General features: G+C 44.2%; 1 protein-coding gene across 1 annotated transcript; it reads right to left on the bottom strand.

Annotated features, from left to right (window-relative positions):
* Positions 1–3,847: 3,847 nt before the first annotated feature.
* Positions 3,848–30,123, bottom strand: LOC146196409 (uncharacterized). The gene is made up of 4 exons (XM_084598187.1): positions 30,091–30,123; positions 27,550–28,612; positions 4,050–5,213; positions 3,848–3,969 (listed from the first exon to the last, which is right to left on the bottom strand). Coding segments are annotated over exons 1-4 (2,232 nt in total). The 5' UTR covers positions 30,094–30,123; the 3' UTR covers positions 3,848–3,967.
* Between the last annotated feature and the right edge of the window lie 31,589 nt (positions 30,124–61,712).

The following is a 61,712-nucleotide window of genomic DNA, read 5'->3' as shown; positions in this document are numbered from 1 at the left end:
TTGACGTATGAGTAGAAAGCAGAATGATACAACGTGTTCAACACCACAGATTTTCGTGCTTTCTTTCCAACGAACGTTATCGTGGTTTCAGCTTTTTCGTCTCAAAATAACGGCAGCGGGATCTCAAATCACAATTTTTATATGCATGTTTTGGATTATCATGTGGGCATTCCCACACATTTCCGCAATAAGGAGACTACATTGCAAAAACTGCGATGAATGGAGCATCAGCTACAGCGATAGCTTCATGATTAGCGCGAACTCTTTGTTATGTGGAACCGTGATGGTGTGCCGTCCGCAAAACCATTTTCTTTCTGCTCCATTCTCCATCAGCATTTGCTCTTTTCAGTGCATTGCGTGAAATGATTTGTTGTTCACTTCCTTTCAGATGCCCTAGTCAACGGCCTTTTGTGAACTAGTATCGATATGGGTAATGTGACGAGGAGAAACTGTTTATCCATTGTATTTGGCACATAATGCCTATTTTGATGGTTCACCCGTATTTATTTTCGCAATCTATATATTTGCCGAAGAAACAAAAGGGTTGGAAACATAGTTTAATTGGAAATATCGAGTTTTTTTCCTGCTCAGCAATGCCCTTGACAGGTAAAGAAACCTTAAACGTCAAACATTACTACTATACAATGAAAAAAAAAAACGCTAGCCTTATTCCTTCGCTTTCATGGTCATTCCAGGCCCACTCGATTCCGCCTCTGCGAACAAGATGGTTTGCTTGTCACGAAATTCCAGGTGCACGTCCATCCGAACAGTCTGCTGATTTTTAGACCCTTTGGAGCGATACGTTTTAAGTACCTATGATATCAGGGCTAGCTTAGCCGTTTTCAAATCAGCTGGTAGGGTAAGTTGGGTAGCCATCTGAAAACAATAAGAGCAGAACATAGGTACAGGAACAAAACCAAGCACTGTTGATCCTTTTATCTACAGTTCTAAGCTATGTAGCCAGGTTATAGCCTGTGGGGACTAAGATTGCTTGGTTAGGCTAATGGGTCGATATTAAATATGTGCCAGCTAACCACTTCGTATCGTTGGCACTATGTGTATCTGAGAGCCCACATATGCGTCATAGTTCACATCATTTAGAAAAAACCAGGTGAAAGAAACTGCAATAGCATTTTTTTTATAGCGTTTGCATTTATTTTTATACTAAGGCAAGAAATTACTGTGTCTCACACTACTAGTTTAATGTTGTCCTTCCCCATTGATATAATAATGTGAAAGAATTTCTTTGCTTATGAGTGGCGTAGACAGCTTGTCATAAGAACGTGTCATCGAACCATGTCGGCAAAAGTGAGCGCACGAACTGTCAGTCATCAGTTGCACGGGTAATTAATATACCAGTTGATCATAATCAATGTGGAGTGTGCAAATGAATTAAATAAATTGAACGTTGATCTGATTTGTTATTTAATTGAACGGCTTGAGCTTTGGCCAGAGCGTATGCGCGGAACTGCTACCAGAGCTTGTCTGCACGAATAACCAGGTAATTTGCCCACATTCGGCGTTCGATGTAATTTGATTATGACCAACTCTATGGCGACCTCCAACTTTATATGGACCACAGCCAAAATAGTTTCCCTAGAACCCTAAATTCGGCCTCTGAATTAGACAAAAATCGAGACCTAACCTGATTCGACTGTGGCCAATTCAGTGGCGACCTAATATTGTGGATGGACCAAGCCTAAACTTTGACACTGTTCATCCTCGAATCCAACTTTGTCCGAATGTTGCCAGTGAAAGCGCAAAGTAAGCAACAGTACTGGGTAAGGAAGCGCAGAATTTATAGCGCAACTCGCAATGCTTTCACAATTCTGCACGTAAGCTTGCTCCTGGCGCACCTTGCATACCTGTGTGTTCCTCAATTTTGTTCATATCTGTGGTTGTAACGAGTTATTCTTTAATGTCAGGTGAAATAAAACCTGTTTCGTAATACAATAAACTTTATAAAATAAACGTAATGACATAATTTCGCTTTATTATTGTTCACCACATGCATTGGCAGAGAATTCAATTGATTAATCGTTCGCGTAAAGTCACAATTACGAAAAAAAGTTTACTGGGCACATCTACAGTTCCGCCTTTCAATAATGAACTACTTGGATGGTGCCTAATACAGCCCGCTCGGACAAAGAGACAAACTCGGTTATAGGTGAAAGTAGTTTCGTAAAACAATGCAAAACAAATATTATATAGGGGTACCACCAAGGGGTAAAAAAACCAGCTCCTTTCTTAGGTTTCTTGTGGTAAGAGAGCAACCGCAGAAGCTGTGTAGAAACTTGATAACACCCGATTGAATATATTCAAATGCATCTACACGAACACAGTAAACCACACTCTACACTAGATAGATATCGATGCTCTGAAATGGACCCGAGAAGAAATTAAGTTGCCGTCTCTCAAACTTCCTTGCCAACATGCCCTAATTCGCGTTGAAGGAACATATAGCGTTCGCCATTTCCCATCCAGGCATTTAATGTGTGTCGATCATGAGCAGTAGTAAAAAAAGGCACCTAGTTCTTAAACCACGGCTTCCGCACTAATAATTGCTTTGTTTTGGCAATACTAATATATCGTTGTTTTTTTTTTGTGTGTGTGTGAACAACTGGACGCGTTTTTGAAGGTTTCTTCCGCTGGTAACTATGAAACGCAAAGCATCCGAAACTCCGGACCATGGTAGTGATGTTTCTGTCCTAATTCCGGAGCAATGTATATGACAGAATAGAGGTATTAGGCAGAAAGAAGGCAGGTCATATTTAGTCAAACGTGAGACTAAATCCCGTCATTAGCCTGACTCCTCATAGGCGATATGCTACGTGGTAAGTAGGATTAGAGTTCGGGACCGACACATGCGCTATGAAATATTCCATAAAATAAAAAATAGGGCTAGGAATAATAAGGCCACATGTGGTCAAAAGACAAGTATTGGCATCGCTGGTATCGCAGGGCTGGTTTTAAATTGCGTTCCATTCAAAAGTGGCAGCTGCAGTGGGCGCCCAATCCCTTAGGCATGCAACTAGTGGATGAGGTCATTCACTCAGCGACCTCCAGCTTTCCCTATCGGTGGGATTTCAATGCCTTAGCGTGAAACAACGTATTGTTCCGTTGAGATTTGAACTGAAATGTTTCCAAGTTATGAGCATTACTTTTTTGGAACAATATACTGATGCGCAGTACAAAGTACAATTATTTACTTTCTGTATTTCTTTGTTTTGTACTATACCCCACTAATGCAATAGCCTCACTATAAATGAATTAGGCAAATAAAATAAATTACTACTGTAATTCATAAATATAGACTCGTAGAGAGCCATAGGTGTTTACATAAATGGCTACAGAGACATTTCTCATCATCTTGACACAAACCTGTGTATATTTACAGGGTTTCAGCATGCCTTTGACCTTAAAACTAAACTAACCAATACAGCGCGGGTTGTACATACTCCAAAATTACGATAGTGTGTTTGAGAAAACACTCGACGCATCACAAACTGCTGAAATTAGCGCAAATCGTAACGACGTTGCAATATTGCGCTTCAAGCAAGGCAACCTTTGGTAATTATCCTTTAATGAATTTATTCCTTCCAGTAATTATAGACGTTCGACCCGCCATCGTTTAGCCATCCATTGACTGCTAGCCGCATTGTATAACGTGGTCGCGGCTCACTCGCATTAATATATTGTATGACACTAATGAGCATTTCCCATCATGGTATATAGAAGCACTAGCTATAACTTTGTCAAGAATATTTGAAGTGTGCGCTTCAAAAGCTCCCTGGCATTTAAAGGTATAAGAGCTCTAACAAGACAAAAATCACGTACTCAAATGTAGTTCTGTGTACATAAATATTGTTTATTCCAAAATGTCGGGCGACATTAGATAGAAGGCGAAAGGCAGAGGTTTCCTTCCTTTGTTCTTCAAGGCTCCATACGTTCACAAATAGAGAATAATTTCTGCAAGAGAAAAACAGCAATAGTCAGCTCTGGCCACGACTTACCAATGTTTTTAGAAGAATGACAAAGTGTATACTTACACTTCTTCCTGCGGAGAAGGATGGTGTAGTCGAAGGGAGTACCAAGACCGTAACCGTAGTTCAGGCCGTAGACGCCGATGCCATGACCGAGACCATAGTGACCAGCACCGTATCCGAGGGAGCCAATGCCGTATCCGTAGACTGGGGCAGCATGGTAGGCAGCGATGGCTGGAGCAGCGTGAGCAACGGTGGCGACAGCTGGGACAGCGTGGGCAACAGTTGCAACAGCTGGAACAGCGTGGGCAACAGTGGCGACGGCTGGGGCAGCGGCAACGACTGGGGCCGACTGGTAGGTGGTCACACGGGACACGGCTGGTGCGGCAGCGTAGGTAGCAACAGCTGGAGCAGCGGCGACTGTGGCCACAGCTGGGGCAGCAGAAACGATTGGAGCAGACTGGAAGACCTTAGTCACAGCTGGAGCAGCGACAGCGGCGACAGATGGGGCAGCCTGGTAGGTGGTGATGCGGGAAACAGCTGGGGCAGCAGCAACAACTGGAGCAGACTGGAAGACCTTAGTTACAGCTGGAGCAGAGACGGTGGCGACAGATGGAGCAGCCTGGTAAGTGGTGAGTCGGGAAACAGCAGGGGCAGCGGCAACAGTAGCGACAGCTGGGGCTGACTGGTAGACACCGGTCACAGCTGGAGCAGACTGGTAGGTGGTGATGCGGGAAACAGCTGGGGCGGCGGCCACGCTAGCGACAGCTGGAGCAGCGGCTACAACAGGAGCAGACTGGTAGACCTTAGTCACGGCTGGAGCAGCCTGGTAGGTGGCGACGCGGGAAACAGCTGGGGCAGCAGCAACAACAGGGGCAGACTGGTAGACCCTAGTCAGGGCTGGAGCAGCCTGGTAGGTGGCGATGCGGGAAACAGCTGGGGCAGCGGCCACACTGGCGAATGACGGGGCAGCAGCCACGACTGGGGCAGACTGGTAGGTGGTGATGCGGGACACAGCTGGAGCGGCGTGGGCAACTGTGGCGACAGCTGGAGCAGCGGCAACAACTGGCGCGGACTGGTAGGTGGTCACACGGGACACAGCTGGAGCAGCAGCGACAGTGGCAACTGGAGCAGCGGCGTAGGTGGCAACAGCCGGGGCAGCGTGGACAGCGGTCACGGCTGGAGCAGCCTGGTAGGTTGAAATGGTACGAGAAACGGCCGGGGCGGCAACAGCATAGCTGGCAGCAGGTCCGTAGGCAAGACCGTGACCAATTCCATAGCCGGTGAGACCGGAGTAGCCGATTCCATGGCTGAGACCATAGCTTGTGAGGCCAGCGCCTTGAGCGGTGGCGTAAGTACCATGAACGTTGCCATGCAGGAAGCCAGCGAATGCGCTGGTGACCAGGGCGAAGATGACGCAGACGCGGAACTGAAAATTGTAAAACGAAAAACATAACAATAGCTCTCGTTAATGTTCAAGGATTTGCGCCGTTCGATGTTCAACTGAGTTCGATGCAAAACTATGCATAGCGCAGCTTCTTAGAAGATCGCCTTGTCAAGTGTGTGCTTTAGTGGATACGTAGATAAACGCTTATACTACGCCCTTGCAGCAGCTTATGTTTGTGGAAGCTGATGTATTTCTAGCTAGATTATTAAAATTAATTTTTAATTAAAAATGGGAAAAAGAAAATAAATTGATATTTTGTGTATGACGTATTGTGAGCTCTTTGCAAAATTCTTTCGGCGGTTGGGAGGGGTATAAATAAAACTAATTGTTACAAACTAGGAAGGAGGACGCAGATGTCAATGGAGCGTTGTATAGCTTTAATCTGAAAAACACGCCTGATTGCGTCTCATAAGAAACTTTCTTGAAGCGAGAGAATTCAGATGCTGGGAAGACAATCGGTACTGAAGCAGATATCAGTGTTATTTGAAAGTGGCATACTAGCTGAAGTGTGTGTGCAACTCGCGACCAAAATTCGATACACATTTCTCTAAACTCGCTAAGGAAAGCTATTTTAATGTTCAGTTGCAAAGAATGGGACCACTAGGGCTTACCATGGCTCTTGCAGTTGTGCAGTGGACAAACCAGAGGCTGCTGATTTTAGTGAGCTTCGGGCACGCTTATATACCCGTCTGAAATTGGGTGAAGGTGAAAGGAGAAAAGAAATTTAGAGGGCGAGGGCGAGTATGTAAAAAAGGTGGCAACAACTCTAACCAAACTCTTCTCGTAATACGGTAGGCGCTGCTATACGTACATCCGGTTCTGGACGCGCTTAACGCCTGTTCGGAAGAATCCGGATCGACCCTTCTTTAGCCGTCGCCCTATTCGAAACCCATGTACTACCCTCTCCTTCATGGGGAGTTCCTGCAGCTCTTTCGTAGAAGCTCTGTGATTCTTTTTATTTTGTAGCCTCCTTATAGGCACAAAAGATAATGCAAAACGAAATTACAAGGGTAGATAAACGTTGCCGCCAGCTGCGCATAATAGGAGAAAGAGTTTGCGAAAGGTGAAGGGCTATAGTACGCGCAGCGTGAGCGGGCTCCACGGAGCGACCGTACGTCCTCCAGGCGTCATGGATCTTGTGGAAAGCGAGAGAGGCGGAAAGTTGGCACGCATATGGGTGACTGGCTTTTCTTGCTCCTATTTTTCTTTTTTCAGAGTTTAAATTTACTCATGGCGAGTTGGGGGCATTTGAATAACTGCATGAGGGAAACTACTCCACCTTTTTCTTATAGGGGTCACCCGACCTTGTCAGAACTGGGCCTTTGCGAAGTTAAACGTTACTGCTCTAGCTACCGATGCTGTAGATTAGGTTTCCAAGCTGTCACATGATTTCGGGAAGCAGAAGGCGACCAACTACAAATGGCAAGCAATAACCTTTGTCTGAAAGTGGTCAAGATGAAAGCCACAAAACTTGCGTTCGAACAATATGTGTCCATAGCTTTTGCAACGAGTAATACATGAATATTTAGGGATATTTTGCATGTAATTCGTCTACTTGATCGACCTAAGTCAACGCGTTCGCCTGTACTGTGTCTTTCTCTTAATTTTTGTGTCTGTCTTTTTCGCGCTATTATCCTTCCCAAGAAGAAACAACAGTTGAATGGAGAATTTTAGTGGGAGTAGAAATGATGTGGATATGCTTCTGCATATCTTAAGATGTTTTGGTGTGTATGCTAGAAATTGGACAGTATTTCAAAAACGACTATTCTAGTATTTTTTATCTGAAGAAAAAAAAAGGATCATAAAAAGATTTAGGAGTCGCTGAGAAGAATCTCTCTATGTAATTGCTGTGCGCTTAATAAACGTTCGTTACGTGAGAATTGTGCTTTCAGCCGCACAGCAAGAATAGTTCATTAACGCTGCTTTATATTGGATGATTATTTTAAAGTATATCGGAAAATGAGAAACGTGTCACGTGCTTCTTCTAAAATAACCACCCGGTGGAAAACGGTAGGAGCGCGCAAGTATTAGGCATTGCTTGCAAACACTCTGTAGCGTAGCAAAGATCAAAATCGGGAGTATCATAATTTTACATGCTAGCGCCGGGGTGCACAAGTAAAACGACCTTCATGTGAATTATGTGATTTAAGTTCGCAAACAAACAGTAAAATCTCTACCAGCAAAATAACTTTGCCCTAAATTTACACTTGGTGCTTCTAGGAGCTTTCTTAAAAAAAAAAAAATCAAGTAGAAAGCGCAATATCTCTCGAAATAAAGTTGGACATATACGGGCATGAGGATAATTTCAAAATAAGATGTTTGTAAATGCATCAAAGTTTAGAGGGAATAGAGTGCGCCTAGTTCATACATGGCACTCTTACTTTTGAAAATAAACTCAATTACATTGGTAATTGCTTCGTTGAACATCTCAAAAACATATTTCAATTACATGAAAAAACTGTTCCGAAAATGTAATAGCATTACATTGCAATTACTTCAGCTCAGTACTGCAATCGTTCCTAAATTACTTTTTGGCGTTCATTCAAACAAAAACTAAGCATCTATAGTAGACAAAACAACCAATTTCCAAACTTGACGCCAGCATTCTTTCGTCTTCCCGTCATATTCCACCCTAGGCTATAACTCCTTTCCTTCCAACTGCTTGTAGAAACTCAATGTAGAAATGTATCTGAACTTGCTCATAACACTTTAGGGCGTGTAGAAAGCATTGTTTTGCGGCTGGAATGGGTTTAACTGCTTAGATTAGAAATTTAAAAGCAACGAGAAATAAAAGGCGGATTCAATAAGAGGAGCTATGCATCTGGACGAAAATTCTGGTAAACATTTATTCAAGCAGAGTCAGTTTTGGATTTTTTTTTTTGCTATAAGTGAAGTTAAAGGCAGTGTTCAGCGCAAACCTAAAGCAGCACAGCGTACTATCTAATGAAAGCAGGCGTCGTTACCTTTTCAGACTCTCCGAAAGCAGTAAAAAAGAAAAAAAAAAGCTGTTAACCTTGGCATTGGTGGAGATTAACAGTGCGAGCTGTTAGGAGGAAAATGAAAAAAGGACTCTAGAAAGGCTTGAGCCAATGGGAACAACCTCATTGTTAGGTTTCCGTCTACATATAATTTCTGCAACTGGTAAAAAAATATAATAAAACGCTGGCTTTATATTGATGTTTTCATGGCAATAGATTCACGGCTGCTGCAAAAGAACGATTCAATAGCTTGTGTTGTTTTTCAACGCTCATGTGTTCTCCGGTGACAGCCACATACATATTGGCGTTTGTAGAAAGACATCAACTTTTGTTATCACACTTACTGGTTACTTTGTTACCTTTTGTTATCTTTATTACTTTTCTTATCGCATGTGGATAATTACCGTCCCTTTTTTGCGCTGTTTTTTCTCACGTTAGGTTTTGATATTGTGGAACTGTATGATCGTTATTCAGCTGTTATTTCATTTTACTATTTCTGCGTTTCGTTGGTCGCGCATTTTATATTTAATTCTAGTCTGTATAAGTTTACAGTTTCGCCCCCTTACTCTATGCTTCGAACTGGGGCCTGTAAGGTACCTTGAGTAAATGAATCAAATATATTTGTCGACTTCAGAGCGCGCGTGGGAAACGACTGCTAACAGAACAAGAGAGCTGCCGCAAAGTTCTACGCCTAAGATGTTTATTTATTCTTTTATTCTCGGCTGGATGTGACGTTACCTGACGAATGAGTAGCATATAGCTACTTAGTAATTCTTTGCAACATCGAGAACCTGTTGCAGAGCGAGCAACGAAAGGTGAAGGAGTGGTTTTTTTGGAGAGCAACTTTGTTGTTTTTTTGTCCCTTCTCTATATCGGCTTGGGTGGCACGGTGGCGCACTTCCTGATCGGGCGCGTTGCCTCATTTTCTCGGTGTCGCAAGATCGAACTTCAAGATCTTCGTGCCGTTGACGCTTTCGCGCCGTTTCGCGATTGTGCATGTCGGCCTTGTTCGCCATCGTTTAAGCGGTGACGCCCGCGAGCCTCTGTATTTCTTTAGGCGACCTGTGTTCCCTGCCACGATAGCGAAAGACAGATCGAGACCGCTCTCTCGGTCCAGCCACACCACAGCCCGTCATTTGTCATTTTTGTATGACTTGTTTTGCTGGTATTCCCTTCTTTTGTGTTTCTGGTTCCTGTTTTATTTGCAGGTCTGGATGCTACTTTCTGGGGCTTCTTTTCTTTTTATTCTTAGTTAAGCCAGCGTGGACCACCTTGCAACATTGACCTCGTGTATGTTTTTTATTGTTTTGTTATACCTTCTTTCGCTTTTTAAAAAAGTGCTTTTTTTTATATCTCGAGCTTTTGCTCCGTTTTATTTATTTTTTTTATTGGTTTTAAGCCTGGCAAAGCTTTTGCTGGTCCGGGCTCCCTCTCTTTTTTATGTTTTTTTTTCTTCGTTCGAGGGGACGAATAAAACGGCAAAAATGGTCCTGTAACGGTAAAGCTATCCGACTCCAAACTTCGCGAACATCGCGAATCTTACGCCATCGGGCAAGGAAACGATTACCGACTTTCTGTACGTTTGCCGCCTCCTGTACATGCAATGAATTGAAATAAGTATTTTAATGAATAACAGCAGTGTACACATTACAAGTTGCAATATTCATTGTCTTTCGATCAAGTTATATCGAAAGTACTCCGGCAAACTTGAAACGCGGCTTCACAGGCGAAAGCATGGCAAACTACCAAGGCTAACACGTCCATCTACTTTGTAACCCGATATCTAATGCGTAATATTTGAACACGACTTTGAGTTCCTTCAGTTGTAGTGTGATGCTTGTGACGCTTTCATAGCTGCATTAGGCGAAATGTCGGTTCTATCCCAAACGTTTACAACAAAGGCATGTTCGCAATTATGGCGCGTGGTTTCTCGATTTGTCGGCGTGATCGAACGTTTAGTGTGGGCGACGGCGCCATGATCGCAAATTCAATACCCATAACTTCATTCCACCTGTAACTTGTACTTAATTCACATAAAAAGGCCGATATTCAGTTATAACTTTTTTGCCCAAATTATGTAGGAGACCTTAGGTCCACCTTTAAGGGTATCACGGAACAGCGATAATTCCTTCAACCTATGACTCTCCTTGTGGGTCCTTCTACGCATACATATGTTTGATACTTACTTAATCGTTTTCTCTTGATTTGTTCATCTGCTACTTCGAACATACTAATTCGCATGCACTCTAGCGCTGCCCAATAATGTGCAAGATCACGCGATATAAAGTCTAACCAAGCCATGCGAGCGTGCCTAGCATTGCCTAGAGTTAGCATATCTGACTCGGGATCCGAGGACCCTAGTTTCGATGTCCAACTCTCATTTACTCGGCCATGTGATGTGGTCTCTTTGCTACTGAAAGTCTGCCGACCAATAAATTCCTGTTTGGAAAAAGTTTTATTAGACATTAACCATTCACATTAGACATTCGCATGAGCGGCGATCCCTAGTCACGGTTTCAGCCAACTATCGCATTTTACAGGTACATCCGTCATTTATTACTCTCGCCGGATTTCCTGCGGACACTTTAATCCCGCGAGTTAATACAGGACCGCAATTTTGTCGCCCACAATCAACTGCCAACTACTTGAGGTAGCTATTAAAAGAAGGGCGTGCTGTTCTGTTGCCTGATTGGTCTTTTTAATTGAAATAACTGACTTGACATTTTCGTATTTCCAGTCCTGAAGCGATGACGTTATCATTTTTTACATATAATACCTCGGCTATGAGGCGTTTTACAGCCGTGGCTGTTTAAATGTTATTCCTGCCACAACCAATTATAAGCTGACAGAGTCAGTTTACGAGAAACATTTTACCTGACGGTAATCACATCACCGAGTAGCAGCGACCCCTTGTTTTGAAAATTTATATAACCGCTGCAATCCAGAAGCACGATCGGTAGGCTAGCTTTGCTATCTCTATACGAGTATACGTAGAAACGAAAATTAAGAAATTGTGTTTTTCTTGGTGCTTCCGTGTCTTGTTTTTATAACACAAACGCAAACTGCTATTTGACAATTCTATCAACAGGAGGTGGTGGGGAAAATCATGCTTTACTCGAACATTTGTACTGTGATGTGTAGTGTGCAGTGCAGCCATGTGCAAGAAGTCACATAAACTGCGTGCATAAACAATATTTATGCACGCAGTTTATGTGTCTTCTTGCACATGGCTGCACTCCACACATTTCTTTGACTCTACCACCACCTTTTATGACGCGTGGCAAACTCAGCGCAATAAATAAATAAATAAATAAATAAATAAATAAATAAATAAATAAATAAATAAATAAATAAATAAATAAATAAATAAATAAATAAATAAATAAATAAATAAATAAATAAATACTGTGATTGATCTGAAGCCTTAACTCGCAGAAGTCTTCGTTAATTGTGTACCGATCAACCAAGACTCTAAGATGCATCAAGGCTTTGTTTTTAGCATCTTATCTTCTCTAATTAACTTTAACGGCCTTTACCAGTAAATCTGCCATTTAAACGTTTTTTTTTTTCTTAAATGACGATGTGCGTTTCCGAGCAGTCACTGATTACAAGGAAATTGCACACTGTCAGAAAACACAAAAATCATGCTTGCTTCGCATAAGCACGGTGTGTAAACTTTAAAGCTACTATTTGGAAGCCTCTACTTTAGTATTTTGTTGAATAAAAAACTGCCCTGAATGCGGTCCAGGTTGCTTTTTACTGTTCGTCCACATAATCCCAAAAAGTATGTAGCTCTAGCTAATTACCTGTGCGATCAAAATACTCAGCCACCTGCATGGTATTTCTTTTAATCCAGGTTCACTAGAAATATTCCTTTGCAAAATACTACTTAAGATAAAACAGCAGTACGCCTGCCGTTAATGTGATTTGGTTAAAATTCGCACAAATCATTGAAAAGAATTCCACATACTTTCTATATCACAACTGCGCGTAAGGTCTGCTTTTCAGGACAGCAGAAATTATCGCTCAGATATAAACGGATATCGAGCATCAATAGAATCACGCTGCAGAAAAAATGTCCACTCATCCACCTTCAGACCCATAAAGTCGATAAGTACTAACTTCTATATAGATATTGATTTCGCAATTCACTATGAACCCACTCAATGCTGACTTCTAAATGTAGGTTAGCCACACCCAAAACTTGGCCCAACAGACATCCAAATGTTTACTTCTTCTGAATTTGACTAAAAATAGAGCCGGACCTCATTTGGCTATGCCCCCAAAGAGAGAGAAAGAGAAAGAAGGCAGAGAGGTTAACCAGGAAAGCTTCCGGTTTGCTACCCTGCACTGGGGGAGGGGAATGAGGAGTTTAAAGGAGAAAGATAGAAGAGAATGATAGGAAAGGTAAGGCGGCGAGGAGCACAGTCACAGTTTCTCAATAAAGTTTGTGTCTCTCATAAAACACATAAGTGCTTTGAAGGCTTTGCCGTTAGACGCCTTCTGTGGCCATGGGCCGAGGATTTTCTCCTCTGTGAAAGGACGGCTGTCAAGATGGTCCAGAGCCGAACGCAGCGCATATCTTTCGCTTGAAAAAGCAGGGCACTCGCAAAGGAGATGCTGTGTCCCCCACATTCTTAACTTCCAAATTTAGGTAGATCACTCGAGATATTTTGCATGTTTACGGGCTGTTTGCTCTTGGGAGGCTACATCCATCCTTGCAATTTGTAGTAATATTCTTATTTGTACCTATCGCTGTTCTGAAGCTGAGATTTTTTAAAGAGGCGTTCTTGGATGAGAAAAGGCTTTTCTGCCCCTCCTGAAAATCGGTACACGCACACCGTTAAGCAACCTGAAGAGAAGCGAATGACAGTGTAGCGTAGGCATAGGATTACGCCGATAAGCTGTGCCGACTCATAGTTATAGCTAGAGAAATGAGCTTGTGATGGGCACACTTGCATTTCGTTTTACACTTTGATTAGTACCTGCATTGTTATGTTTCCACTTATATCGTGTACGAGTTAGAAACGTACTCCTCGGTACAATTCTTCTTGCTCTCTAAGTTTCACTAAATAAACATCGCGAGACTGATAGCGTTTCATGACCGTATAGCAGCTTCAAATAATCAATAATGCTTCGAGGATACGTTACCTGACCGTGTATATAAGGAGTCTAACATCTTCGACTGGTATCTTTGTCGATATTTTGATTTGGCCGTAATGCATATATTTCTTTTTTTCATTTCCATCGATGACGCTGTTTGCCTTCCAGTCCTCAAGAATTCAAATAAAATATAGATTAAATTTTTTTCTCACAATGCGGTCTCTGCGTAAAGGGTGAATCGAATGTGTAGAGGTGCGCTAAGCTTCTGCATCGGCAATATAACCGGATCGTTATTAGAACTTCATTGAACGTACAAGAGCTTTAGGACCTATAGAAAATACATGCGCTATGATTCATTCTGCTTTTTGTCTTGACGGTTTAAATTTTAAATGGCGGGAAACTGCTGTGGGCGATCGCATACCTATTACAGCTTAATCGTCGTCATCACCATCATACCCATCATCATAATCAGCCGGACTATACCCGCTGCAGGGCGACGTCTTCTCCCTTATTCCTCCCATTAACTCAGTCCTTTGCTATCCGGATCCATTTGACTGCTGCGAATTCAACCTCATCCACCCACCTAACGTTTTGCCAGCCGCTGTTACGCTTTGGTTTCCTTGGTATCCAATTCGTCCCCCTTTTCAACCATCGATTGTCCTCTCGCCGCACTGCATGCCTTCTCCATGCCCATTTTTTTCTTGATTTCCACTAGAATGTCATTAGCTCGGCTTATTTATCTCACTAACTCTGCACGCTTCCTATCTCTTAATGTTATACCTGGTATTTTTCGTTCGCTACTTCCCTACGTTGTCCTCAGCATAAGTAGAACCCCCTCCACGTTTCATCCCCATCGGTGAGTACATGTAAGGAGCAACTGTTATCCCTCTGCACATGCGTCCCCTGCTGGACGCTGGTATTCTTTGTTATAGTGCTTCTTTCCTGTCGATCCGCGGGTCTGTAGCCATTTGTTAAGACGATTAATGGTTTCGAGGAAAGCGCGCGGTGTTGGATGGTAAAATAACTCTGTTGACGCTGGAGCGCTACTGGCTAGATTAATTTGCGCTAGATTGCCCTCATTGGCCATAAGAAACTTGACTCTGAGTAGCGTGGGAAGTGTGTGCCAGTGTCCTGGGGAAACTACTTAAGGGGATGTTTTAAAATATTCAGGAGATGTGAGGGGAGAAACAGAGAGCCCAGTTTTCAATAACGCTGATGTTATTATTGCTTTGCCTGAAAGGTAATAATTACCATGAGTACTCGAGCAAACACCCTTTCCATGAGCTTCTATATTACGGCAATAACAGCTTCGAATAAGCTTCGAAATAGGGAGCACCTGCTTTTGAAGCTGTAACTTGGATGTTGCGGTTGCAGCGGGGCGCCTGTTCCTATGTTTCTTTTCTTTCGGAGGGAGGGGGAATGAATATTTGGGGTCGATAGAGGCAAGAGATTGCTGCGGCAATCTCTTGTTCGCATAAGATTGCTGTGATTTGACCATTTTATTCAATTTTGTTTGGCATCTCTTTCAAGTTTTTTTTTTTTTTTTTTTCTGCAAGCGGCTATGATAACGGCTTCTTTAGGTACCCATTTATTTGCGGGCTGCACGGACGGACTCATGCAGAGAGAAAGGAAGACAAAAATGTGCCTGTTGGATTCACCTTTGCAGTAATAGATACGTGGTAGCGGCCCAAAGTAAAAAATGACCGATGTTTTCTTGGCCGCTGCTAGATCTATCCTTTCATTGACCTTCTCTTTAGGGATAGGGAACTTATTTCCGCATATCTGTTAGTGTAGCGATTAATTTGAAGGACGAGATTGCTGCTGTGCGTATTGTATTCACTTTTTGCTTTACATGCATGTACTTCAAACCCATTCTGTTTGCTAATGGCAGTGATATCAACCAAGTTAAGATAATCATTTCTTCGCGGTGTATAGGCTCAAGAACGGACGGACGAAAGAAGTTGAAAACAGCCATTTAAAACAAATTCTTATTTAATAACTGAAGCAATCAGAGTAGCTCATTATGCGATGCTTGCAAAAGTGCCTAGTGTTGTTGTCAAGCTTGTCCAGCGCATCACAACGCCGTCTTTGCGTTGTGCTGGTGCACTGGCTTCACAGATGCCGCAATTTTAATACAGCTTCTAGGGCGTTCACATCCGATAACGTTTATTTCGACAAACGTGACAAAGAAAAAAGAACAAATAGTATGAAGAAAACATGAGGGAACGAACTAAGAAAGCAGCGTTTCAGAGAAAGGGAGTCCAATATCTGCAAGGAATTAAAATTGCGTCTACGGCTCTTTTCCGTGCAGAAGTTTCCATATCGCGTCAACTGCAATCAGGAATACAATAGCTTCAATATTATCTAGCTAACGAAGGCCTTACGTGCATAGGTGAAGGCCGAACTAACGTGCGAGCATGTAGCGGCTGTTCCTTTTCTGCTAGGTTTCCAAACGACCCGGAGGCGCGAACACTTTGATAACGGGCTTTTCGCCGCGAGGGCTACCAAGCAGAGGGAAGCGGCCGCTTGGGTTTGGTTCATTTCATTCCAGAACGACTGGACTCGATAAAGAGGACGGTTGTTTTTTCCGGAGCAGTACAGGCGCTGGTAATCAGAATATAAGCTGATCACAATTTTTTCTGTGTATTAAAGTATAAATGCCATAAAGACCTGCTTGCGATTAGATTATTGAGGGAAGTGCATGCAGATCGCTTGGTCAAAAAACCGTCGTCTTACACGAAAATTAAAGAAAATGTACTGGAAAAATTATGAAGGCCTTCAGTGATGCTCATGAGATAGTGGCGTCATACGTCGCGCAAATGAAGAACTTGTTAAGTCGGATAAAATGCGGATTTAGTTAGATTATGGGTCGATTAAGGAGGATTAGGTGGAGAAAGTTGGATGAAGTTTTGTTAAGTTATTTAATGGTAAGTTAATCAGTAAGAAGTGATTAGGGCGTATTACGTTCAATTAAGCGTGTTAATGTTAGAATGGGAACGATTAAGTTAGATTAGGGTAGTTTGAGCTGAAATATGGCAGCTTACGCCGTATTAGGAATGAGTTCTATGTATTAGCTGATATTATAGACGGATACGTTTGATTAAGGGTGTTTCAATTGGATTACGAATAATTACGTTGCATTAAGGGTGATCACAATAAATAAATTTGGATTACATTGAATTACCGGTGGCAAATATGGGTTACGCTGAAATAAATTAGATTAATGAAGAATTGATTTCACATTCCATAGCACTTTAAAAATAAATAAGCTAGCAGAGGAGCTGCATCGGTTGCAAACATAATTTTAAATCATTCAGACAATCTATTTGAAAACAACACAGCTAGTGGAAGAAGTGCTGAGCCTGTCGCCAAAGAACAATGTTTTCTTAGTTGAATCAGCATCTCATACACTACGATCCTTTGGCAAGCGTGTCTACAAGCTTTGAAAAGGTGTAGTAGAGCTCTACGTAAAATCAGGATTCATTACATAACAAAAGACTGGAATATTTTTACTACAAATGCCAAACTGAAGTCCGTCCTTTCAAGGCTTACATTATTTAAGAACTGATGAAATTTCAGTACGCAGCATCAGATTTATGACATTAACCATGGCTAATGTCATCGTTTATAGCTTTAAAAAAGAATGCGCGTAACGAGGATATCAAGCTGGGGTTGGCGGCTTCATGCCAACCATGAAAATATTGGTAAATAATGTATTCCAAAGACATCATACCTTGTTTGCACTTTAGGAGAGCAGCACTTCTTAAATTTAATAATTTATTTATCTGCTATTCGCGAGTTTTATATCAAATTTCCTATTTCAATTATAAGTATCTTTCAGCCAGTAAATTTTTTATTTACAAAAATACAAACGATTTCACGCTCGTATTCATGTTGTTGGCAATGTTATGTAACTGTGTGACCCACCAGGGTTAATATTCCTCCTGGGTCCTTTGTTTTTTGTTTCTTTGTTAGCAAGTCGCAAATAATTGGTCATCGAACCTAATAGCACCTGCTGCTTTCAGGCTTAATAATGTTGCCTGCAATACTAACATCGCATGCTAGTACGTTGCTAAGTTTGAATATTTACAGCACTATATTTGAATATTTACCGCAATATGGTTTTCTTTTTTTTTTTTTTTGGGGGGGGGGGGGGAGCAGAGGAAGCTATGGCTTTTTTTAAGATTTTTGTTTTTCAAATTACTGAATTCAACTGTTATTCACGTTTTTTGCATTCATTGTTGTTTGTCATGCTTTGAATTACTTTCAATATGACAACATACGTGACTGTTCGCTTCTACATCTCAATTGAGTGCATTAAGGAATATGAAGAAATGCGAACGGCTGTGTATATTATTTTCTACTTTAGACCGGAAGTAGCTATATTTTAGGTTTTAGAGGGAGCTTTAAGTCTAGCTGCAGTGGGCCTTGGCGAAGGCGTTCACCTGCTAATACACAGTTCATGGGCCCGATCTGACCGAGGAAGCTGCGCATTGGTGCTATGCAAAGAGATTGGCCGTCTAACTCGGTTAAACGGAGTTAGAAAAGCATTAGCTATGTTTTGCTTGGATTTTACGGTGTTTAACATTTCATTTTGGATTCCATTAATTGATACCAGTTCAGCGATGCATGACGAGACGTTTTTGTACAATTTTTAATTTTAATCATAATTACTAATGAACAGAAGTCAGGACCTTAGTGCAGTGAAATAACATTAGTTTAGTACAACTGTACACGATATAAGCTACGCTGTGACATATATGACTTGAAAGTATTGTATACACTTAAATTTTGATCATAACTAAATAATTAGCGGTAATTAATTATTGACTGCAATTATAGACGGTATAAGGTTTCTAAAATTATACGACTTGCAGCTATAGGGTGAATTTAAATTTTTATTCCCAATTAGCTATTTAGTAGCAACTAATTAGGACATAGAATATGCCCAGTGAAATAATGCCCGACATCAGCTTTCTGTTGTGATATGACTCGATGATGTCGCATAAAGTCAAGAGCTTTTTTAGCACTTAATTAATTCACTGTGTTTAATTAAGACTTGCAACTATTATACTCGAAAAAGCTACGCAACTATGTAATATTAGCGTTGTTACGGCTTGACTCAGGGGTTATACACTGAGGTAGAAATGGGACTTTTATGCGAAGTAGAGCTGAAAACGCCCTAGTACTGGGATATCATCGGGATCTTTAAAAATTCAGAGGGTTCAAATCGATTCGGAGACATCCAGTTTGGCTTATCGATAGCCCACAGCGTTGATCAGAACTTAAAACCCTTTTAAATACTTCAAACACAGTGTGACCACTGCCAACACCTACAAACAGCGCTCCCCAGCACTTGTTAAGCCGCTTGTTGCCCCCCTCAAGATGGCCGCCCCAGCCCATTGGCCGGTATAGGCGACTTCCACTCCAGCAGTTTTAATTATCTTGGTTAAGCGTAACCGAGGTTTAGCCGGCCGTGTGACTAGCGTATAAGCCCTGTGACCAAAGCTCTCCTTGGAGTTGCTAATGATCATCATCGGCTTGACTATATTCTCTGCAAGGCGAAAGCATCTCCCATAGACAACCTGCAGTGGCCATGCCGCGCTAGTGGATAGATGGATGGATGGACAGACGGACGGACGGACGGAGGGATGGATGGAGGGATGGATGGATGGATGGATGGATGGATGGATGGATGGATGGATGGATGGATGGATGGATGGATGGATGGATGGATGGATGGATGGATGGATGGATGGATGGATGGATGGATGGATGGATGGAATATAGGAGCGGCCCCTTTGAAACGGTGTGGTAGCAGTTGCCATCATGCTCTTTTTTCCCCCTATATCTTGATTGTTTTAGATCGGTTAACTATACCATAATTCCACTTACTGAAGTTTTATTTCTACTTCATTAACATTATGTCATTGTTTTGCTTTTAAGCCACCAATCTTCCAATCTTCTTTTGCTAGCTTCCACCGCAGATTCATTTACCCGATCACTGGTATTTGTAAACCCCAGGATCTCAGGAAGAGTGACTGCGCCTACATCGACATCCGGATGGGCACCATAACATTCGAGTATAAGATGTTGAATTATTTCTATGGATTTCCCCTGCCGGAATAGTGAATTTTGATCGTTCGCCCGAAATTGCATGTGCAGCAATGGCATGAACGCTCTGCGCACCTCACTGCCGCTAATTTCACACGCATTTTTTAAAAATCTTGAAGCGCATTACAATGTGATTGTGCATTGCCGCGGAAATTTCGTGCTTAGTACGAATAATTGTGAATGGTCTGCGATTCAACGAAATTCTACTCGCACACAAAACGCAAAAGGTAACGTGATTTCTTGTAGAGCGCGAGTCAACACATGTTGAACGCTTCATAGTCGACAAGGTCTTTTGTAAATGCATCTTTTCTTGTATAGTGTCGCAAAACACTTCAATTCTTGCAATTGTTACGACTGTTGTTGCATTTGCAAAGAGTTTTGCAGTATACTATAGAAACCACACAGAGCGTCGCCACCATTTCCCTTTGCCGTCAGTTGGCGCTGTCGTGAGCATGTATGTTACCCAGTAAGCTACGCAGCGAACGATGATCGCCTTCGCCGCGCCGCTTCGTCGCGTCGATCTCTTTTTCGCTTACATAGAACTGAGTCTTTTCATTTACCTATTACGTTCACACCTCATACCCAAACATTGAAAGTGCAGTAAGAAGCTTTTGTTTTGTTCCTGTTGTTTGATTACAGCAGCACGAAATTTCTTCGCAGTTTCGCTTTACTGTATAATACCATGACGAACACGTGTGTTCGCAATGACGAACACGTTTGTTTCGACAGGACCGCAGAGGTTGCAGGAAGGCAGGTGCAGTTCCCGCTATGGAGGTCATAGCAATTGCAAGCACTGTGCAGTTGAAGCGTGTTTCATCAACAAAAACGGGTATGAATTTTGCACCTGTGTACCTCCAGTATGCGGAAAGATGGCGGTCAAACTGGAACTCAGTGACAAAGCTTCCATAAGTAGGTTCGTTAGAATTATGATTTTAGACTGTTGCTATTAATGATGGAATGCTATATTGTCTGGGACAAGAAAGTATTGAGCACCTTGAGCAGTGGGTGCAAGAAATGTTTGGAGCGGAGTTGTAGAACAAAGTACGCAGCTGCAGAATGGCGCGGAGCTGTATAATGAACTGCATAGAATGATTGATTTCCTAGACAGAAATAGTATAAAGTTAGGCCTGAAAATCAATATGCAGAAGACTAAGGTGATCTTCAATGTTCAACAGTGGTAGGTCACCTGGCAATATGTTTACGTATGTCTACTGTTCAACAGTGGTAGGCGAATATGTCGACTTAGGACAGGTAGTAACCGCCGATCCGAACCATGAAAGGAAGATAACGAGAATAAGATTGGGATGAAGCGCATTTGGCAAGCACTCGCAGATTATGACTAGCAGCTTACCGGTATCGCTCAAGAGGAAAGCATACAACAGTTGCATCTCACCTGTACTCACCTATGGGAATGAAGTGTGGAGGCTAGTGAAAGTTGTTTTGCTTAACTTGACGACAACACAGAGAGCTATTGAGTGAAAAATGCTAGGTGTAACGTTAAGATATAGGGAGCGTACAGCGTGGGTCACATAAATAATTCTAGCTAATGAGATTTTAATGGTAATCAACAAGAAGAAATGGGCATAGGCAGGGCGTGCAGTGCGAAGAGAGGATAACAGATGGTAGCGAAGGGTATCAAATTTTGTTTGCAGGGAAGGAACGTGTAGCAAGGAGAGGCAGAAAGTCATCTAAGCGGATGAGGTTAGGAAGTTTGCAAGGGTCAGGTGGATGCAGCTATCATAGAGCCGGTTTAGTTTGAGCAATATGGGAGATGCCTTCGCATTGTAGTGGGTATAATCTGGCGGATGATGATGGGGATTCTATCAACCCGTATTCGCAACGAGTCCTATTCTAAGTCTCTGAATACTTCCTCTAAGCAAGCGGTGAATGGCACTGGTGAGATCAGTTCTCGTCCAACTTTCTTTATGAGAATTGTATCGGGTTTTTTATGGGTGACTATCATTGCTGTACAGCCATTATACAGGGTGTCCAAGCTAGGTAAATTTGACCAAGGCTTAAAAAATAAAACATTTGCGTTAGGCTAGAGGCATCGCTTGTATACAGCTGCCAGCTATCGTTCGCACCAGGGGCATTTTTTTTTGCTTTGGTGTAAACTAATTTGTAATTAATATAATTTTTCTAATTTTCTAACTATTGCATTTAAACAAACATGTATTTTACAAAGTTGGAGAGCACCTTCTGAAACTACCATTCCGTTTATTTCTGATAAAGAAAGCCTCGCGTCTATAAAAAGGCACGCGAAATACAAAAAAATACTCCGTGACTGGCGCACTCGTGATCCGCGATTGTGATGCTCTCAACCGTGGTTACAGGGAACAAAATCAGCTTCAGCAGGCCTATGTCTGTAGTGGTTTCTTCGTCCGCTACAGGCAGTCCGCGTACGAGACAGAGCAAGTTGCAGCGAGCTCACCGCGCTCGCTGCAAATATCGTCAACATAACCTATTGCTAGAACTGGGCTATGAGTCACGGCCACAGCTCATTCCGTTCATTCAAATCACGGTTGAGAGCACCACAGTCGTGGGACGCGATTGCGCCAGTTACGTGATATTAAGGCGAGAGCCTTTAATGGCTCATGCTTTCGTGCACAAAGCGTGTCCCGCTTTTGCGACGTTCTGATTGGCCGAGGCAGGATGCGTCCCTTCCATCTGCACTGCCACGCTTGAACGCGCGGCAAGGAACGCCATGCGACAGGAGCGATGGTATACCGACCAAGCTCGCACTTGCCAGAGAGATTGTGATAGATACCGCGCCTTTCCTTTCCTGTAAACCAATTATAATTACATGCAGCCCTGCAACGAATGCCGACCAGAGGCTAACAATAGGAGGAAAATTATAGGATAGGAAAGGTAGGCTTTCGCCATTCTCCTTTGGGATATCTGGGCTTCCTTTAGAGCTTGGAAAAAAGATGCACGTGGCGTTTCTTTATCAGATAAAAAATGAAATTGGGATTTCAGAGGGGGCTGTCCAACTTTGGAAATCATATTTATAGTCTAAAGTGAATGACTACTAAGCGTAAAAAAATTATCTCAATTACTAATTTGTTAATTGCAGAACAGAAATTGCCTGTGGTGAGCCAGGTGATTGGCAGCTGTACACAAGTGGTTTCTCTGGCCTACCTCAAATTTGTTATTTTTTAATCCTTGTCTACAGTTAGCTTAGACACCTGGTAGATATTGTCCAGTACTTCCACATATGGCTCATCTACTGCGGAGGTTTCGACTGAGTCAAATGCGTTATCGTAATGAATACATGCTTTCTATAGGGGCTGGTTAAATTCTGAGCATTTTTCTATCTTCTGGTTGATAGTATGGATATAAACGATGGTAGAGTATCCTTTCCGAAAGCTTCCTCTCTCTCCTTCTCTGGTTGACAGAGGTCTGTTTTGTTAACGCTTACCTTACTAAATATCCCGGCCTCGGCGGCAGCTTTTCCATGAAGGCGAAAAGCAAGGCGCCCGTGTGCTGTGTGGTGTCAGTGCACATTAATGAACCCCAGGTGGTCGAAATTCCCGGAGTCCTCCACTACGGCGTCTCTCATAGCCCGAGTCGCTTTGGGACGTTAAACCCCGCAGACCACAAACCACATTATTAAATATCTTGTACTTAAGCATAGTATCACGATTGATTTGGAATTTTTCACAGTGCTTAGTGTCCCCTTTCTTATACATTGGTGTAAGATTAACGTTATTCTAAGATTCCGGCCCCAAGAATTCGTTGTCATCAGACATTGTTATAAAGATACTGATTCTTTCCTCTCCTATGAACAAATCGACAATTTTGGGGAAAATGAATGCTGTTTAGCTCAGATAATCACGGAATATTGTGTACAGCAGGACGTTTTGATAAGATTGTGTTTGCTTTGTTTCAATTATTGAACTTGAAAAGACGGGAACATGGGAAAGCAAACGCTGAACGCGCATTAAAGATAAAATCGGATAAAGGTTATATTCAAAACGTTAACTGGGTTACAAATTCACTCTTCGCCCCGTACTTATGCACATTTTTTTTTTTACCGTCCGCTCTAGTTGACGCCGTACTGCGCACTCTTTTGCACATTTCTTCGAGCGTCCGCTCCCATTGTCGGCACACCACGCACTGCTGTTCGGAATCTCGTGCTCGAACTCTCTCGCACGAAAACATGAACACTGTAGGGCCATTTTTTTAACCTACAACACCTACACCAGTGCAGCAAAAATACAATGTAGGTATATGAGATTTGCTACACTGGTGTAGCTGGTGTAGTTTAAACAAATGACCCTTGTACCTACAGCGCTGTAGGCTCATTCAAAACGAAAAACACCCACAGCTAAAATAAGGTAAACACGAACGGCACGGCGCCAGCCACCGCGGTGACGACTCGTCGGAGGCACGCTGCAGGGGGGGTTTTCGGTTTACATGCTCCAAAATGCACTCACGGGACGCTCACGTGCGGTTCAAGGTTTATACAACTGCCGCCCAGGCGGTAATTCCTGGCGCAATAAATAAGTCAGCCGCTAACATGTGTTAATCAGGCGGCCACGCTTCACGAATACACATTGTAAGTGGTTCAGAGAGACAGTCTTCTTAAAGTAATGCTTTTATTGGTGATGGCGTTGGATACGAATCACACGTTGCAACATAGTTTGGCAGACACAATTTCGTGGTCAGTGAAGGAGGCCAACCGGAGATGGATGTGTTTCTGACCTAATAATTAGTTGTGAAGAAAGGAAAGGCGCTATACATTTCACACTTACTGTGAACACCTAAAATCGTCTTCGGGCTTAGGAATTTTAGGAGATTGAGGGTAGTAGTCTGCAGCACTGAAAATGGCGACGACCCGCTAAATTTGTCGACCGCTGTCTGCTGAGTGTGTCTGGCGAACCAAATTTGGCGCCTGCTCGCGCCACTCCTATATCAGTTGGCACCATTCGAAGTAATGCGTTCATATGGAGGCTCCTTTAACTATCTTCTCGAGCCTGGCGCGCTAGCTGAGCAAGTGACTGAAATACCTGTGGATCTTTATATGTGTAATTATCGAGCCAACGGTCATACTCCGAAATTCGCTGGAGTCATGATAGAAGTTAAGCTATCACACTAGAACAACCAGAGGAAGTTGGGAAATACATCTCACACCTTAAGACTATCTATTAACACAGAAAGCGTTCTATAAGCACGATTCACAGCAAGCACCCTCACATATGGAAAACGATCGTAGACATAATCAGGCCAGAAGCTGACTTTCAGCCCAAAGACCAGGAATGTCATTTTGCTTAAAAAAGAGTTGGAGACAAATGTAGAAGTAGAGAAAAGAAAATGATAGTATTTCTCGCGCTGAAGATTATCATTAAGTAGTTTAAAGCTCCAGTCGGATTTTACGGGCGCAGAATCAGTCTCGGCTTGGATGATTTCAAGGCATTGTTTTGGGCACGCAAAACCGAATTTCTACAAAAACAATAATACTTCTGATAGCAGTGGCTGGCATGTAAAAACCTGCGGTTAATTATAACGGCCCACTACAGTGGCGAATAGTTATTTACAGCTATTTAACACGCTGATATTCCATAGTTACAAAAAAGTTAACGAAGGAAAGTTACCAATAAGGCTTGATTTCAGAGTTGAGAATTGTATAAAAACCCGCTTGGCGCCATGCAGCTTCAGCCTTTGGCTGCTGATCCGCATGCCATGGATTCGCGCGGCCTTTGAAGTGTACGCTGATGGACGTAAAAAAAAAAAAAAAAAAACTTGCCAAGTGCTGTGCGAGTTCAACGCACTTTACAGGTCTCTAGTTGATCTGAGTTCTTTCTAAGCCCTCAACGTCAGGCCTCAAAGCCCATATATCACTATGGGGCGTTAAACCTCGATATATCAAATTTACGTTAAAATAAACATTACTATTAGAACACCACAAGATATCAGTTCAGCGCGAAGGACTCGCATACCAGTATGATGTATCATCTATCGACATATTTCACAGAAAATTGAATTCCTTATATCACGATGAAATTCCAGAGTGATCCAGGCGCAATTCCAAAGACTCGCGAGGCGGCAGTGGACGGAATTGGAAACAATAAATAGAAACACAATACGCACAATCCCGGCCTTACCACAACTTACCCCTATCCCTATTCTGCAAGAATTTGCCCAGCTGAATACGTTGACAGAATTGTTTGAGTAACGAGAGGCAACAAGGAACATGAAGCGAAAGTACGTTATGCCCATAGCATCCTTGTATGACGAAGTGACAGTGCAAAGACCAACAATGGCTGACCCCCCTCCGTGGGAATTCACGACTATTACGACAAACAAGGCTACTCGGCTTCGTCGTAAAGAAAAGCTGGCATCTCAACCTCTGGTTGATGTACTTCAAGATACCTATAACATATATACGGACCCATCCATTATAGAAAATGACCGTAGAACAGCACCTACTAGCCCAACATACAGTGAACTAAAAGTACATAATGAATATACATCAGAATACCCGGGCTCGCATGTGATGGAACTTCATGCAGTCCGCGATGATATGGTAGCCATAAATAAAATAGATTCCATAACAGAAGTCTACACCTATACAGACTCGTTAGGAGACATAAAACAACTAAAGTATGTGACAAAGACACTACGTGTAGCCCAGGAAATCCAAGCACTCAACAAAAAACAAAGATGCGCATTGAGATACATTGGACACAAGACGATGCTGCCAACGCTGAAAAGAGGAAAGTTGACCACCTCCACACGAAGTTCCTAACACTAACGCACCTCTCCCCCCCTCCCCAGGGCTCCCTTTTGATGCCTCTCCGCTGTTCCCATCTTAGCATCTTCTTTAGGGAAAGGTACACGTGCCCTCATTCAACTGTGTACTTTCCCCCTCCCTCATAACTTAACGAGATTGAAGGAGGGTTTTATTACAAGGATAAGAGCTTGAGCGGCCCTTACTCCGTCGGTAACATGCCGACGGGAATCTCAAGAAGACATCGGACCCACCATATTCCAGAAATGTTTCACACCAACTGCAGAAGTGGATGTTCGCCACTTGCGATGGACTTGTACAGGGACAAGGGCATCAAGGACACAGATTATGCAGAACGTTGGACTAACCGCATCAAGGGAAGAGGACTCCTCCAAATGGCTCACTGACAACGATAAGAGCAGGAGCTCTCTCCTGGGCATTACGGAAAATAATTTACATGGGTTTTTATAATATGCCTCACGGGAAGCTTGCGTAACAACAAAAAAAAAATGATCTGGCCATGTGGCTTATAGATTCAACGCACTAAGCGTGAGTATTAGGTGGTGAAATGCGAAATGCAGGAAAAGCCTTCAGCAGCCAAAATTACTGAAGTTAAAGTGACATCGCTGGATCACCATGATTGCACCAAGATAAATGTCAATTAGTATGACTTCTAAGGAGACGTCAAACTTAGACTATGCGCGATGCGGCAGCTCACCGACACAACCAATCTCCGGTATCTGCCCACAAGAAAATAAACATTTGTGACCATTTCGTTCTGTAGGTATGAACAATTTATTTCACAGCTTTCAACGACATTAGGTAGACAGCCAAACGCCGATGTCAACTCGTTTCCTTTGAAAGCCCATGGTCACGTGAGGCAAGAATAATTTCTGCAAAAGCAAGAGCAAATATCGTTGAAAAAATCGCCACAGGAATTGCGCTTTGTAAGTGAAGAGTTCTCAAAAATGTACTTACACTTCTTCTTGCGGAGGAGGGTGGTGTAGTCGAAGGGAGTGCCCAGACCATAGCCATAGTTCAGGCCATAGACGCCAAAGCCATGACCGAGGCCGTAGTGACCGGTACCATACCCGAGGGAGCCAACGCCATAGCCGTAGACAGGGGCAGCATGGTAAGCAGCTAGCGCTGGGGCAGCGTGGGCAACAGTGGCAAGAGCTGGAGCAGAGTGGGCAAATGTGGTGACAGCTGGAGCAGCGTGAGCAACTGTAGCGACTGCTGGGGCAGCGTGGGCAACTGTGGCGACAGCTGGGGCAGCGGCAACGACTGGCGCAGATTGGTAGGCGGTGAAGTGGGAAACAGCTGGAGCAGCAGCGACAACTGGAGCTGACTGGAACACCCTAGTTACAGCTGGAGCAGCGACGGCGCTTACAGCTGGAGCAGCCTGATAGGTAGTGACATGGGAAACAGCCGGGGAAGCAGCAACGACTGGGGCAGACTGGTAAACCCTGGTCACGGCTGGGGCAGCTACAGTAGCGACAGCTGGGGCAGCCTGGTAGGTGGTGACGCGGGAAACAGTTGGAGCTGCCTGGTAGGCGGCAACAGCTGGGGCAGAGGCAACAACAGGGGCGGACTGGTAGACCCTAGTCACGGATGGGGCGGCGTGAGCAACGGTGGCGACAGCTGGCGCAGTCTGGTAAGTGGTGACATGGGAAACAGCCGGGGAAGCAGCAACGACTGGGGCAGACTGGTAAACCCTAGTCACGGCTGGGGCAGCAACGGCAGCGACGGCTGGAGCGGACTGGTAGGTGGTGACGCGGGAAACAGCTGGAGCAGACTGGTAGGTAGCAACAGCTGGAGCAGAAGCCACAAGAGGGGCGGACTGGTAGACGTTAGTCACAGCCGGGGCGGCGTGAGCAACGGTGGCGACAGCTGGCGCAGTCTGGTAGGTGGTGACACGGGACACAGCTGGAGCAGCAGCCACAGTGGCGACTGGAGCAGCAGCGTAGGTGGCGACAGCCGGGGCAGCGTGAACAGCGGTCACGGCTGGAGCAGCCTGGTAGGTGGTGGACACGGTACGAGCAACGGCTGGAGCGGCGACGCCATAGCTGACGCCTTGGCCATAGGCAAGACCGCTGCCCAAACCGAAGCCGGTGAGGCCTGAGTAGCCGATTCCGTGACTAAGACCGTAGTTGGTCAGGCCGACACCGCTTCCAAGTGTGTAGGCACCATGGAGGTTACCATGCAGGTAGCCAGCGAAGGCGCTGGTGGCCAGGGCCAGGACGACGCAGACACGGAACTGAAATAACAGGAAAACTTGAGACTATGCTAAATTATGTTTAATGCATCGCGAAAGTTATACTTCAAGAAGTATATAGAAAATATGGCATAGCTGAATGTTTTATACGGCTGGTTTGTTTCAAGGTATTCGGTATCTAGGAATGCAGTAGATAGGCTTTGTTCTCAGAGTAAGTCTGATTGATTGATTGATTTATAGGAAGAGAAAAGCGCGGTAACTGTGTCACTTGTTTTCTGTGGACGCCTCAACCGCAAGGGAAGGGAGGAAGGTGGGAGTGAAAGTGGAAAAAGAGAATGATTAGCCGTAGTGGAGGGCTGCGGTGTAATTTCGGCCACCTGGGGATATTTAACGTGCGCTGACATCACACAGCACACGGACGCCTCTTCGTTTCGCCTCCATCGAAACCCAGCCGCCGAGGTCGGGTTGGAACACGACTACTCCGGCACAGTAGTCTTGCCTCAGCCCTTTCGCAAGATAAGTAAAACTTCACTTCAACGAACTAAGAGTTGCCTTAGGGAAACGTTTCCTAAGTGAAAGTTGCATGGTGTGAAATAGGTGCGCTGAAGCTTGTTTCCATTAGTTCCAAGAAACATCGGGTCTTCAAATGTTACGCCGACCAGGTTATTTGGCATTGCGCTCATTTGCAAGGAGAGAATGCAGTAACCTTTTGCAGCACTTTTGAACTTAGTACTGAAGTGGCCTTGGACTGAGACACTGTAAGCAAGCTCCAACGTATCTTGTCTGGCACACTTTTACGCTATGCAAGAAACGCCTTCAATTTCTCCAAGATCAATGTTTTAGTAGATCATGGTTAATTAGCCTACATACGCACGCCTTGCTTAGAGGTAAAAGCTAGTAAGCCTGAGGTTCTGGCTATGGCTCGTTACGATTGTGAAGACAATTAAGCGTGCATAGACAGCTATGGATTCGCCTGGCTACAAGCGCGTTTAGATAGCCAATACAGTGTAAAGCTAAATCACGCACTTTTCGTCACGCTATAATGAAACGTGGTTCTCAATGTAAAAATATAGAACGCAAAGCGCGGGTTTTGCACGCTTCAAGTGCTAAGTATTACTGGGGAAATACAGGATGACGCCGCGGAAAAGGATTTAGAACAGAAACGAGCACGAACTGAATTGCGTTAAAATGAAGACCGTTTGCATATCAGTCAGTGGGGCTTCAGTGGGGATGTAATAAAGTTCGTACAACTGAATACTTCGTTTTATGGATCTTTGTTCAAGTGGTATTTGACTGCAGTTGGAAGGAAGCGGGCAGAACATATCTATGCATGGCCGTTCGTAACAGTAAATATTTTTATCGCTGCTTTTCAATGGACCGGACATAAGGCTGTCTGAGCTCTGGGTGTCAGTGAAAGCATTTACTTTTCTAGCGTGCTAAGTCGCTCCAGGTGCAAGATATATTGTCTATAAGATATATTAGACGTGCTAGTTTCATCGAAATAAGGGGCTTTCACTTACCATTGTAGCAGTAGCACAGCTTGAAAACCGGAGGCTCCTGATCTGTCTGTAACTTCGTCATGCTTATATACCCGCTGGAATTAGAGAGAAACAGAAAAGATAAAAAGCTATTGAGAGAGTGCGGGTGAGTCTTCAAACGAGGGCATGTCAATTCTATTACAATTTCCTCTAATACGCCAGACGCGTGGCCAGTAGACGGAATGCGGATTGGCGCTTCTTTTGCCTGCGTTGTTTTCTAAGCTCACGGAGCTGATGCAGTTCTCTTTCCCGGAGAGCGTTTCACTGCTAGCCTCTTGTCGAAGCTCAGTAGCGCACCTTCTTTTTTTTTGCTATGAGGTACAGGGACGTATCTATAAAAAACGAGAAAACAGAACTGTTGGTGAGCAGCACGCGCCATTCTGCGTGTATCAGAGGCAGAAGTTGTGAAATGGGAGGAACGTGCTGGCTGGTACAGCTTGAGCCGGCTTTGTGTGGCAACTGCATATCCTTGGATTACCAATGATCTTGAGTAAAGTGCGAAAGGTGGAGAGTCTGCTCGGTTTACTTCGATTGGAGTTTTATTCGAGTGTTTCTTTTTAAAGTCAAGGTTAGCCTGCCCGACTAGAGAGATTTAAATGCCTTCTCGAAGGTTTTCGTTACATGAATATTTCTTTAGTCTCGATATACCTAAAAAACGAAAAAAAAAATAGTACGTGTAATAGAAGGCTTTTTTTCACGTAGATGCCTCGCTTTGATAGAGATGGCACCAGAAAGTGGAGGGTTATAACACTGGGAGAAATATCTTGGTCGCTTGTTTCCTCAGTTTGCCGTACTTACAGATTTTTGGCGAAAAATAAAGGCTTTTTGTTTCTAGAACACAGTGCTGATTTAAGAATTTAGGCACGAAGAAAGTTGGAAAGAATTTGACAACTATCTTGTATACGGTAGTAGTACAATCGCTGGTAATGTTTTCACTTCAACGAAATTCTCCCCTGTGCTTAGGCCTGCATTTGTTCAAACTGTTCAATCCCCTGTAAACAGCTGCAAAATATATTAGAAATCTCGCTCTCAGTAGCCGCTTGAAAAAGTGTTTCGATCGCATTTATAAACATAGCTTCTAACGCTGCTTACTTCCTGTGATGGAAACTCTTAAAAATCTCGTCGTTAATTTTGGTTATTTTCAATGCTCTTATTTCAATTTTTTTTTTCTTTTTGGAGTTTTGAGTTTTTTCTTTTTGTTAGGTATCCTAGTTCCCTTTTCCCTTTTCACTGTCACTAGCTTTCACAACTGCTTACACCTTGGAGACTTTGGTAGACCATATTTAATCAGCTTGGAGCAGAAATATTTCGGGGTTTATATGTATCATCGCCGTCTAGAATGCGAAGGCCATGTTTTCAATTTTATTTACACCCTCTTTTCAGACGCTGTCGAATTCAAATTTTCTTTTCAGCTCACGTGCGTACATTCCTTTGGTTACGAAAAGCTTCGGGAGAAACAGGGCTATAGTTCGAATATTTTTGCTCTTGATGTCAGTAGGGCCATGAGGTCTTTTTCTAGTTTCAGCGCCATTTGGTGACTTTTCCCCAACGAGATGCCTTCACAGTCTTTCGTGATTACTCTCTAAATCTCACGCTATGAGCGGTGGCCGCCGATGCCGGTGACAGCTGTTGTTTAATGGGACAAATACGGCTTCTTTACTAAGGCATTTAGTACAGTGCAATAAATATAGTTTCAGCATGCGCTGTCATAGTTCTCAGAATGACATTCGACAAATGTCTTTTCACGCCACTAATGAGGCAAAAATTCATCCGTCACGTGGTGGCTCTGTTGAAAGCTTTACTATGGAGTCGGGAGGCTCTGATGCGCCCCAGCTGCAGCGGTATTGTTTTTTTGGAAGTGCATATGAGGCGCCTGCTAACTGCGTTATGGAACTGAATGATAAAGAACCTCGAAGGGTAGAAATTTTCTTGAGGTTTCAACTACGGCGCTCCTGAAGTTGTGAGTCAAGCTGAGACGTCAAATCACATAAGAACTAAACCTAATACGGCACTATATATGAAATGCAAATAAATGCTCCTTTTCCGTCATCGAAACAAAAGAAGTGCTAATCCATTCTTATAATAAGTTTATTTTCCTGACGGGATCTTACGAAGTATAATGACAGTGAAGCTAGTAGACCGAGGATTACGAAACGACAAACGAATTCCTTTCTAATCTGCTATCTCTTGAGAAATCATACTTGGCAGCATGATTTTGGTGAAAGAATGTGGTAGAATATTCCTAAGCGTTTTTCTGCAGTAGTTTGTAGGACACGTATGATAGAGCGTAATAAAGTGCATGGTTGTACAAACTTCTGTTGGACATATAATCAGTATAGTGGTGGCGGTCTGTACAATCAGAATCAAAGTGCGAACAACGGAGAGTAAGTACAGCTCCAAGCTATTATTGGCTGACTGCTTTTACTACAAGGAGTTCAGCGCCGAAATTTGCAACCTCCGCTGATTTGTGTTGTTTTCGTCGGTAAAACCGAATATAATTCTTACGCCATCTAGCACTGAGAAGTGAAGAGCACGACGGTTGTGGAATACCATTTTTTTCCAGAAGCCTATAACAACAGCTTAGAGCCCGTCTATTGCGATGAATGAAAACAGCGTTTAAACTGCAGACTCTTTAGATGTGCTGTTGTCACGTTCAAGACCTTGAATGCGGTGCAATGGTGTATTCATATTTAGGTTGTAGCGCTAAAGGCGTTATAGCCTTAAACATATTCCGAAGGTCTCGACATCCTCACACGACGACGGCACAAGTCCACATGACACCAAGTTCGCTGGAGCTACCAGTTAGGGTAGATATTTCGAGATCGGGATTGAACCGCGATCCTTCTAACCCAAATCAGACAAGCAAAAGTACCCTTTACAATGTCTTGATTAGAGGGGGCTCTATATTTCTGTCGAGTGGCGTTTTACTTAATTTGATTATTGCGAAACTCTGAGATCACTGGGGCACCCGCATTATGGGAGCGCGTAAGCTTTCTTTGGGAAGAAAGAAGAGACGCGGAAGAAGACACTTCCGATTTTTGACGTCACACTACGACATAACACGCCATGAATGTTGGGTACCACGTGACTCTCCTTGGACATCGACATTCTGCCCTTGGCAACTTTGACGTCTCATTGACCTAACTGGCTGTAATGTTTAACTAATTTCTGCTCATGTACCAAATTTATCCCCGCTAGATTTTTTCATCCTCTATCAAGTACAGCCACTCGTTTTTTTTATAATCGTTTCTTTCGAACGCAATCCGGCCGAAAACTTCTGGTGACGACGTTGCAAACATACTCACCTTATGCTTACACATTAAGGAGTCCTTGTGAGAAGAAAAGCGCACAACTTAAGCGGACCCTGGTTAACCGAGTAGCAGGGTTCACGTACGAATAAGACGATCAGCAAGGAGAGACGCAGACGGAATTGTTAATGCTGCTGGCCCATGTAATTAAAAGCACTTAACATGTAAAAATGTAAATTGTTTTACGGGAAAAGAAAAGTCGCTGTATCTGGCACAATACTGGACGGACTCTTCACCGGCACCATTATAAAGCGAGGAAGGTGGAAGTGAAAGAGATGCCGTAGTTGAAGGCTCTGGAATAAATTTCACCAAGTAGGGATCTTTAACGTACATTAACATCGCAAAGCTCACAGACGCCTTTGCGTTTCGCTACATTGAAAAGCGGCCACCGCTATCCAGTAGTTAGAACCGGGAACTCCGGTTTAGAAGTCGAATGTCCTAACCACTCAGCCAACGCAGCGGGTGCGCCTAACTCAGACAACGTGGTATAGTTCGGTCTTTGTCGAACGGCAATTTGTAGCTGAGGGCGCGCATTTTCGCACGTCACAGCACTCATGCGGGTAATAATGACGTAACGCCTATTATAAGTAGGTCAATAGCTTCTGGTGAAGGCCACGCCGTCGTAGCTGTTGCCAAAGCCAGACCAGAGCTCGTGAATCGAAGGTGATGTGCCAATAGTGCTCATCTCAGCGTGCCTTGACGGGTTGCTGAGAAGCAATAGTCTACTGGTGGTCCATGCGCCGAGCATCACCGGCGAGGCAGAGGGGGGGGGGGGGCGGAGGTGGTGACGGGTGGCTTTTCCCGCCCCTACGGAGCTAACACGGTAGGTCAACGCTGCTTGCGGCGGGGGCTAGCCAGCCACCGAATTTTTATCTGTTGTAGGCCGTCATTGCACCCGCCACCACTTAGGTTGTGGACGATGGCTGTTGCGGTGCGAGTCTTTCTCTCCCTCTTTTTCTTTATTCTATGCTTTCTCTCTTGTCTGCACGAGGCAGCGGAGATAGCTCAGCTACAGAGCCAGTAGCAGGCCCGTGCATTTCGTGTTCCTTCTTCCTACAGCCACAACAACAACAACGGCGAGGCACAAGATGTCTGCAATGCAGTAATTGTCACTTACCAAAAACGTACAGACGGTATTCAGGGTGCAACACACACACACACACACACACACACACACACACACACACACACACACACACACACACACACACACACACACACACACACACACACACACACACACACACACACACACACACACACACACACACACACACACACACACACACACACACACACACACACACACACACACACACACACACACACACACACACACACACACACACACACACACACACACACACACACACACACACACACACACACACACACACACACACACACACACACACACACACACACACACACACACACACACACACACACACACACACACACACACACACACACATATATATATATATATATATATATATATATATATATATATATATATATATCAGCTAAGAAGAAAGAACTATGAACCAGAATTTTATGCTTATGAAGCAGACTGACACACGCTTAAAAACATACCAAGGTTTTACTGTCATTTCGACTGGGGACTAGCCTTAATCAGAGTGGCATATTACAGATCTTCATCAGTATTTATAGGGGCTGGATGGAGGCAGCTTCGTTGCGCCTGGGTTAGATACCTAATTAAGCAAACAGTTATAATAAAATAAGAAGAAAGATAAAAATATACATGGCACGCGATGAGTCACTGTTCACAAATGTGTTCAGTAGTAACAGTAAGCGGCATATGGTCTTCTCTGTCCATATATTTGGTCCATATGGAGTTAACGCAGTACACATAACTGAATCGGGAGAGGTGAAATTCAAATGCAGCCTATGCAAATCTGATAATCACGATATCACTTTTTCTCAGTGTCCGACAAAAAAAGCCAAAATGCGAGTTAGCAAGGGCTGGACGGCGGAAACAATGTGCACCGGGAATGATTAAAAACAGATTTGCAGCTCTGGCCGAAGAGCTGTTTGATGATCCTCCTGAAGAAGAAAAGCCTGTTGCGGTGGTTGCACAGAACAGTGTATCTTTTACTTCTACGCTGAAGAATGAACAATGCACAAAAGGGAGCGCAGTGGTATTCGCTGCTGATGAATTTTCGGAACTTGAAGACGGCACAAACCAGCAGGATGCAATAGAAAAAGAAATTGCGATGCTTTCAGCACAAATTGCACCGCTGCAACAAAAGAAAGCGCGTATAGCCCAACGCCGAATAGAGAGTTCCGAAAAAAAGAAAGGTACGCTTGCAGGCAGTACGACAGTAAGGTTAGTGGATGCTGCCAATTGTAAACCTGCCGCTAATACACCAAAATGGGAGGCGGTACTAGACACACTTACGCAACTGACACACCTCATTCAGAGCAGCATACATCATGGATAGAACTAGCCGAAACAAGTGGCAACAGATTACACAATGAAACTGCAGAGGGCTCTCTAATAAAGTTAGGGAAATCAAGAGAAAATTATTGTACGACAAGCTGCTTTCATGGGTGTTCTTGATACAGGAACACAATAGGTTATATTCAATAACAGGATATATAGGGTACCATGTGTCCTATCCCTGATAAATGAGCAAGAGCAGAGGGCGAGACGCCAGGAAAAACTGTCGTCTATTTTAGGGCCAACATTCCCCAAACGACACTTGTGGTGCACCACTCAGCGGGAAGTAGTTGCTGTACTCACGCGTCCAAACAAAACGTCCTTTATATTGGTGTCCATGTACGCTCGGCCAAGAAACACAGTACTTAATCTTGGATGGGTTAAGCATATTCGCCATTCATACCCTGGAATTGCGATACTAATCGGTGGAGATGTTAACGCCCCACAAACTGTATGGGGATATGATTATGATTCTAAAAGGAGTGATCAAGCTCATACTGCCTTCACAGAAATGGAATTTAGACTGATAAATCATCCAGGAGTCGCAACAATACCTGCAACACAAACACACTCACCAGACTAGCTGGACGTGGTAAAAGGGGCCTGGTGCACCGCAATGGCAGACGGAATTAGATGCGTGGGGTAGTGACCATGTGCCCATTAGTATTGTTCTTAATTTGGAAGATATGAAGAAAATTCGAAAGAAAGATTCTGTAACACATTGGGATGGTGTACGGCAGGATACTCGAACTCATTCAGTTAGCCCGAATACTCTTGTTAACACCCTTCAAACGTTACTCGAGGATCACACAATTACAACTACAGAGAACGAAGAAGCTAACTCCCGACCTGCACCTACTAAAACTTTGGGCACGCCGAAAACAGACCGAGATACAGGCTGGTCGGCCTTCTGAAGACGTGCAAAGAAAAACTTAGTTAAGCAGAGTGACGGCATAGGCACACCGATATGAAAAACAGATGGCTCATTGGAGATGGGATGAATGGTGCAGTCGTTTGGGCTCAGAAACGACCAACAAGGCCCTCTGGAGGACTTTCCATGGCATGAAAAAGAGGCGGCAGGTTAAGGATCACGCGGAAAGTATGAAACTCGCATTACAGCTTACACTAGAGGAGTTTACAGATCAGGCTGCTGCCCTTTTCTTCCCGAACCATGCACAATATCCGGCGTCTTCACCGACAGTGGATGCGGTTGATAAAATAGTAATAATATCACGATTTACCAAATTGGAGTTATTAGCTGCTATAAAAGAAGCGAATGGTAACATTGTGCCTGGACATGACGATATTCCTTATGAAGTCTTCAAGACTTTAGAAGGAGCCACAGTTGACAGCTTGTTGGATGTGGTAAATGAGGTATGGCAAGGAGGAGACATTCACCCGGCTGGAAACGCTCGGTGGTGGTCCCAATACTAAAGGCTGGGAAACCTCCCACAAGCCTAGAATCTTTGCGGCCATCTCGCTAACACCCACAATTTGCAAGATCTATGAAAAGAGAATAGCCCCCCCGCCTGTCATGATGGCTGGAAAGTAATAAAAAATACCATGCTCGACAAATTTGGTCCCGAGCAAACCTTGGCACAGAAAATGGGCTGGCTATACTCGCCGAAGAGGTCATACACGTGTCGCCTTATAGCCGCCTAGTGCGCACTATAGTGGCTACCGACGTGGCGAAGGCATACGGCAACGTGTTACATGGCAAGATTCTTAGCAACATGAAATATATGAGAATTCCCTTGCAGGTCATAAAATCAGTACATAATCTGCTTAATGACAGGACATTTTCTATCCGGATAAATGGAAAACAAATTGGCAATTACACCTCAAACAGAGGCGTGCCATAAGGGTCAGTGTTAGCACCTTTGCTATTTAATATCGCACTGATCTCATTGGCGTGGAAATTAGCTCAAATACCAGAAGTGCGGTTCATGATATACGCAGATGATGTCATGATTTGGGTCTGCCCGTAAACAACTTGAGATACAGAATCTGTATCTGCAAAAAGCTTTAAATACCATAGATGAGTACTTCCAAGATGCAGGTCTGGAATTGTCACCTCAAATGTCCAGTTACATTCATGTTGCGAACAAGAATACAAGAAAACAATTGGCAACGCAGAGTCACCCTAAAGATTGGAAATCAGGCATTGGAAGAGGTGGACGAGTTGAGAGTTCTTAGCCTAGAAATTCGTAAATCCGGCAAAGGAACACAATGGCTTCATAAGGTGAAAAAAGTAGCTGCGACTTCCTTTAACTTGATAAAACGCATTTCGTCTAGGGGAGGAGGAGCTCGAGCGGACATGGCAAGACGTCTCGTACATTCGGTGTTACAGCCGAGGATACTATACCAGACCCAATTCCAAAGACTCACGAGGCATCAGTAGGCGAAATTGAAAACAATACATAGAAACGCAATGCGCACTATCACGGTCTTACCAAAACTTACCCCTATCCCTATTCTCCACGAATTTGCACAGATAAATAAGTTGACAGAATTAATTGATCAACGAGAGGCAACAAGGAATATGAAGCGAAAGTGCGTTATGCCCATAGCATCCTTGCACAAAGAAGTGAAGTTCAAACACCACCAATGGCTGACCCCCCTCCGTGGGAATTCACAACTGTTACGACAAACAAGACCACTGAGCTTCACCGCAAAGAAAAGCTAACATCTCGACCTCTGGTTGATGTACTTCCAGGTACCTGCATTGCAAATACGGACGTATCAATTATAGAAAATGGCGGTAGAACAGCATGTATACTATCCCAACACACAATGATAATGAACATGTACCAGAATAACCGGACCTCCTTGTGATGGAACTTTATGCAATCCGAAATGCTATGGTGGCCATAAATAAAATATATTCCTTAAAAGAAGTCCACATCTATACAGACTCATTAGCTGCCATAAACCAACTGAAGAAAGTGACAAAGACGCTATGTGTAACCTAGGAAATCCACGCACTCAAAAAACAGACAAACAAAGATACGCCTCCAGATACATTGGACACATGACGATGCTGAAAACGCTGAGCAGAGAAAAGTTGACGACCTCACACATGACGTTCCAAACACTAATGCCCGCTCCGCTGTTCCATCTTAGCATCCTCTTTAAGGAAAAGTACACGTGCCCTCATTCTCCCGTGTACATTCCCCTTCCCTCATAACTTAACGAGATTGGAGGAGGTTTCTCTTAGAAGGATAAGAGCTGAGGCGGCCCTTACCCAGTCGGTAACATACCGATGGGAATTTCAAGCAGGCATCGGACCAACCACATGCCCGAAGTGTTCCGCACCAGCTGCAGAAGTGGATGTTCGCCACCTTCTGTGGACTTGTGCAGGGACAAGGGCATCAATGACACAGATTCTGCGGGAACTGGGACTAACCACAACAAGGGAAGAGAACTTCTCCAAATGGCTCACCGAGAACGATAAAAGCAGGAGCTTCCTTCGGTGCCTTACGGAAAATAATAAATAACGGTTTTTTACAGAAGCTTTATCGCAAGCTTGCTTAACAACAACTAAAAAATAAGCTGTGCACTCATACACACATACAAATACAGATACCAGCCAGTCAAGCATGAGTTGCACAGGCGTCCGAAATTCTTAAGAAAAGATGAGGAGCCAAAGAAAAAGCAATATGGTAAAGTCTGCGCGGAACGCGGTGCCTGGGTCAATTAGTAGCTTCGCCTCTCAAAAAAGTACCCCAGCAGGACAAAGCTGTCAGGCAGACACCAGGACTATGATTGAGGAGGTGTGCCCCAGTGCCCTTTATCTCTCAACTTGCGCTGCACATAATAGACGCGCGTCCATGTGCACCACCCCGTCAGTGTCCAGTCACTACCACACGTGCGCAAGACCGACAGGATTGGACAAAAAAGAAATTCAACTCTCTTGGAGGGAGGGAGATGCCGAATTTTATAGAGAAAGAGGAATAATAATTTCTGACAAGGGAGATCGAAAAACAAAAAATGTTGATAGAAGAAAGTAAATGAAATGTATAAAGAAGACTAAGGAAAAGAAAGAAAAAAAAGGGAAAAGTGAAATACTTTGGAGAGAGAGAGTAATTTATAGAAAAAATGAAAAGAAAGGTGGAGAGGTGGGCCAGCGTTAAAGAGACCCTGGTCTGCTACTAAACACTGGGGAAGGGGGAGAGGATGTTAAAGGAGAGTTAGGGTGTGAATTAAGGGTGATGATGTCAAAGTACAGTGAGGTTTCACTTTGGTCTGAATTATTGAGCAGTACATGCATACACTTAACGAAGTCGTATAACCCAACATGCCGCATTTGTCTTGGACAAAACCACTTGTCATTGAACAAACACCGCCACAGTTGCAAAAAAAACAATGCAGTTTCACATGCCAGCACAAAAGCATTAACACGCATCAGAAAACCTCAAAGTAAAGTACGCACTTAAGAAGACAATGCACACTTGTAAATGCAACGTGCACATGCCTTGGACACGCACTACTTGTCAATGAGCACACATGCCGACACAAACGTGGAAGCGCGCACACGAAACAATTCACCAGAAAAAGCTCTAAATGCTCTGACGAACGTTTCGGTGCAAGCGCGTATGCACGTGTGATAACCACTCACTTGACAGCACACGCAAATGTCACAGGCGAGAATCTAGGCCCGTCTCATTTAAAAAATCGAAAAAGGCCTTCATCATGCACCAGTTATCAGTTTGGTTTGCCTGGCACATAGAGAAATTACCTCAGAGAGAGGGCTGCTGTCCAACTGTTGAGAGTAGTTTTCAAGGCCCTTCTCGCATCACTATAGTTAGAGCACTCATAAATAATATGAAAACTTGTTTCAGGAATTATGCAGTTCACGCAATTTGGGTTTGCTTCAACTCCGATCTTATGGAGGTAGCCTTTGGGCTACGTGACTCCAAGCCGTAACCGATGGAGCAGAGTTGCTTTACGTCTCATAACGTGAAGTCGCGAGCCTGCATCTAGCCGAGAGATGCGATCCTGCTGATGGCTTGCATCGAACCAGTGTAGACGCATATCATACTGCATTGAATGAGCCAGTAAGGCTGCGGCGTCACTCCTTGAGAATGAGAGCTGTATGGAAGGCGGGCCTTGTCTGCGATACCGCAATGACTGGGGATCCATTAAAACTTGATGACGTGGCCACGCTCGAAGGCCTCAGCAAGCAGAATAACAATTTGCCCGACTGGCTGTTCATTTGTACTTGGTTTTGTGTACCTTTTTATAGTCTTTAGGTCAGGTCTCGAGTCGCAGAATATTGCCCACTGGTTTGCGTTCTGGTGACCAATGTATTGGATGGCATCTCTTATGCCTGCCAGTTCAGTTGCCGTGGATGATGTTTTATGTATAAGTTTAAAGCGGTGACTGTACGCGCTTCCAGGCACTACAAACGCCGCTGCTGAAGCGGTGATCGTCACTGAGTCATCTATAAAAACATGCAATGAGTCACTATACATAGATGAGATATGTGACAGTGACAACTGTTTGAGTCCAACTGTTGCGATGTGCGACTTTTTTCTTATACATGGAGTTGTGATCACGCACGTTTGGTTTTGGAATTGTTCATAATGACACTGCTGAAATTTGGTGGGGCATATAGTTTGTAGGTATTACATTCCAATGCGTCCTGATAGCTTTCGAATAAGATGCATCTGGATGCACGCTACTAATGTTGGCCAGGGAGTGGTGATTATGCCTAGGTATGTTTCGCAAATGCACTCGTAGTGGCTCATGTTGGACATAAATGCGGGTGGGGCAGACGGGGGCCTCAAAAAATGTGCCCCATATCGAAGTCTTGCTGGGTACACCAAAGCGCACCCTTAATGCACACGCCTGAGCGCTTTATTGTGTTGGCAGGGCATTCAGTCGTATTCCCGGAACAACCAGCGCACTGTATCTTAGATACCCAATCACAAAAGCCTGGTACAGGCAAAGTAAAGATCGCTCAGATGGACCCCAAGATTTGCCAGCTATGAAGCTTACAACATGTGCAAATCACCAGTTTTTTTCGGAGCAAAGGGATGTGCTTCGACCATGACAGGTCGCGGTCTACAGTGATACCCAGGAATTTATAGTGTGTCAGGTAAGGAAGTGCTTGGCCATCAATTGTCACAGGGTATCACATCATAAACTTGCGTGTAAAAGCCAAGAGGACGCTTTTTGTTGGAAATAGATAAAGCCCCTGACGACGCAAGTACGCAGACACAATTGACACTGAACACTGCAATCTCGCTTGTACTTGTACTTGGGGACGCGTGAAACTCGATGCCCATATACAGATGTCCTCGAGATACGCAGATACGAAAACTGTTCTGGGTAGTTCTTGGAGTAGGCCGACGAGCACAAGATTAAATAATATAGAACTCAGCACTCCTCCCTGAGGGACACCGCGAGTGGCAGGGTGATCTGTCGTGCCACCTTCATCAGTTGTCAGGTAAACTACCCGGTTCCTCAAGTAACTTGTTATCCACTGATGGAGACGTAAGCCAAGCCCACATTTCTCAAGAGCATATAATATTGCATCATGGTAGACATTGTCGAATGCACCCTGGATGTCGAGGAAGAGAGCTGCAGTCAGGCTGAGGGGGCGTTTCTCCTTTTATTTTTATTTTATTTTTTTTTTATTTTTCATACATCAAATACCCCTGTGAAGGGGTTTTACATGAGGGGTGGGCCTTAGGTGATGCAGATGAGTTTTTCAATGAAGTGCTTGAAGTGGATGTGATTGCAATGACCAACAGCGGTAGCAGGAAGGTCATTCCAGTCCTTTGGTGTCTTTACAAAAAACGAGGAAAGATGGGCTGATGACCGGGCTGAAGGTGGGTATACCATCTTGTCATAGCTGAGGTGAGAGGAGTGGTGGTGTGCTGGTAGAATGGCAGAGTTTCGAGGGGATTCATAATAAAATTTATGGAAGGGGGAGAGGCGGGCGACTTTGCGACGGTGAATAAGGTTGGGGAGGTTAGCTTTTTTTTTTTTTTAGTTTGGTAGCACTGAACATGTAGGAGTAATCGGAAAAAATATAACGCGCAGCACGGTTCTGAACAGATTCCAGAAAGTTAGTGTGATTAATTTGGTAGGGGTCCCAGATAGCGCATTCCTATTCAAGCTTAGGTCGACCGAAGGTGCAGTATGTTAATAATTTTACAGAGGGAGGGGCTAATCGAATGTTGCGGCGTAAGTAGCCGAGGACATGGTTAGCTTCATTTGTTAGCGTAGTTATATGTTCGGTCTATGAAAGATCGGCGGATAAGTTAATTCCTAAGTATCTGTAGGTAGCTACGGAGTTGACGTCGGAACCAAGAAGGATGTATTTCCGGGTAGTAGGGGTGTGTCTTCGATGGAAGGTAAGAAGGGCTGATTTCTTAATGTTTAAGGACATAAGCCATTTGTCACACCAGGTTTGAATGTTGTCAAGATCAGATTGAAGTGCATTAGTATCGGTTATGTTGTTAATAGGGCAATAGATCACGCAGTCATCTGCAAATAAACGGATATTTGAGGAAATATGATTAGGAAGGTCATTTATATAGATTAAGAACAGATGAGGGCCTAGAACGGTGCCTTGTGGTACTCCGGAAACAACGGGGGATGAAGCTGAGGAGCCGTTATTAGTGCACACGAACTGTTGACGGTTAGTTAAAAAGTCTCGTATCCAAATGAAAACTAGATCGTTAAGAGACAGAGATGAGAGCTTTAAAAATAGACGTTTGTGGGGTACTTTATCGAATGCTTTTTCGAAATCCAGGAACAAGGCACCGACTGGGGTGTTAGTGTCAAGGTTAGAGTTTATATCGTTTTTAAAGAGAGCTAACTGGGTATCACAAGAGAGTCCCCTGCGGAAACCGTGCTGGTTGGGATGAAAAAAGTTAGTATCTATAAGAAATTTTAGAACGTGAGAGTAAATTATGTGTTCCATTAGTTTAGAACAGACACTTGTGAGTGATATAGGATGGTAGTTGTTGGGGGAAAATGGATTACCTTTTTTTTGGGACAGGGATGACCTTCCCCCCTTTCCTATCTTGTGGAACCACATCAGATGAGAGCGAATGCTGAAAAATGTGCGATAAGATGACACTACTCTCATGTTTAGTGCTCTTTAATATTTTAGAATTTAAGCCATCGATGCCGGCTGAAGAAGTAAGCCTCAGAGAATCAATTAGTGCTGCAATGTCGCTAGCCTTTATAGTTATTTCAGGCAAGGGTGAATGATTGCAGGATGTAAAAGAAGGTAGGTCAGTGCCAGGTTCTGATGTAAATACTGAACAGAAAGCAGCGTTAAGGACGTTTGGAATATCTTTATCAGAGATGGGAATGTCTTGGTTATCACGTAATGATAAGTGTTTGGAGGGTGGCGGGCTGATGGTCTCCCAGAACTGCCTGGGGTTAGTACGCACCATATTAGGTAAGGTTGATGTGGAAAAGGAGTGTTTAGTTTTCTTGGCAAGCGTTTGAAAATTCTTTTTGGTGCAGCGATATTTTTTCCATGCGATCGGTGTATTCGCGCGCTTAGCAGTCCGGAACTGTCGCTTTTTCTTGTTGTTGAGCCGTTTTAGTGCTGTGTTGAACCATGGTGATTGGGATCGTTCAGTAACGGTGATGGTTGGAATGTAAGTTCGAGTTAGATCATGCGTCTTGCTTTTAAACAGGAGCCAGTTAGATCAAACGTCGCTATAGGAAAATCCAGGTAGGAATGAGTCACAGAAATTGGCTAGTTTTCATTAATAATATTGTAGTTACCTTTGTCGTGGAAGGTTATCGTGTTCTTTATCTTACTCTATGCAGTTAGGTGAAAATTGAATGAAACGTGGATAACGGCTTGGTCACTAATCTCTGGCAGGTGGGTTAGCTATGTGAGGCGATTAGGGTGTGAAGTAAGGAGCAAATCAGGGATGTTGAACAAATGAGTAGTCTGTCTTGTTGATTCAGGTATAAGTTGTGATAGCCACAATGTTAGACATGAACTTACGAAATCACTTTCGGTGTTTTGTTTAGAGATTGTTTGCGGCAAGTCAGACCATATTATTGCAGCAAGGTTGAAATCACCCAGTAGCACAATCGGAACGTGAGGATGGGAGGCAGTAATATTGCGGAGAGCATTGTGAAAGGGCATGACGAAAGACGCTTCAGCGTCTGGCGGGCGATAGCAAACTCCGACTATGATTGGAGGGTATGATGCGTTGCATGATACGAATAAGATTTCTAGTGATGATTGAATGTTGATGACAGAGCACTGCAGCTGCTGACGCGCAGCTATGAGTACCCCGCCACCGCGCTTATCGTTACGGTCCCGACGAAAAATGTCGAAGTTAGGGAGACTGGATGACAATTCGCTATCGGTTATTGATGGGTTTAGCCAGGTTTCAGTTAAAAGGACAATTTTGCATTCGGTGGTCTCAGTAAGGTGATGCAGCGGGTCGCGTTTCGGTATGAGGTTTCTAATATTAGTATAAAGAAGGGATAAGGGGGTGCTATGTCTCTGATGGGGTGTGCAGAAGGATGTCGTACTAGTTACGGGTTGAGCATGACAGCCTGTTGGGTAGCGTGGTCGAAAACGTACGTGGCATCATCAATAACTAGTTTGTTGTACCGGAAGTTTATCGGAGTTTTCTGGGATTTTACAAACTCAGCCAATTTCTTCGGTGCCAGACGAGTTTCAGAAGAATAATCTTCAGATATGCTGTAGTCTGATCCTTTAAGTTTTTTTGCTCTTGTCATGATGTTTTTTTATCTTTGAAATGCGAAAAGCATACGATAATGGGCCTGTTTTTGTTAGCATCAAATCTACCGATTCTGTGCTCTCGTTCTATGTTCCTAGGTTCAACTGAGACGTCGAGTTTCGAGTGACACGATTCAAGTACACAATTAAATTGTTCAACTGTCGATATCAAATCAGTTGAATTGTCCATAGCAGAGCGGCCTTTGCGAAATCCTATCATTGCGTTTGAATACAAGATTCATTTTTCGAGAAACCATTCGATACGTACTGGTATCATGCGTTCCATTGTTTTGCTGATGCAATTTGCCAGAGCTACAGGTCTATAGGAGGTCATTTGATGTGGCGATTTACCTGGTTTGAGCAACGCCACAATTGGGCTTCTTTTTCATTGCTGTCGAACACTTGCAGTGGACCAAACATGGTTAAACAAGGTTAAGAGCGTTTCTACTGCTTTCGGTCCAATGCAACGAAGCACACTGTAGGAATTCCATCGGGCCTGGGTAAGAATGTTCACAGGCAGAGACCGCTGCTTTGAGTTCAAGCAGAGTGAATGGAACGTCTAGGCGATCATCAAAAGCATGAGGGGAACTCCGATATTTTGGAAGTACAGATGCGCTTCCAGCAGTAGACGAACTTTTTTGTAGATTCCTCGGCAACTTCAAGACCTTTCCGGCACTGGGAAAGTGCCAATAGCGAGAAAGATGCTGCTGCTGGGTAAAAGACGGCAGTGCGCGGATAACATGCCATATTCTTGAGAGCGGTTTCCGGGGATCCAGCCTGCTGCAAAATGACCGCCACCGTTGTTTATCGAGTTCTCCAAATAGCGCTGTACTTGCTTCTGTGCATGTCTAGAAGCCGGGAGGTCCAAGACATATTTCATCCTGCAGTATTTTCTTTCTGCATGTCAGCGAATCGCACGTAGTTGTGCATAAAGCACATCTACTGGTGTTCTTGAATATGGAGCAGAGATGCTGCGCGATGTCTCTCGCTGTGCCACAATCATGCACTGTTCCACGTCTGCTGGTGTAGTTAAAGATTTACAGCTCTCTTCTAAAACGTTACGGAATTTATTCCAGTCAGTGCAGCGTGTCATAGTATGTGGAAGACGGTCCAACCAGCGAAGCTGCACGTATGTTGGTATATGATCACTCGCGTACGTTTATACATCAGCACACCAAGTTGTGGTTGATTCGAGACGCCTCGATACCAATGCCAGGTCCAGGCAACTACTGTAAGCAGTTCCACGGAAAAGGTCGGCGTCCCATCGTTGAGAACCACAATGCCTGCATTATATAAGAAGGTGGCAATATCCTGACCACGAGTGTTCGCAATGGTGATGGGTATTGAATTCTCCGACTATAATGTGGGGTTTTGATGTGCGTGCTGTCCAGAAGTGATTTTTGTCTTGTTGCGTCAAGTCGACAAAATCGACGATGTTGCGTGCCAATTCAGGTTCACAGTGACAGCAACATACTCGTTGCTGCTGCCTCCGGAAACTGAAATGAACCTAAGTCAAATCTCGGCGAATGCGTAGTAGAATCTTGCTTGGATATCAAGCCCTTTCAGATATAAATTCCCCATATCCAGACAGGCGAAAAGGAAAAGTAATATTTGGTTCGCTTATGACGAGTACTGGAAATCGGTACTGAAATATCCTCTTCCTGAAGTCCGCTAGGCGGCTTCGCAGCCTTCCATTGAAATACTGCCGATCGAGAAATTCTCTCTTGTAATGATGGTGGTGACGACAGTAGAGCCATGATTGATGTATTCTATTGAAGAGTTGCAAGGACCGGCTCAACAGCATCTCAAATTTGAACAGCTTCCCGAGCAACGACCATGTTCACACAAGCGATGATCAGGCGTAGGGGGCGATCAGGTACCTAAGCATAACTCTTATTTGGCCATCTGTGGTAGACACAACAGGCGTACGCACTGACGGACGTGCCTCACTGATTACATTGCGCATTGGTAGAGGCGGCCATGCTGCAGTATCCTCCTGAGGGGTAGTAATATTTGGAGCTTGCGCAGGTGGAGACAGTGGCTTCTGTACAGCAGAGTGGCCTTGTTGTTGCTGATGCGCTGTAGCGTCATATGTTGCATTCGAGCCCTTCTGTCGGTTGCGTGCGTGCTTTCTCCAGCGGTGAACGGTATTTTCTGCTTCTCTGTGAGAAAAGTGGTCTCTCACCATTTTGCTTAAAATCGTTATCTCTGTCTTGACTTTCGGGCACTCCCTTGAGGTTGTCTCATGACCCCTTCGCAGTTGGCACATTTCGGCCCTTCAACTGCACATGCAGGTCCGTCATGGTCTCTCCCGCAGTGCAGACAGGGTTTCTTCCTCATGCGTGCTGCACTCATGTGTCTCAGCTTCTGACACTTTCAGCACTGCAGAGGACGGGGTGCATAAGAACGCACAGGATGCCTTAGGAATCCCACCTTCACGTACGAGGGTAAACTGGTGCCTTTAAACAAGTTTCACACATTTTGATTTCACAAAGCGGTGAATGTCAGTGATTCGAGTAGAGAAAGATAACAGGTTTGCCAAATCCATATCGCTTATCTCAATATCTGCATCAGAATACACTCCTGGAATAGTATTCAGATCGTGTGCAAAAAACGAGCCCACTCTCATGTTAAGGAGTTCGGAATAGCCTTCAACTTGTACAAGGTGGTTCGGTTTGAGACATCGACGGATCGGATATTCCTGCTCGCATTAATACACGCTTCCTTTACTTGACCCGGAACGAGCCGTTCAAAGGTAAGAGTAAGGGTCTGCCTGTTGATTGAATTTACGTTACCTTTATCCTCGACTGGCATGTATGAAATCGTGTAAGTGAGCGGCTGCCCACTAACATTGGCCTCATTGACTTCTTTCGTGGTCGAAATCGGCTGGTTAAGCCGCTTCGTACTCACACTGTGCCCATGCTCTTTCGATGTCTTCGAGGGCTTCCTTTTTAGACGCTGTCTCGTCATCGTGATTGAGCCAGCGTCGTACTCCATGTCATCTTCTGTGTCGGAAAAAACTTGACCCTGGTAGCTCGAAGAGGACACTCACGCTGTAACCGCGTTGGCTTGGTGGGTTTACACTGCTACTCGCAGTAGGCAGCAGTGACGGCGAGCTATCCGCCATTGCCTTCAATGGCGAAGTAACCGCAAAGCTGGCGGAAACCCAAAAATATATTGAAATAAGCAGGAGCTCAAGAGAAGCTGCCGTTTGCAGCGCACTTCTTTATATTTTGGAAATGTCTAAGGGTGACGTGCTGGTGCGATTTCATGAACCTAATTAGGAATTTTCAACTATAGGTAAATATGTGAGGTTTCCAGGGCACTAATTAAGTCCCGAAGAAGCTGATTTGAATTTATAGATAAGGTACAATTCTCGGACTTCGCTTTTATGGTATGTGGAGAAGCTTGATTCCAGGATGTTTACCTTTAAATTATTGAATTCGTGACCGCGGTTATTAACATGTCTTGATAGGGGGAGATTAGAGAGTGACTTGGCGTGTGCGCAATGATTATTAAATCTTATTCTGAAGCATGCCTCTGTTTGCACGATATACTGCAGCTGACATGTTGATCCCTCAAGGAGATAAAGCCCATTTGAACTGAATTAAAGTTACCCTTGGTTTTTATGGAAAAGTCGAAGGCTGTACTGACAACGATGGTTGATGTGGTCATTTTGGCGCCGACCTGACAACGAGGATTATTGAAAGGTGAACAGCCTGCTGTCTTAGAAACGCGGATTTTTGAGACGATCAAAATGTTCCGAATATTTCTGTTTCGTCGGTGCACGACCCTGTAGTGGCTCTGTAAAAACAAATTTGCTGCTTTCACTCTGCTCGAGCATGTTGTAGTGTTTGGCTAGAATGTGCGAGGCATTGGGAACAGAGGTAGAGTGTGTTGGGACAAGGTTCATGTGGTTAGATTTCTTGGTAGCCCCATTTGAACCACGGAGAAACTCTTCGCGGTTGAGTTTCGTGTCTCTGTCTATGGCATCTAAAATGATTTGTGCAGGGCATTTTTGACGCAAAAGCGCGTCTTTGAGTTCTGCCCAGTTGGATATGAAGTCATGTTTTCTTGAGCATATGCGCCTAAATCAGTGTGCCTGGCTGTAGGGTACCCCAGTTTTACAGTGTCTCGTGTGACTGCTCCCAAAGTGCGAATGCTGCTGAGAATCCTTGGATTTCCGGTAGAGATTGGTAACGAAACTAATTTGAAAGACCGTGACAGTGAAGTGAAGAAAATTCTCCGTGGAGCGGGAATAGAGGTGCGGAATTTTTATTGAAAGGTGAGCGTCGTTTTAGGCTTGAATGAAATCTCGGAGAGCTCTTTCATCGTACGGCTAAATTAAGAAATTGTTTTCGATGAAACGTGTATTGAATAGGCATAAGATAATAGAGCTGTTTGTCGCCGCATTTTAAAAAGAAATCCTCCTCTAAGATACCCATAAAATCATTAGCATAATTAGGCCCTATTCTTGTACCCACGGATGTGCCCTTAATTTGTGTGTAGTGAGTGCGATTGAATTCGAAATTGTTGAGTTCAGGAATGAGTGCGAGTAAAGGTTTTAATGGGCTGTTGTAAATTAATTTGCCCTGTTTGGACTGCTTGTAGGCCTGAAATATTGCTTGGATTTCCTAAGAGTGCAGTATATTTGTATTAAGCGACGCAACAACCAGGGTTACGGGAAGGAATTACTGAGTATAAGCAGATCTTAAATTCCGGAGAGTAAGTGGGTAGTGTCCGTAATAAACGACGGAAATGTATACGGACATTTTCTTATGGTGCTATCAACATACTGGGAGAGGATGTTCGTGCAATGCCTGTGCGGGAAACAATTGGGCGCCTGGGTTTCCTTTCGTATGGACTTTCAGTAGAAAATAAAACCTTCCTGTAACCAGATTAATCAACAGAAGGGAGCGGGTTGTGCGCTCATAGATATTTTGGACTTTCTGAAGAACATCGAACGGTTTCTTGATAATTTCTTTGAAATCATCAGCCGGATTTTCTTTCTTTAACGTCTTTGTAGAACGTGCTATCGATAGTTGTTACTTGACATCTGCTTCACAATAGGCCCGACTCATGAGGAAAGTGGCCCCACCTTAATCAGCTGGTTGTTATCATATGTTGTGGCGCCTAGACAGGATATCTAAATCTCTAATCAATAAAAATAAGTCGTATTCTCCTGTTGTTAGGGAGAAATTAAGGCCTTTAGAGAGGGCACTCACCCCTGTATTGCTAAGTGTGGCGCTAGAAATGTTTACTGTCGGATTATTGAAACACTGATACTGTGTTGTAGAGAGCAGTAATGAAGGTGCGAGAGGTGTGAACTCCGAAAGGATAGGAACTGCACACGAAAAAAAAAATTCTGTTTTTAATTCAATAGTTCGATTTTCCCTCTCTAATTGATATCTTGTCAGGGAATCGGACTCATCTGGACCTTAGTTTTTGAATCACATTATTTTCTTCGTGAGGTAGGTTCTTAGCACTGCAGTGCTAATTATAAATATCCTACTGAAAAACTAGAAGTTCTAATTGGCAATAACCTAATAAAATCTCATCTAATCGAATTAACGCTCATACGGTGCACATCATTGTCATAAAACATCGTACAATATTTATAATATTGTACAAGAAACTACAATACTTTATGCCATTATATGAGACTGGTATGTGATTTTCTATGTGAACTGAGTAAGATAGTGCGAGAAAGTGTGAGGTTATTGCCTCATACAATTTTTTCAGTAGGTGTAGTTATGCGAATAAGTTCTACAAATCGCCTGTGAAGTATCGTATGCCATTCCTTCCGGTGTTCAGGTGACGATCCCGGCCTGGGGGGTTTCGATTCATTTTTATACCCGTAGTTAAGACAGAAGTATTCTAATAGTGGTGTAAGTCACAGATATGCTTTTCATAGCGGATGCGCTTGTCTGACAATTTTCTAGCGTGCAGAAAGTGTCTAGCAACAAAAGCGTCTAGCAACCAGTGATGCCGGAGAGTCAATCTTGGCTGCGTCTGGAGCTGTCATGTGCATCCTCGTTTCTAAGATGGTAATGACAAGGAGTGGTATCTGGTCGCTGCGGACCTGGAGGTAACAGTGGAGGGAACTCCTCGTTGGCAGCAGGGGCCATATGGAGGCCGTCTTCTCGGTTGGCCTATCTGCATTTGGCAGATCGGGTGTGCACTGCAGCGGGCAATGGGCTTTTCTTGCGGCCTGGTGTGATAATGCGAAGTCGTTCCACGATGCGGGGGCACAACTCTTCCTGAAACAAACTTGCCAAATGTGGCCGGCCACAATTACACCTCCCTCAAAGTTAGCGTGGGTACCATCGGCAGTCATTATATGAGATGCTGGAAACTGTTCAAAGCTATGGCTGCCCTAGAAGGCGTACCTAGAGCGCAGACAGAAGTCTCGCAGAAATTTGTCGAGGCTGCACGCCCCACGGTTGCACCGTCGAATGAAGCCGATGTTGCTGCTGTCCTGGCGGTGGTTGAAGCTCCTCCGCAGAATGAGTGTTAATAAATTCTGGACACATTGGGCAGTTGTGTCGCAGTCTCATCAAGGAGGCCCTTGTACGTGTCGAAGTCCTCTGTGGCTCTGGTATTAGGCAGGTCGTTCGTATCGATGTGAAGAACGATGGTTTTGCAGGTCGAGGGCGCAAACTTTAGTAAATACCTTGCATCATCGATGCGAGCTCTAGGCTGGCTGTTAAAAGCTGGCATCTCTTTCCGATTCGGATCTAAGTGGTGGTATAGATGCGTGATCTGGGAGTCACCGATGAGTATTGTCAAAGTGATGGTCTTTGGGAACTTGAATTGATGTTTTTTCGCGTGGCCATGAGCCCTGCAGTGGCCACGCAACAGCACCACAGCTCGACAGCACTACAGCTATAGCCACCGCAACTCACCGGCGACGCTCGTTCGTCTAGCAGGTTTCCGCCTGCCTTCTGTGATGCGGCGACTGGTTCACGAGTGATACCGGGGTGTCCACACGGATTCCAGTCTGACCGCCAGCACATCGCGGCACTGGGCCCGTGCTGCCGCACAGCATCCCGCCAGCCACGCGCGCGTCAACAGCACCGGCGAACCACTGCCTTCCAGCGCCACCACAGGAGTATGCCCGGCGATTATCGCCACATACATTCTCATCGACGATAGTCAATTGCCAGCAATCACCCTCCTTGCCACCTGATTGCTTTATAAACAAGACACTACCCAGCGCCGCCTTCATGGGGATCGACAGCACCACAGCTATGGCCACCGCAACTCACCTGCGATGATTGTTCGTCTAGCAGGTAAATGCAAAATATGCTTTATTCGCGCTAAGCACGCGCTATGCTGGCTTACTGGTGCTACCGAGCCCACTGTGTTGCATCCAGATTGCCTCTGATTGCTACTGTGTTGTTAAGCAGTTACTAATCTTTGCGGGGGACGTTGAACTAAACCGTGATCCCAACATTCGTTCCGGTTATACCCAATCTTCCACTCAAATACTTGAACCACTAAACAAAATTCGATCTGGACAAGCCTCAATTCTTTTTTTTTGTACGCAAACTTGCCATAAGGCATATTATATAAGCCTCAATTCTTGCAGAAATGAAATCTAGTCCACCTTAAACTTTCCAAGAATAACTAAACATTTCAGGAGATCAAATACAGACTGGCCAAAATTGAAACTGAGTGTTCATCAATGGTAGTAGTTAAAGAACAGATGAACAACTTACAAGAACTCCGAACAAAATGCTAAGCAAATTGTTAGCATTGAAACCAGACTGGATTCGGATGACAGAACACGCAGATCAAACCTCTTGATTTGTGGCCTTAAAGATGTCGAACGTGAAACGTGGGCGCAATTTGAAGACCTCATAATCCCGCACTGCCATACGCTATTAGATACTACCCTCGTTTCTCTTGATATTGAAAGAGCTCACAGACTGTGAAAGTTCAGGGCGGACCGTGACCGACCAATCACCGGTAAATTCTCCCACTTTAATGTAAAAGAAAAGCTACTTTCATGTGCCAAGAAACTGAAAGATACAGGTTACAGTATTTCTAAAGATTACTCTTCACTCAAGCTAACCGCTAGAAAGCACCTTCTGGAATTCGGTAACGCTCAGATAGGAAAATATCAACTTAGACACAACAACCTAATCACCGGAAATAAAACTTACATATTTTACAACAGAATTCAGCAGGTTATCCCCCACTCTTTAGACTCGCAGAAGAAAATCATTCGCGTCCTAACCTTTCCTACATCTCATTTTTATATACTAATATTACAAGCCTTTTGTCAAAACTTGATGCCCTCCGTAATGTAATTCACACAATAGAATTTAACCTTCTCATGCTCACCGAAACGTGGCTAAATGCATCAATCACAGACTCCGAAGTACTTTCGCTTTCTTCAGTTTTCAGTGTTTTCCAGCGCGATCTAAATAATAAGTGTGATGGGGGTGTACTGATAGCCGCCCACCGAAGCCTTCAGTGCACTGAGTATAGGACCATCGTCCCCCTTTGAAATTACATTTTTTATTAGCAACGCCTCTTATCCACCCTTAGTATTTGGCACCTGTTAGCGCCCTCCTGAGGCGGATATTTATTTTGTTGCCTAGTTCCACGAGGTTCTTCTATCAGTAACCAGCGCAAACGGTCTATCACCTATCCTGCTTTTCGGAGAGTACAATTTCCCTGCGCTCACTTGGTTTAATCTTGCCTCAGTTCTATCAAAAAACAACCGCAAAAGTAATTTTTTAAACGCTTGTACCGGCCCGATATGCTCCTTCTGCTCACATATTTGCCAGGGCTTAGTGACCATTCCATTTTGCAGAGTTCCATTCATTGCCATCTCGCGCATACGCCAAAAGTAACGAAAACAGTAACACTATACGACAGCGGGAATTATTCCAAAATTAACGCAGTACTCGAAGAATTTTGCAACTGGCTCCTTCACGACTTTTCACGTTTCGTACAATTTAACTGGTTACTTTTCAAGAATTAAACGCATGAGTTGATACTACGCAAATACATCACCATGGTTCAACATATCGTTGAAACGTCTTCACAACAAAAAGAAAAAGCTGTTCCGCTCAGTTAAAAGGATTATTTATTTATTTATTTATTTTATTTATTTATTTCAAAATACTGCAGGCCAATATTTTGGCCCAGGCAGGAGTGGATATACAAGGCATTAAAACAACAAATAAAAATAAAAATCAAAACACGGGATTAGAGTAAATGAACAAGTCAACAAAATACAACACTGTATCATTCAAAAAAATGTAACTCTAGAGCTTTAATGAAATTGGAAGACTGGAGAATGGCCTCAGGAAGACAGTTCCAGTCGGAAATGGTCCGTGGAAAAAAGCTGTGCTTGAAAGAGTCAGTCCTTGCAAAAATGGGTTCGAGTAGGTTACTTCTTGAATGATGTGTCCTGCGCGACAATTGTTTAAGAATTTCAGGGCGAGGTATGTTTAATTTGTGTGTTAAGAGGTTGTGCATAAACAATAAACGGGACATTTTTCTGCGTAGTTCAAGTAGTGGAATATGGTTAGCTTTCATTAGTGTAGTAGGTGAGTCTGACCTCTTGTATTTACTGTAAATGAACCTAACCGCTTTCCTTTGCACCATCTCTATTTTATGTATGTCTTTGTTTAAATAAGGATCCCATAAAACTGAAGCATACTCTAATTTAGACCTAATAAATGATGTGTATGCAAGAAGTTTGAGTTTACTTGGAGCATCATTAAGTTTCCGCCTCAAGTAGCACAGCTTGGAAAATGCGGAGGAACAAATGTCGGAAATATGAGAAGACCAAGTTAAATCATGAGTTAAGGTTACCCCTAAATATTTATAATGTGTAGTCTCCTCAATTAAATGATTAAGCAGGCTGTACGAGAAATGACTGATATGTTTTTTACGTGAAATTCGCAATAGGACTGTTTTGTCGAGGTTTAATTTCATGTCCCATTTAAGACACCATTGGTGAACAGCTAATAGCGAATTTTGCAAGGTGTAGTGATCGTTGGGCTCATTTATGGTCTTAAAAAGTATGCAGTCATCTGCAAAAAGCCTTAAAGAGACATTATCAGGAAGAGAAACAGACAGGTCATTAATATAAATTATGAAAAGCAGCGGTCCTAACACGCTCCCTTGGGGTACACCTGATGTGACTGGAAGCTCGTTTGATTTGAAACCATTAACCTCTACATATTGTTTCCTGTATGTAAGATAAGCATTAATCCAATTAACAAGGTAGTTAGGGACGCCGATACTTACCAATTTATAAATGAGTTTACTATGGGAAACTGTGTCAAAGGCCTTGCAGAAGTCTAAAATGAGGACATCAATCTGCCCAGATTTATCGAGAACTACTTGAAATTCATTAAGTGTAGTTACCAACTGCGTGACAGTGGACATACCCTTTCTGAAGCCGTGTTGCAAGGAGGATAAAATGTTATTTTCAGCTAGAAAGGAGTTAAGATAACCGGAGACTATGTGTTCTAATAACTTGCAACAAGAAGAAGTGATAGAAATTGGACGGTAATAAGAAATGGTTAGCTTATCGCCTTTCTTATGAATTGGAACAACACGGGCCATTCTCCAGTCTTCCGGCACTTCACCAGAAAGTAAAGAAACTTGAAAGATTTTTGCTAAAAACTCGAATAATTGCGCCGCAAAACGTTTAAGAAACACATTTGAGAGCCCATCAGGACCCGCAGATTTTTTATCGCCGAGTTTACGCAGCATAGACAGAACACCATTTACAGAAATATTTGGTATGTAACCTTGGTCTTCAAATCGAACTCTAGCTGTGGTTGCCGTCACCGTCAGAAACACGCTTTGAAAGTACTGGTTAAAACATTGTGCTATTTTCGTGCAGTCGGTGACAATGTCATTATCAATGCGAACCTTACACAACTGCTCAACCTTTTGATCTAGAAAATTCCAAAATTTCTGGGGGTCACTTCTGATGAATTCTGGGAGCGTCGTATTGAAATAATGAGACCTCGCTAGTTTTAATTTTGAGGCAAGTTTCTGTTTCAAAACTTGGAAGTGCTGTAAGGAAGCTGTTTTTTTCTACCTACATCGCTTCACTTTGCGCTTGATTTGAACAATTTCACGAGTTACCCAAGGATTGTGACGGTGAGTGCGAACCTTTCTAAGCGGAACGAAATGTTCAGTACAGTACTGCACTGCATTCTTGAAATGCAGCCATAAGCTATGAACGTCATTCCCGCCACAGCAGTTCAACAGTGATTGTAAGGCGTCGATAACTGCATTATCATCAGCACGAGCGTAGTCCTTTATCAATTTAACTGGACGCATCCCGGAAGCAGTAGGCGAAGTACAAGAAAACTGTAATAGACGATGATCAGAGATTCCCGGTTCAACATCAAGCACTCCATCAAAAAAGGTTTCGCTAACAAAGAATAGGTCAACAACAGATGACTCTCTGGTGTATTCACGAACAGCTTGCTTAAGGTTTAATGAGAACATAATATCTAAAATAACATCACATGAGGCACATATGCCATACGACGGTTTGTCCCAGTCGATGGCAGGGAGGTTGAAATCACCGGTAAGCATTAAATTCCGACTCTGGTAATGAATTAAACGATCGAAAAGACTAGACAAAATCATCCGTAGCATCAGGTGGGCGATACACAGCACAAAGGTAAAAGGTGAAGCCATGTGTTATCAGGCGCAAAAACAAGCTTTCATGCTGATCAATTTGATCAAGGAGCGTTACGTTCACTTCACGCTTGGCAATCACAGCAACCCCTCCACCACGTGAACCGCGATCACGTCTGTATATGACGTAGCCCGGAGGCACAATTTCTTCGTCAAAAATACCACTGTGCAACCACGTCTCGGTTATAACCAGTAGATGGGGATCATATGAAAAGAGCAGTACCTCAAGCCTATCTATTTTATTCACAATGCTCCTGGCGTTCAAAGATATGACACGTAATTGGCTATGTTCAGGTGGACGTTTCGCCTGACTACCAAGGGAATTTCTAACGGTATTCTCTATACATGACGGTATCTTTTTAGTTTGATGATGAGTACTAAGGGCGTTGAAAGACGACCGAGCTGAACTGGCAGCTTGTCAAGTAGAAGCATGAGCACATTTCCTTCGCGGACGCCCGGCACTGACAACCAATGTTCACGGTAAACATATTACGCAGCGGAAAAGGAGTTTGAATCACTTGGTAGCAAAACGAAGCGCTCTTTTTATTCATCAGTCTTGACAAACCTCAGTCTTGACAGTCTTGACAAACCTCACAGCCGAAAATAAGAAATCGAATGCTAGCACACGTCCAAACCTGTCATAAGTGAAGTGATGATTGCGCAAAAGGGATCTTTTTAGCACCAAAATTCCTACGCCACTCGAGCGCGAAGTGGCGAAAGAAAAGAAGCACTCCAAATGAAAATCGCGCTTAAAGGCCAATACATCAGAAACACTAGTAAAATTTGTTCCCTGAAGACACAAGATAGCAGTTTGTTCACCGAAGCGGCGGCCTTGTGGTAGAGCATCCGCCTCGCATTCTGGAGGTACGGGGTTCGATCCCCAGTGCCGCCGGGTACCCACCGGTTTCCAATGAGTACAAGATTTCCCCCGGTCTGGTGCTCGGCTCTTCTGGGGTGAAATGCTTGGAAAAAGGGGCCATGAACCAAAATGTTGGTTCAAGAAGAACAAGAAAAAAAAGGGCCACATAAAGGGCTTTTGCCGCGCGAGGCGGACTTATTGTTGTCCAATGGCGGAACGAATCACTGCCACATCGGCGCAACTATTTGGGCCGTGGCACCTGTTTCCCAAGCAATTCACCCCAGAAGAGCCGAGCACCAGGCCGGGGTAAAGCTTGTACCCATTGAAAAACCGGTGGGTAACCGGCGGCACCAGGGATCGAACCCGGTACCTCCCGAATGCGAGGCGGATGCTCTACCACAAGCGTGGCCTTGTGGTAGAGCATCCGCCTTGTGTTCGGGAGGTACCAGGTTCGATCCCTGGTGCCGCCGGGTACCCACCGGCTTTTCAATGGGTACAAGCTTTCCCCCGGTCTGGTGCTCGGCTCTTTGGGGTGAAATGTTTGTTCTGAAAGCCAAATCTACTATTTCTGTCTGTTTTCGCATATTACAAAACCCCTGAGCTTTTAAAGAAAGAAAGAATTTTTAGTCATAATGCTATATCGGGTGTTGAACTTGGAACGCCACTAAAGCACATGCGCGCCCTGAGGGGGCTCCACGCATGAAGGGGCTAGACGAATTCGTCAACGTTTTTAATGTCGTGCCCTCTACAGAGTCCATTTGCACTTCCTCCTTGCTTTAAGCCGACTCAGCTGGCTTGGCAGATGGGTCCGGCACTGTAGGCGTCATAAGCGTAAGCGGAGGAAACGCACTTGCCGCTGCGTCCGAGTAGGAACGGCGCACCGGGCACGTCACTGTCGAGTGGTCATCACTGCAGCGTCAGCAGGGCAGAGTGCAGCTTTCGCCTTGATGACCGTGAATACCACAGCGTCCACAAGGCGCTGAACACTGCGCCCGGAAGTCATCCGAAGAGCCAATCGCCGACAGACACGCTGCATTCCTTTTGTAGTCAAAGGTTACGCAATGCTCATCGACGCGTAGACAGTTGGGTACTAGTGACGACGCAGACATCTCCATCCGCACATACCGTGTCCCAGTGAGAACACCCTTATGGGAGCTCATCTGGCTGTCAAGAAATCTGCGCACATTTTCATCAAGCCGGTACGGCGCGAGGCCCGTGCTTGCGTTGCGTGGAAGGCATGGAGAGAAAAGCCTCCTTCCCCGCGCGGGAGAGCGCGTAGCTTTGTACGCGTTGCCGTCACCCTCTTTCCTATTGCCCGGGGAGGACGGTGGTTCATCGGACTGGAATCCGCCAGAAAATTCCAGAATCTTCTATGGGACCCAGCCAATGACGACGCGCGGCTCGACGGGAGGACGAGAGAGCGCTCTAACCAGCGAAGCTAAGTGTGTGTGCGGGCTTGCTTTGGCGCGTGTTAACAGACAGACGCGGCGCGCCCTATTTAAAGCGACCGCGCAGCTTGTGCAGTCAGTCAGTCAGTCAGTCAGTCAGTCAGTCAGTTCGACAGTGTTTTGCGGCGTGTTCGCCAGTGCTTCGGCTGGACTCCCGGGGATCACCCGCTGCTGGCAAGCCCACGGACCTGCAAGGGAGCGGCGCTCGTCTCGTATGGCGGCCACATCGTGACTCTTGAGGCGTCGGATTGCAACAGTGCCCGGTGAACAATTTGGTGTTTGTTTATGTAACTCTCTCGTGTTTGATCTGTTGTAACCCGTCTGTGTTATTGAATCATTCTGTAGTTGCATGCTTAGCGTTTATATTCTGTGAACCTCTCGTCTGTACATTTCAAGTGTTCTTGTGTATTCCTTTGCATCGTCTCTTGCTGTGCATAAATTGTGTTTTGTTTGTTACTTCTGACTCCGATCCTTACTCTGGTTTGAACCGGCGACAGCTGGGCACCAAACGGCCACCCCCTTCTGTCACTACAAGGTAGTTGAATTCCGGCTGAGCTTACCACGCAGGTCGAGGGCATCTCCTTTGCGACCGTAACCCCCACTCACTCTAAGGGTGTCTGGGAGTGTGCGCACCGTTAAGGGCGCATCGTTAATAGTACCCCATAATTATTAACGGGTGACACTGGCCCACAGTGACGAACAGGACTTTACAATGCTGGCTCAGGACCTGGACGAGCGCTTCATTTGAAACGTAAGACGGTAGGAAAAGACAGGCCACGGTGTAACTTGAGGTCCAACAGGGACGATTGGTACACGCTCGCTGCCGATGACGAGGCAGCCGGCGTCAACGATTAGATACATGGATGCCATGTTCCTCACTGTAACTTGAGAAGACCGGGCGCCCATATGCTGGACGCAGTAAACTTTGGGTAAACCCACTATCGAGGTCGCCGCGTCGACGACGGTCTCGGGGCTGGTCCCCGCAGAGACGACTATGCCGAAGACCAGAGTCTTCGAAGGATTTCACAGCGTTGAAGGCGCCATGGTGACAAAACCACGGGACGTCCCTAACGTGAAACACGCAGGGACGCTTCCCACTATCAACCGTCTGTCAGTGATGGTAACTCCAATCCACTGTTGCCTAGCCGCCGAAAAGAGGTACGCCTGTCATAGTCCCTCATCCACAATGAAGGCGTTGTTAGGCACCGGCTCTACACCTAAAGAACAGCATGCAAGAAATGCTGTCACACGCTAAATAAAATAAAGATAAAAATAAAGTGCATAGTTGTACAAACGTTTCCTGGACAAAATATCAGGATAGTAGCGGCGGCGTATAAATACAGAATCAAAGCGCGAACAACAAAGTGAATACAGTTCAAGGCAATTAAAAGCGACGGCGTTTACTACATGAAGTTGAGCACCGAAATTGCAACCTCAACGGGTAGTTTGTTTTCATTAGTAAAAACGAATGTAATTTTTACCTAATCTAGCACTCCAAGGGGAAGAGCACAATTGTAGCGCAAGGCTATTTTTTCCCGAGGCCAACTGCTCAGAGCCCGAGCCCCGCGGTGAATGAAAACAAGAAGTAAACTGCAGATTCTTTATATGAGCTGTTTCCTAGCTCAATACCCTGAAATCGGTGCAATGATGTGTTCATATTGAGATATACTTAGCGTTAAATATGCTCGGGCGGTCTCGGCGTCCGCATTCTGACTTTCGTGAGCTAATAATTAGGAGCCTGGCTCTAGCAGATGGTCGTTGGCAGGTCACATGATCTACCTCAGATTGGTTTACGGGCTTTGCAAGGTCAAGTGACATAATTACATCGAGTTAGGAGGAGCAGCCAACTCGGGTGGCCTTTGTTAGATAGGGATCAAACCGCGATCCTTTTACCCCGAGTCAGACACGGCATGCAGTCAGTATAGGGCACGCAGGGCCCTTTACAACGGTTTGAACAAAGCGGGTCTTTATATTGGTTTCGGCTGGCGTTTTGAATTAATATGATGATGACGAAAGTATTAAGAAGCATGCGTGAGAATGTAAGAGGTTAAAGGCCCAAATTAAGCGGCTCCTGGTTGAGCGAGTAGCATGGTCCCACACG

This window comes from Amblyomma maculatum, chromosome 3 (genome assembly GCF_055883805.1).
Source record: "Amblyomma maculatum isolate TAMU_Amacu chromosome 3, ASM5588380v1, whole genome shotgun sequence".
NCBI classification, from domain to species: domain Eukaryota; kingdom Metazoa; phylum Arthropoda; class Arachnida; order Ixodida; family Ixodidae; genus Amblyomma; species Amblyomma maculatum.
Note: the sequence above shows the minus strand (reverse complement) of the source record. Positions and strands in the feature narration are given on the sequence as shown.

Excerpts from the sequence above, each read along its gene's own strand:
- LOC146196409 (XM_084598187.1), bottom strand. Across the intron at positions 5,214-27,549 it reads TGCTCCAGCTGTCACCACAT|TTGCCGCCCCGGCCGTTTCT; the intron begins TTGCCCACTCTG and ends CCAGCTATGCTG.